The sequence below is a fragment of the Aplidium turbinatum genome, chromosome 8 (genome assembly GCF_918807975.1).
Source record: "Aplidium turbinatum chromosome 8, kaAplTurb1.1, whole genome shotgun sequence".
In the NCBI taxonomy this organism is placed as follows: domain Eukaryota; kingdom Metazoa; phylum Chordata; class Ascidiacea; order Aplousobranchia; family Polyclinidae; genus Aplidium; species Aplidium turbinatum.
Genome location: NC_137479.1, coordinates 3,622,442 through 3,694,530, shown reverse-complemented (window position 1 = coordinate 3,694,530; position 72,089 = coordinate 3,622,442). Strand labels below are relative to the sequence as shown.

Sequence of the window (72,089 nt, the reverse complement as noted above, 5' to 3'; positions counted from 1 at the left end):
ATTTTACAGTTCTAAAATGGAAAATCTTTTCATCAAAGTTCAACAGCAAACTGAAGAAGTGTAAAAAGTGTGTAGTTCTTGTGATTGTTTTAATGAAACAACATGGATGAGCAACAAAGAAGTTTAAGCCAATTAAGCAAAGGAAAGACAATGCCGCCCCATGTCATGGACAGTTGTAACTTGTCACCCAGCGATATGGTCATAATGACACAAACTTCAGAAATTTGTTCTTAAAATTAATTTGTAATCAATGAGTAATGAAGACCCGTATAATCAACATATAATTACAGAGAATTAAGAAAAGATCTTCAAAGCTATGTCTTATAGTCTACACCTGTGCAGCATTACTGTAGATACTCAGCTCTTGGAATACTTTTTGTTCTAGGAAAAAAGTAAAAATACATAGCCTAAATTAGTTTTGTCATTCTATAGCAGCCTATGCCGCTAACGCTTATTAAGGTTGCAACAGAGCGTTAACCGCAATATATTAAGAAAATTTATGCTTTGGCTTTAAAATAATTTTTGATCAGTTTTAGATAAAATTGTCTTGTGACTGCAAGCCGAGATTTACGTAAGTGGCGTGATAATGACATCACAGATGGATCGGGATGAACGCAGCGAGATTATAGAAGGTGAGTATAATCACACGGCCGAATATGTCGCTTGGTAGGAATATTTCTAAGAGTTTCAATCGTTACAGTTACAATCATAGCCATGACAAATCTGTCATTTTCCCATTTCCATAAGTATGTAAAAACAACAACCAAAGCAACATTTGCACCTGGACCTGATATAATGATAATGCAATACGTAAGACTTTCCAAAATTCATCCTGGAGGTAGTCTCATCATTCAATCGTTAGGTTTTTTGCATTGCCTGACCTGACGCCAATGACAGTATTTTACTTGCAAATTTAAGCTTGGCAAAAAACAAAACGAACTAAAATTTAAATTTGCACATCAGATAAACAGCTTATAACGTGGAATCCACAAAAATCGTTGATATTTTAAACTGAACATGCAATTGCACAAAAACTTATATACTAAATTGAGATGAGACTACTTTCAGAATGCAGTTGGAAAATTTAACATATCACGAACCTTACCCTTTTTTGACTTCTTCAAAACGGAAAATCCAATCTCCCATTGGATGCTGGTGTAATGTGGAATAAAATTACCAATGCCCATTCTCAACGCAAAAATATCCATTTTGGATTTTTTATCCCAAACTAATCGAGCGGCACCTTCCTGTGCAAACAGCTTAATATTTCTGTCATTTCGATTGTCCATTAGTTCTTTTTCTTCTTAAAGGTTCAAAATTGGATCTCTTAGCCATAACCAAAAAATTCCACATGTTGGAGAATCAGTGAGATTATTTCTTTTTTTTTCGTTTCGAAAAAGTTGAAGACAGATGAAAAATAAATAGGCCATGAGGAATAATTTGCGACATCCCATATTCCTAGAGTATTGTAAATGGCCCTCAGCACCCCGGTTGGGAACCACTGCTCTATTATAGAACGAACAAATCCGATACTTATTGCCATATTTCATAATGACATGATGGCCAATTGCTGTATTTGCACTAAACTAGATATGATATAACAGTTCTTATAATAGTTATTGTTGCTGACAGCTACCCAAGGAGATGAAGGCAAAGTGGAATTAAAAAGAAATGTTGGCTTCATTGGTGCTGTTGGTTTGATTGTTGGAGCAATCATTGGGTCAGGAATATTCATATCGCCGAAGGGGGTCTTTGAAAACTCCGGTTCTGTTGGTTGGGGTCTCGTGGTCAGTATTCCAAGTTCATACAAATTGCCGATTAGTATTAAACAACATTTTTAAAATTTTATGTGCGAAACACCAAATTGTCTGCAGTGGTTTGGGTTCAGTTTTGTTCGACACCCCAGTTTTAGTATATGCTTTACCACAGGACTTTAGCCTATTTGTCATTATCCTATAAAACAGGGGTCGGCAACTCCTGGCACGCATGCCACTTGTGGCACGCGAGATGATTTTTTATGGCTTTTCATTCAATGGCTTCAATGATTTGAACTGCGCACGTCATATCAGGAGGTGCAGGCATTGCATTTGCATTGCATCTAACATTATTATTACATCACTAACGGTAGCGCTAACTAAATGGTTGCACACATTTCCAGTTCGATCTGCAGTGCAACAAGTTTATAACAGGCAGAGAAAAATCTTCAGTGAGTCAATTCAGTGTTCGTTTGCTTCAGCAGGGTTAGGATATATTTACAGAATTTAACTTATGAAATTAGGTTTAATCTGAATTGGACATGGCATCGAAGACTTCCAGATGCAGCTGATCGATTTCAAAGCATCCTTATTATGGACATCAAAATTCGCCAAATTCCGGAGATCGCTGGAAACGATTGAAAACAAACAAACAAGCATTTTGACAAGCTGGGAATCTTTGCCGGAAAAATTTACCTGTCTCAAGAAGATGTCAATAGCTTTGCTATCTGCATTTAGATCCACTTATTTGTGTAAACAAATATGAATTTTATTCCCAGTCCACATTGCAGCCGACTTACGGAAGATCATTCGGAATTGCATATGTTCTACTCTACTTAAAATGATCAAATATAATCCTAACACTACAGTGCATAGCAAGAAAAAGCAAGGACCCCTGGAGTTCGACGAAGCTGTTTCAGGGGTTCTGCGCGAACACACGACCTACTGAATGGTATATCAGCGAATATTTTTGGAAATATTTTTGAACCACACTGAAGTAGGCTACGATGACTATCGAGGGAGAATGTGATGAACCGCGTTTTTACTTTGCGCACAGATTTATTGGAATTTTTGACTAGTCTCAACCACCGGCATTCAAAACACTTTGAGGACGTTTTATCCTTACTTTGGCTTATTTGCCTGAAATCTTTGGTGCTCTCAATCAGCTGAATTACCAAATGCAAGGAGGTGGTAAAACTTAATAAAAGCTGAACAGTAAATGAGTGCTTTTCAGAAGAAATTGCAGTTGTAGTGGCAGGCTGGCAGCGTGTGGAAAATAACAACTTCGCTAACTTTCCACGTTTGGGCGAGGTAGTAAGTATTTCCGACACAGCAATTAGGCTACAGTACTGGCGCGGTCCAGAGGCTTTAAGCCAGTAGGCTATTTCATAGACTAAAGCAGTATATGGCTATGTACTGAGCATTTACAGAAGTTGCAAAATTTATTTCAAAACTACTTTTCTGAACAAACGCAATATCCAGCATGCATACGTCAAACATTTACTTATGATGTTACTTCAACAGCAGATATAAACACCCCAAACTAAGATGACATTATCAAACTTCAAGAAAGCAAGATACAAAAAAGAAACTTAACACAACAAATCTTCAATCGTTTTGAACCAACAAATGGAAAGTTATCCTCTTATTACAAAAGTTGCCTTGAAGTTCTCATGCTATTTGTAACCACTCATTTATGCGAGCATGCGTTTTCTATTCTGGTGCATGTTAAAGCAAAAAAACGAAACCGGCTTGCATGCGAAAATGACATGAAAATTGCTGTTTCCGAGACAAAGCCTCGAATCTCACTACTGGTCTCAGAAAAAGACAACAGAAGTCTCATTTATTCACTAATGTGTTATTATTAAATGTGGTAGATTATTGTTTTTGTCACTCAGCAAAAATTTAGGGTTCAACGAAAGGTTGCAGACTAGCGTATAAAGGGTTCGGCAGGTTAATAAAGGTTAAAGGGATACTAAAGGAAAACCTGACTTGGCGATTTTCCACGTTCTTTGTGTTTAACATGCTACCATAAAACGATTTTCAATAAAATTTTGCCCCATTGCGGTCTGATCAGCACTCCGCGCGTGCTTTTGTCAGAGCTTTCAAAACCAAAATGGGCGTGAGCAGCAAAGCGTGCGACTGTACAGTCTACGTCACAAAAGACGAGCAATCAGCTGATCGCGCAATAGTTGTTACTGCCGGCGATTTAACTGTAGGCTATGTATGTATGTACATCAAAACATCAGATTTCAACATCAAAACATCAGCAGTTTGCTCAAAACCTCAGATCTGATGTTAAAACATCAGATGTGGTAAGGTGGCTTTTGTTATTGTTGTCTTTTGTGACGTATTCTCGAGCAGTGTTTGCACTTTTTGGTCATTTTGAAAAAAAATGAAAAAAAATGAAACATTGGACTTTGGGCCTTGTCAGCGCCATTGAAAACAAATTTTTTTCGGTAATTTTTTTTTGAAATGTATTCTTGAATGTTCAGTTTACGCATTTTAATGCTTAATTCCAGTTTGAAAATTTCATTTAGTATGCCTTTAAGAACCACTGCAATAAAGTAATAAAACAAATTTGTCTCTTGTCTGTTAACTCAGTCAACTTTACTGTTTAATTTTAACATCAGATAGTTGCTAATACAAAACAGGGATGCAAAACCAAACATACAAAAATATTTGGCAAGCGAGTTGTTGATATTTTGACATTATTCATAAACTGGCACACTGCATACGAAAGGTTGTCGACCCCTGCTTTAAAGCCATATCACAAGACTGACGATAATTTAGTTTTTTAAAATAGACATAAATCGTCAAACGAAGCATAACCGTTCCCTTTGGCGTCATAAATGAATGCTTAAAATCCCGGGATTTCAATAAACGAACCTTAAGATCAGGATTAAAGCAAAGCTGTTGAAATCCCAGGATTTCAGCACTATAGTTTTTCTACTAAGATCACGTTAGTTGCTCTTAGTTAGATTTTTTCGTTGGACCAAAGTTTTTGCTAGGCCTGGGACTGCGGCCTCGTAAGACCCCACATTGTTTGGCTCTCTCTGGCTAATATGAAACGAAGCAAAGATATGGCATTGTCGTTTTAAAGTTCAAGTGTTTCATTTCCACGCAATATGCAGCAGAATGAATCTACCAGTTTTGCTCGCTAACCATGATTCAGGTCGCTTGTTATTAGGCAGCATATGAATAAATAGTAGATGGAAGATCCGCTGTTTGTCACAGCTTTGCCGTTAAATGCTAATAGCTACTGAAATAAGAATATTTTCCAAAAACCTGTCCGTCTCTTTGGACAATAATTTCCGAATCGCCCTGATACCTCAGTCGGTATACCGCTCGACTTTGTGCACAAAGAAACTTCAAGATCAAGCAACGTTTGTTCGGTTCTCTGGGTGTGCTCTCGAGCAACGCATTTCAAGAACGGTTCTTCCTGCACCAGCACCAGGTAGATTGACAGGTTGACGGGCAACAACATTTCAGAAAGCGGAAACTTTAATTTGTCAACCTCGGTGACCGGCAGTGCGCCGTTTGTTCAAAGCCTCTACAAGTATGCAGAACTACCAGAATAACCTATCAAAGGCTTTGTCAATCCGAAGATAAATGTTTAAAACAACTGTTTGGTTGGTTTTGATTCTTTATCCCCGGACTGACAAAGCCTTGATACGTTATTCCTGGTATTCTCGCATACTTGTAGAGGCTTTTGACGCAGTGCCGGTAACTGAGATTGACAAAGTGAAGTTTTCCGGTTGTTGAAGTTTTGTTGCCGGAGAGTTATTCTATCCACTTGATGCAGCTGAATGGGGAGCAGTTTTGAAATGCGTTGCTCAAGCGCACACCCCGAGAGTCGAACTTGCGCAGCGTGATCTTGAGCCGGGCGGGTAACCACTGAGCGAACGGGACGGACTGTAACAATAAGTAACAATCAATCAATTGTTACTTATTTTTCTATCAGTTGAAAACACTAACTTATTGATACTTCATTTGGCCGCTTCATCGCGACCCTACTCAACCATATGGCGAAATAATTTTATTGTAAACACAATGCTACAACAACAGCATGGCCGCCAAACGTGCAAAAAAATGCGATAAGTTTGTTGATATTACTGTATAAAGCAAGTTCAGCAAGAGATTATCTAAACATCTGATAGTTCTGAATAAGTTAGACCTACAAGCTGTTGAAATAAAATTGCAGCATGGGCCATATTAATGTTATTTCTTGAAGTTAATGTGGGCTTAACAGAATAATGACAAATAACTTTGTAGAAAAATAAATTTCAATCAATATAATTGCTAGGTTTGGGCTGTCTGTGGGACAGTGAGCATGTTCGGAGCTCTATGCTACGCGGAATTGGGAACAATGATTCCGAAATCTGGCGGAGAATATCCGATTCTTTTAGAGGCTTTCGGGCCAATCCCAGCCTACTTGTTTGCATGGACAGCCACAGTGATCCTGAAGCCAGCAATAGTCAGTCTGCTGTCCCTGACATTCGCAAGATATGCACTAGCTCCTGCCTACGGTAAATGCTTCAACAATATCAATAAGTATACCGTATATCTATTCTAGGCTACTGTACCAGTGTAAATAAAGTAACACTACTTCTTTATTTGTACACTTTGCTATCTGGACACTTTGCGTGTTCATTATAATCCTGCCAGAACTCTGCGTTCTCAACATCAATTGCTCTTGTGCAACCCTTCATGTAAGACACAATATGGAAATCGCACCTTCCCAGTTGCTGGAATTGTTTGCTTATTTGTGCAAAAGAAGCTGAAAATTTAAATGAATTCAAAGCTCGCTTGAAAACGCTTTATTTCAATGAACACTATGACTTAAAGTGCCGTATTAATTATCACCATTGTCATATATAGCGCCCAGGAGCATATTTTGCACTGTGGATGTGGCGCAATATAAAGGTTGTTATTATTATTATTTGTCATCACTACCCTCGTATAAATTATTTTGCTTAACAATCATAACTTATGTTTTATCACCATTTGAAACAATTAGTTTTGTTGAGAACACGCTACACCACATTCAGGGCCGTTTGAGCACCATCTTGACCCCCCCCCCAAATCCACGTGGACCTTATGCTTAGGACCAATAGGACAAGAAATCGTTAAGTTTGGGCCACAAACCCTTTTAATCTAGACAAAAAAATTCGCATGCATGTTTCAGCAAAACAACTCTCAGATTTTCTAGAACAAAACTAATTAATATGCCGACGATGTAGCAGTGGGTATACAAAAAGTTGGGATAGAATCAGAGTTTTAACATAGTAACATTTATAAAATAAAAAGTCAATGTAAAAATTAATAATCGAAAAAGTAAAGTTTTTAAGGGGGGTAGGCAGATTGCCCCCCGGAAATTTAAAAAAAAACTTAATATTGTTTTGGTCACTTTTTGGACATTTTTAGTGAAATAATGTTTTGTTATTTTATCAATATGCACAATTTGTATGTAATCGCAGCTGTATCCATAGGTTGCTATGCATGTAACCATCGGTTGCTATGCATGTAACCAGCATCATTGTTTACTTTTTAGGAAATTGCGACAGTGTCCCTCCTTTAGCCTCAAAGTTAGTTGCAGCTGTTGTGATCCTTACCGCTGTGTTCATCAATTCCTACAGCGTGAAGATGGCAACCAACATTGTGACGTTCTTTGGCATCGGGAAGATTCTCTGTCTGATTGTCATCATCATTGGTGGAGCGGTCAGACTAGCTGGCGGTAACATGTTGTTATCTGTTGCTTCAAACTAGCCAAGTTTTCTGTCTGGTTTTCAATTGAAATTTGGCTTCAAACTTGGATTGCAATCAAGATTTGGCAAAAACATATGCAGATAAAAACACTTCACCACCATTCTACCAACTAAGTAACTAATGCATCTCAAGTAACAAGTGTAACAGCAAAATGCTTCAAAATATTTTGACAATAACAATACAACAACTTATTAGATATCACAAAATGTATAGAATGTTAACCAAAGAGAACAATCGTTCAATTCAGAGTTACAAACTCATATAGTATTCAATGGTGAAGTTTAAACATAGATTATTGGTCTCAGCCCTTCAAAGTTAAGGTTCTCGCTTTTGGAGCAACTGGTCCCAGGCTAAAATACACCCGTAACATAGACGTGCAAGTAATAGACCTGCAGTTGTTTTGGTGAAAGCATGATATAGTTTAAGACACTGCGATGTTAGGTAGCAACGCTAATATGATGTAGTGTAAATATATAAACTCTCGCGTGGTGTCGGTAGTGGGTCAATCTTGGTGTGGCAGCTCATCTGTAGTCAATACAAGTATGAAAGTCCTATGACCTTGCTTGGCTGACAGATTCCTCGGTGCTCACAAGCCTCTACATGACAAAAACGTACTGTCGACCCAAGTCGTAGACGATGTACAGTAAAGAAGTACAGGCATTGTTTCAAAATAATGCAATAGATAAAATTCATGCCAGGTGTGTTTGTTTTAGGATATACAGAAAGTTTTGAGGATTCTTTTCACGGCGTCTCTACCCCTGGCATACGAGATATCACGTTGGCGTTTTACCAAGGATTGTGGGCGTTTGGAGGATGGAACCAACTAAACTTTGTCGCTGAAGAAATAAAGGTGTTTTGTTGGAGCCTTGATGACTAAATACAATAACCGGCCGAACGTCCAAATGTAACTTGATATTTTCAGAACCCTTATAAAATCCTCCCACGAGCACTCGTCACCGGGTTGGGAATAGTAACCGTCCTGTTCCTAGCCACTAACGTCGCTTATCTAACCACAATGTCCTTCAACGAGTTGCTGACTTCCCCAGCTGTGGCCGCGGTATGATATGTTTTCTAAAAGAAAAAATTTAAATAAAGAGTTCATATTTGCTCTAAGGTTAAGGAGCCTAAGCTTTTTTTTTGCATGGAAATTAATCTGAAAAGTTTGAGGACTTCTTTCACTATTCGTCTGTAGTCTTGGTCCTTGTGGATTTTTTTAAGCAAAACTGTGTTTTCCGTGTAGTGGCCAGCTGTGGCAAACGGTGACCATTTTTTTGGGTGTTCCCTCTTTTTCAGCAGGCTTTGCTTAATGGCTGTTAAGATTATATCCAAATAAACTTAATGTGATATAAAGAGTCACTGTGAAAATCAAACACGTGTTTCAAACATTCTAAAAAGTGTGAGAAGCTAAAAAATGGTCACGGTACGCCACTAGTGGTCAGAGTTGGGTTTTGACTCAAAATTTCTGAGTAGGCCTATAAACATTTTATAAAAAGGGATTTAGTTGATCAAGAATTGTTTGTGAAAAGCTTTTTTACACCTTTTATGTTTAGAGTTTTGGAAAGGTTGTCTTGGGATCCTTTGTTTGGGTCATTCCGATAATGGTGGCATGCTCAGTGCTTGGGACAAGCATAGGAGCTTGTTTTGCTGCTGGACGCGTTTCGTATGCCGCTGCCAGAGAAGGTCAATTCCCTTCCATCCTTGCCATGGTCCATGTCACCAGGCTAACACCAGCCTCAGCAGTTATTCTAAACGTAATTTTTAAGTTGTAGTCCACCTGATTTATTTGATAAGGCAACAAAGTAATCAAGTTGCAAGAAGAAAGTTCTACACAGGGCCATAGAGGTTGTATCCCAGACAGCAAATTCCATCATTTTAATATTGATGCAACGTCTGCAGACGTTTGCAGACGGATTTTGCTGTCTTGGATAGGTCATAGGTCGTCGGACCGCTCAGCATGCGACAACTTAGCAAGTGCTTTAACTCAGCAAGTACATTTCAGCTATTGCCCAAGTCAGTAAAGGAGATTTAAGTGTTCACCTCGGCAGGGTCGTGTGAGCACCATGTTGGGCCCCCTCCTAAAACCACTAGAGGGCCTCTATGTTTAGTAATAGCGTTTAAAAATAAGACAAGAAAACGATAGGGAAGAGCCTGAAATTTTTGACAAATTGAAGCTTGTTTTTGGTCACTTTTTGGGTATTTTTAGGAGCAATAACATTTTTTACCAAATTGTACATTTTGTATGACCATAGGTAGGCCTAGGTATGTATGAAATCAAATTCATCAAATTAAAATTGAATTTGGGTAGAAGGTTTGGCTTGAAATTTCAGTTAATCTACAATTAAAAAAAAAATCATTCACGATCACAGAAAGATCTCAATAATTAATTTCTTGAAAATTAATATAGCCTGGTGTGGTAGCCTATAGCCTTCCAACAGGTTAGAATTTCGAAAGCCTATCTAAAGTATCCTCACTTTCACCTACACTATTTTTGCGACACACTTCACTTTATAACCCACCTCCATTATCAATGAAACTTTTTAATTGTTCATTAACTATAAGCTATTTGAATGAACATTGTTCATTTTGGAATATTGCATTATTTTGTTGAGTTTTTTGAGATACAAACAAACTGTCCCCCCTTAGTCCACTTCCGACACTATCAATGCCCAATATTGCTGGTTATAAGTGAATGAAATGTGATTGAGCGAGCAAAGCGAGGGAGAAAGTTTTTGCGAAATTAAAAAAAAACATATTTAATGTAAAATTACAAGCCGAAAAACGCTGTACGAACTAAATATGCGTGAGCCTCAAGATATAGATGGGCTCCCAACGGGGGGTTTGAAAAGCAGTAAATACCGCCTTGCATGAGCTATTGAGCTTTTGCAGCAATTTTTTTCATGTTCAAATTGCCAAAAAACATGAAAAGACTATAATGAGCGGGCCCTTAAACAGCCGTGTCCCCCCCCCCCCCGATTAAGTGGTAGCCTACGGAGAGTGGTTAGCACGGCCCTGCACGTCGGACTTGCTCGTTCATTGCTTGACATGTCAAGTTTCGGCTTGTTCAGTCATCACTGTTCCGGACAATATCTGTACAAATCAAACGTCACATAAAACCGTTCAGGTCTACTGAATCTTGGCGTCTGACGTAATGGACTATTGCTAGAAATAAGCAAAGATTGCGTCACCTTTGTCACACCTGCGAAACATTACATAATCGTTAAATCTTGAATTACGAGATATGGTGTAAACCAAAGCCAACATGTGCTGGAATAGCTTCATAATGCTTATTATTATTACGTCACACAAGATGTTTACGTGCGTTTGGAAGATTGCAATCTATTCTCGTCATTCTTAAAATTGTTGCTTGAAAAGTTGGTTGCATATTTAACAGTTTTGCTTAGTGCTTGCCAGCTGGACGAAATTTCCGTCTTTATCTCAGTAATTTGTATTGTAGTGACAAGTTTTAGTAGGTACGGTGTTGTCTCCATCCTTCGACAGCCTCGAGGCTATTTTTACAGAAATACAATTCTTGAATAGACGTTTTCAGAAAAGTGTTTCTTTCGGTCATTACATACAGACGAACGGATCCGGGAACTTTATATTACAATTTTCTCACGAAGAGATTATGGTTTACCGCTGTGACCAATCACTTTCTCAGTTTCATATACCAACTTCAGCTTTGGTCAAATGTTGCTAGCTCAGTTGTCTCTTGCTCAGTTGTTGCTAGCTCAGTTGTCGCTTGCTCAGTTGTCGCTTGCTCAGTTTACAACTGCTAACTTGTAGTAGGCTCTCTGTGATATGCTTCAAAGTGAACTATCCATAAGACAATATTGTTTAAAACATTTTTTCTAACTAGTGTTTCACGATCTCGACTAGAAGCAGCAGTAAATATAGCCTGATACCCAGGGAATTTACGTATTGATATGCAAAAGTTTTTTGAAATGCATGTTGTACAATGTAGCCTACAATGTACATGTTAAATCATATTTGAAGATGACGAGAAATTTGGCTACGGTAGCCTACCTTAAAACTCTCGTCGTTTATGAGATGACAATCATAAGACATTTCAATCAAAAAGTAAACTTTTAATAACAAAATGTAAGTTACAGGAGGCTAAGAATAACTAATAATGTTGTTAGTCTTGGTTTTACTTTACAGGGCATCATTGCTTTGCTTATGGTCATACCAAACGATTTCGATTCTCTCATTCAATATTACAGCTTCGCTACTTGGGGATTCCATTGGCTTGCCTGCTTAGCTTTGCTGTACTTTCGTTACAAACGACCAAACATGCGCCGACCTGTCAAGGTAAACCACGCTCTACCACAGTTATTCTGTGTTGTGTTGATGCTGTAGCTACGAGTCTGACCTTGGGGTTGGAATTATCTAGAGTTAGAGTTGTCTCGCGCAGCAGCTCTTGTGTTGGCTGCAGAGGTGGGCATCCTCTATGCAGGGGTCACCAAACCACGGCCAGCGGGCCGGAACCGGCCCGCAAACTGATTTCATCTGGCCCGCCACGTGCTGTGAAAATAACAACTGTTAAGGAAAAAGTTACCAAACTTTTTGTAAAGGACTGACGTTGCTGTTGAGCTACACGCAACCTGCTAATGAATTTTCCATATTGTTTCTTCTTATGACATCACAAATTTTGTTGTTCAAAACACCAATGTTTCATCAGTGCGACATCTGTCTAGGCAAATCATACCAGCCAGACTAGACAACTTTGCTATTCCACCGCTGACTTTGTTATTTATTGTGCTCAATTCAAGTCAATGGAGATTCTAAATAGTTGTATATCTTTTCGCAATTTGCTTCCGGCCCGCAGCTGTTAATCTCGCAGCAATCCGGCCCTCAGAGAGAAAAGTTTGGTGACCCCTATACTTTAAAAGTAGCGCGCTACCGGATAGGCTACTAGGGCTAAAGTAGCGCGTGCTACCGTTATCCTCTACCAGTCAATAAATGTATCGCGCTACCCGCTACAGTTACATACTCAGGCTAAAGTAGCCCGCGTTACTGCTACCTTTCTCTAAAACTGACACAAGAAGCACTTTGTGACGTCAAAATGAGCTTGAAAACGAATGATGTTTACTCTGCCTTTTCCACGTCGTCGTAGAAAGCACGTTCTAGGAGGAACTTATTTCTGCACATCTTTCAAAAGCACAAGGATTTCAAGATAGGAGTTGCTGAGTCTTGCCCACTTTGGCTTCAGCACGTTTTTTCCAGCGGGGAAAAACCTCTCCACTGAAGCACTAAAAGGAGTGGGGAGTTATGTTTAATAGAGGTGTTACAAATCGGCACTAGAAAAGCTAAAGGACTTGCCTCTGTCTGAATAAAAAGGCCTCCACAATTGACTTTTCTTTCTTTTTTTTCTATATTGACATTTCATGCGATGGCATTAACACACCAAAAATGTCATTCCCGAGGTCGTGACTGGTGTTGGTGTCACTATTGTCGGTATATGGCTTGATGTTTTCTGCAATAGTCGAATGGTTTCTGCTTTGATTTTTTCACGTATTGTTTCCATAAAAAATCTTCAAACACGAGTCATTTTTTCACTTTAAATTGGAAAGTACAGTGGCTGAAAGAAATGTAGTGCCTCTCCACTACCGCTACATTGAAAAAAGTAGCGCCGCTATCTGTAGCGGCACTACCTCTACCAAAAAAGTAGCGGCGATACAACGGTAGCGCGCTACTGGCAATTTTGATGGGCTTCTGCTCCTTTTGATGGACGGATGATGGTGCAGTTGTTGATGACGCCATCTAATGGTGATTTACACGCTGTCTGCTTCTTGACGTCATCGTTCCAATTGATCAAACTGAACTAAACTATAATTATGCACAAAATGAGTTAAACTGTAAGGTTTTTTTTTTTGTATAAGTAAATGAGTCAGCCCCCTCTCCCCCCCAGTTTGAGGACCAGACTCAAACCTACAACTTGACGTTAGTCTAATTATCTTACAGTTTCGGTGGCTTGATAAGAATTCAATCAGGTACATCTTGCGATGGTTGTCTGATGAGACTTGTTCGTTTATACTGAAGCTCAATCGTTATTAGGCTACTGTAGCTACTACATGATGATGATCACATTGTGTAGCAATTTGTGACGAAGAAAAAAGAGAAAAAATGAAAAAAAAACTTAAAAAATAAAAGTTGGTGAAATAATTGCCTGAGCACGTAACACTTCTCTTCTATTTAATTCCGACTTCAAACGTATTCCCGATGAATGGATGATGGCTTTCAGTGGATAAGCTTCCAGATTGCTGTATAGGGATCCTTTATACATAATTATCCTAGGCATTATTCTAAAGTGCTATTCAATTTAAATTCATATTTGTTTTACAGTTCTAGCTGAGGGTAAAAACTTTTTTTTTAACTGTATGATTACTTGAAAAAGTTGGAGTTGTCGCCATGGAAATGGTCAACAAATCATGGCCATAATGTTGAAGCAATGTTAGAAGTAACGTTAATTGTGAAATAATGTTGACAATATTTGCTGACGAGCGTGTTTTATTACTAGGTCCCTCTTTTTATTCCTATTATCTTCAACTTATCCGCATTGTGCTTGGTTGTGTTTCCAATAATTGACAAGCCTGACGCGCAGTATCTTCTGGCGGTGTTCACAATTTTGTTTGGATTGGTTTTTTATTTTCCCTTTGTTCATTTTAACATACAAAGCAAAAGAATCAGTAAGTTTTAGACTATTTATGATATGGTGTTGGTAACATACCGGAGTTGACTGTTGTATAATCAATGAAAGATAAATATGTTACCTTTAGCCTATACCTGTACTGATGAGCGATGAGGTACTGATGAGCGTACTGAGCGATGAGGGAAACGACTCTTACTCAATCCACTCCTATAGCTCAGTCAGTTAAGCGCCCGACTCTGTACATGGAGAAACAGCAAGATAAAATGACGCTGGTTCGACTGTCTGGGTGTGCGTTTGAGCAATGCACTTCAGGACTTCTCTCTATTCAGTGGCGGGTATTTAGTGCATACAATAATTCACAGGCAACAAAACTTCAATAAGCGAAAACTTCATTCTGTCTTGTTGACCATGCCTGCATCGATGGTTCATATCCCCTGCAAATAAGCGAAATTTTGAAAAAAGGTTTTCTCAGTGTTATGATAAAGACTCTCACAGTTACTTAATAGTTCCTAATCATTGCAAGAATGAAGTCTTAAATCATGATTCAGTTGATCCATAACGGTTTCACTTACTTTATCACTACTAACACTCAAAATCACGAGGATTAGGGCTAACTTTTCTTTTCCTTTGTCCGAAAATGTTTTCTTGATCAACCAGCTAATATTTTAATCATAAGTTATTAGCAAAAAACTTTATTATGCATGACTGTGTTCTTTCAGGAAATTTCAATAAGTTTCTTCAAAAGGTACTAATGGTGACATTTCCTGAAAATTGGGAAACCAACACAAAGACGAAAGGCCCAAGTGATTGAAGTTATTTGGAAGATGTTTCTTGCATTTGCATCAAGGGTCAAGTTTGTTTTTTGATGAAACATTCTTTCAGCTCATGCACCTGCAACACAAATTGGTTTCGTGCATCACAAACAGACAAGGGCATAATAACACAACAAGATTGGGAATTATAAGAAAAGAATATCCTATTACACATATTTAAACCTATAAATAGTTTGAATAGTTAAACGTTTTCGGCTTAACCTAAACTCTCATCAGGAATCTGAAAATATTTGTAACAAATGAATTAAGCTTAAAATTTAACTTCTTAAGGAAGCCAGCTAACTCACTAAACTATGAGATATGTGCAGGGATAGAATACTAGTACAAAATGGCAAACAACAATTTGGAAGACCGGGAGATGGGCAAAAAACAGAAAATAAAGTTGAAAAATATTTTATGTGTTATAAATTTTCAGATTCTTAATGAGGCCTTAGAATAAGCCGAAAACGTTCAATCGTTTAATTTGATTGAAAATATGTGAAACACTGCTTCGGGCATGGGCTGTTGATATAAAGCACTGTTGTGAGTTCGACTCCTATCAGAAGATGCTTCTTCCGTTTTTATTTTAAGCTTTGACGTAAGTTTTATAGTCCACGTTTCATAGACATGTTTCATATTTCTTCAATTTTTAAGGTAACCCTTTATATTATTACATCATATTGTAGTAGGGAAAGCCAGTGCAGACCGTACGTATAGATCCTACCAAGTTGGAATCAAATATCTCTGTCTATATGGTATTTCTGTTATAGCAAACAAAGTTTACTATTATGTAACTTGGCACATATTGAAATTATCATCATTTATTCGGCGTATCCGGACGCCACCAACATAATTTCTCCAAACATCCTTGTCCTTCATCAAATTTGAAAGTTTGTGTTTCTGTACTCCAATATCTTGTTGTAATTGATGAGGAAAGGTTTTTGCCTGTCGACTCTTTTTCCTAACGCCATAGTTTGGTTCCCAAAGAAGAATATCACTAATTTCCTGCTGACTTCTAACGCAGTGACCTTCATATTTAAATAACAATATTTCAATTTAAGTAAACAAAATTTATTTTTATTAAAATGCAACCAATTGTTTCTTATCTAACTTCTCTATTTATTTACGAGTCGAATTATTTTCAATGAAAGGTCTGTGCCAAGGCACCTTTGTGTCAAAGGACCTTTGTACCAAGGCACCTTAGAATTTTAATTAACTCTAAATGTTTCAGCGTCCACAGCAGAGGTTGACAAAAACCGGATCCAGATCGGATCAGTATCTTAAATTTTCTTGATTTTTTTTTAATTCTGCGTACAAAGATACAAAATTTTTATTGCACTTCTGGCAACATTTCCAAACCCAGGAAAGTTTTGAACCACTGCGTTTGTGGCAACACTGAAATTTTGGTTAGGTCAAAATTGTAGTTGAAATCTTGAGTAGTTTTTCTCACATTCTAATCATTAGTTTTGCTTGTTCCATGTTTACAGTATGTGTTGAAAATGTTTGATGTTAGATAGATAAACAAGCATGGGTTACTATGTAGGCTACTATAGGCCTACATTAAGTTGACAAATGACCATAGACTTTACTTCGTTATTAAGCTTACAGCCTATACATGTTTTAGTTATTGCTTTGTTATGCATTAAATGAATATTTCAGCAACCATGTGGTTGTGTCATGTAGTATGCATTTAAATGAAGATAGCACTTTACAAGTCAAGACGCTTGTTATGTAGGGACCAAAAGTACTATCAGAGGTGATCAGCCAGTAATGCATGGTGTACGGTAGTAGGCTATGCATCATACATCTAATGCAAGGGTTCTTAAACTGGGGTCCGCAGACTAGTTTTAGGGAGTCCATGAAGGCCCAATGGATATCTTAGTGCATAATTTCAAAAAAGAAATAAATTTTTCAAAAGAAAAAAGATTAAGTTCAAACAACGCTGATGATTTTTCTCAGATCATCGTTACTCATTGCTTTTTACATCGCCATGCATTAGCATCGAAAACTCTCCCAACAAATTTGAAAGAAATTTTGTCTGGTAGTGTGAAAATTGTTAGTTTTATCAGAGCTTGTGCTTTCAACCATCGAATATTCAAAAGGTTATGTCAAGAAATGGGAGCGGAACATGAAGTTCTCCTCTATCATACAGATGTTCGCTGGCTGTCAAAGAGACAAGTAGTTTGAACTTCGACAAGCATTTTGCGCTTATTTGAACTTCGAATGGAAATTTCTTTTTTTCTAAGAGATAAAAATATTCAACTCTCAAAGCAGTTTAACAGTGAAGAGTTTATTCAAGGGTTACTTAGCTTACTTGGCGGATGTTTTTACTCATATGAATGAGGTAAATAGTTCTATTCAAGGCCCTGCCGTTACAACTATGGACGCTTCTGAAGAACTTAAGCTTTTCAGGACAAGTTATCTCTGTGGAAAAGGAGATTGGAGATTAACAATTTCTCAACGTTGGAAGAATTGATGCTTCAAAATGGAACTGCAGTTTGTAATGCTCTACTATCTTCTCTGCACACAGACATGTGCACTGTGCAGACATTTGGAAGCATTGAAAAAACTCTTTCTGAGGTTACTGCTTAGCCGCAGAAGATATTAAAAATACAGATGGATACGTTACTCTTTCCTCGTTGAACTGGAATCTATCAGTGATGAGGATCTTGCAAAAGATGAGTTTGATTGAACTAAGGACAATGGAGTCATTAAGAATGTCCTTCGAAAAGTATTGGCGATTTTTGGAGTTCGTTGACGCAAGCATAGGCTATCCTCTTTCGGTAAAGAGAGCCATGGCTGCTTTAATCCCTTTCGCGACTACATATTTATGTGAGTCAGGATTTTCATCCTTGGTAACAATCAAAACAAAGAGTGGAAACCGGTTGGATGCAAAGGATGACATGCGTGTTGTTGTTGAAAACAAGCAGCAGCATCCTTCACATTGATGAAATTAAATCCAAGATATTGAAAAACAATCTGCATTCGCTATTTCAAAACAAAACATAAATTTTGTTACTAATTCATTTTAATTTTATTGCGTTATGTGCATTTCATGCCGATCAAAAAGTTTTCTCGGACTTGGCCACAAAGGGGGTCCACGCAAACTAAAATTTGTTTTAAGGGGTCCGCGTTAAAAAAAGTTTAAGAACCCCTGGCTCGTCGTCGTCGTGTGAGCGTCTGGGGCCGAGGGTCTATCCTTTTACCAGCCCAGATTCACGATGTTCCAGGACTACACTGGAAGGCTACTAGAGAGCAGCCAGTCTTTGGTTTCATCATCCATGACACGCAGACCTTCCACTCCGTTAGGTGGCTTGAAGATGGAACAGTCATTGATGATGTGGTCTGCGGTCTGTTCCTCGGCACCACATTCACAGGAGGAGGAAGAGACCATTCCCCATTGGTGCATGGTTGAGCGGAAAAGCCCGACGCCCGTACGGAGACGGTTGAGGCGCACCCATGCCTGTCTTGGTAGTGTCAGGCCGATGGGGCATGTGTCGGCGTCGGGGATGAACGAATGGAGTCTGGTGGCGCTTGACTTCCATTCAGAACTCCATTTATGGTCCGCCCAAGTAGCCGCAGAGATGTCTTGTACATCAGCTTCGTTGATAAGAAGTTAAGCGGCTGGCACGAATGGATGTCTTGATTTCAGTCGACTGGGGTGCTCGTTTGGGAGAGCAGAAATCTTGTGGTGGAGAAGGTGGTTAGGCTCCAGTGCCCGTCGACCGAGGGACAAAGTAGCTTCTTCGCGACGAAGCTCAGCCGGTTGGATGCCAGCGAGAATGGGGAGATTGTCCAATGGTGTGGGACGCAGGCATCAGGTCACTGTGCGCAGGGCGCTATTTATGGCAGTGTCGCTGTTGTGGCAGTGAGCACTGCGGCACCAAACAGGTGCACAGTACTCTGCTGAAGAGTAGACAAGGGCTAAGGCTGCTATACGCAAAGTGTCAGCCCTCGCCCCCCAGCTAGAACCTGCCAGGCGCTTGAGTAGCGCAGCGCGAGATGTCAGTTTCTTGCGCAGTGACACCAAATGGTGGCGGTATGTGAGCGATCTGTCCAGTGTTACCCCAAAATATCTTGGTTCGGGGCAGAAGGACAGAGATTTTCCGTTGTTGTGGACATGTAGCTCACGATCAACTTCCCGATTGTGGAGGTGGAAAGCTGCTGCCACAGTTTTGGTTTCGCTGAGTTTCAGTCGCCAGTTCTGGAGATAGGCTGAGAGAGTTTTCATGTCCTGGCTCAAGGTGTCTTTTAGATTTTCCCACGACTTTGTGGAGTGGAGAATTGCCAGGTCGTCCGCATAAGCGTATTTTGCGGAGACCGTAGCCGGCAGGTCGTGGGTGTAGATGTTGAAAAGAAGTGGAGCCAGGACCGATCCCTGTGGGACGCCGTTTTTTCAGGCGTCTCAGTTTGCTTTGCCGTGAGCTACCGGTGGTGAGGGTGAAGCTTCGGTTCCTGACAAGTTCCATAATCATATGAACCATATGTCGGTCAGGAAGCAGGCGAAGCAGCTTGCAAGTAAGGCCGCGATGCCATACGATGTCGTAGCCAGCTGTGAGATATAGAAAGACAGCTCCGGCCTTCTTTTTTGCCTCAAAACAATCCTCGATGTCTTGGGTTGATAGTGTGACCTGATCTACAGTGGATTTTCCGCGCCGAAACCCAGCTTGCTCTTTTGGAATGAGCGGGTCGATGATTGGGTTGACGCGGGCATAGATCAGTCTTTCGAGGATCTTGAAAGGAACACAGAGGAGGGATATCGGACGATAACTCGATAACGACGATAACTGGTACGACGATAACTGGTGGCTTGTGGCGATAACTCGATAACAACGATAACTGATACGACGATAACTGGTGGCTTGTGAGGCTTAGGGATCGCAACTACTAAAGCTCTTCTCCAGATTTTTGGGATTGTAAGGTGGTGTAGGCAGGAAGAGAGGAATCTACGTAACCAGGACTTTAGGGCATGGCCAGCATGGAGCATAAGCTCAGGGCAGATCTTATCGGGCCCTGGAGACTTGTGTGGTTTCACTAGGCGGAGGGCGGTGGCGAAATCCTCTGGTAGTGAAGTCTCCAGAGATTGTTTCTTCTGGTGGTGTTTCCACTCGCCACAGGGCAGATACTTCTTTAACCACAGACATATACAACCAAGCAACCACACGGCATTTAACATAATCGATTAAAAATTGAACAAACTATAAGCTACAAACGTTTTCGGCCATACACACGTTAGCCCTTATCAAGTAACAAAAAACAACTACTTATCATATCTACAATGAAAATGAATAACTGATCTAAACACTGAATTGAAAAACGAAATGCAAATGAAACGGCAATTGAAACGAAATTGCAAATGAAATTGAAACGAAATTGCAAATGCAAATGAAACGAAATTGCATTTCGTTTTTCAATTCAGTGTTTAGATCAGTTATTCATTTTTATTGTAGATATGATAAGTAGTTGTTTTTTGTTACTTGATAAGGGCTAACGTGTGTATGGCCGAAAACGTTTGTAGCTTATAGTTTGTTCAATTTTTAATCGATTATGTTAAATGCCGTGTGGTTGCTTGGTTGTATATGTCTGTGGTTGAAGAAAGTGACCTCTTTACCAAAATTGTAAAATAGATACTTCTTTGGCAACAAGGCGGGATGCCTTGCGGTCCTTTGTCTTGTACACCCCGTTCTGCACTAGCTGGGAAGCGATGGCATTAGCAGAAACGGGGCAATGACAAGGGGAGTTTGCTGAGCGCCCAGTGAGGTTGTTGATGATGCTCCATGCTTTGCGGCTTGAGTGTGAGAAGTCGATGGTTTGGACAGCTTCGTTCCATCGCTCAAGCTTCTTTGTGTCCAGCCGCTCAAGTAGTCTGGTGGTGGCGGTGTTTGAAGCAGCACCACTTGTGGCGTCTAGGTATGAGCGGTAGAGAGCTTCACACTCAGAGTCCCAGCATTGTTTATAGCTGGTTCGATGGACACGTGGTATTGTGGCCTTTGCCGCAGTTATTATGGCATTGCAGAAGTCCTGGTATGCCTCGATTGCGTTGCATGTTTCAGTCGGTGGTAACTTTGCAGCAGACTCATTGGTCAGGAGGCTGTATTGATTCCAATCGGCTTTTTTGAAGTTCCATCGCTTTACCGGTAAACTCGGGACAGGAGCCACAAGTTTTGGGGCGATGATGAGGGATGGCCGGTGTTGGGACCGCAGGAACTTCTCAAGCACACGTCTGTCTGGAAGAGAGCTGTCGACACTCGCGAAGGCCAAGTCAGGGTTTGTCCCTGTTCCCCAGCGGCCGGAGTGGAAACTGGCTGGTTCCTTTGGATTGAATAGGAGGGCAAGATGGTTTGTAGAGGCCCAGTCAGCCAGCAATTCTCCGTCGCTGCTTGTGTTGTTGTAGCCCCAGTCGATGTGCTGGCAGTTGAAGTCGCCAGCGTAGAGACTGGGGGAGGGGAACGTTGAAAGGGATGGTGGCAACATTCGCGAGTGTGGGGGCTTGTAGATGTTGACGATGTTGTAGTCTGAGATGCAAATGCACACCCACTCAATCTCGGCATCAGTTGGAAATTGGTGGACAAAGGTCCACTTCAGGCTCTCATGCACAAACGTGGCAATGCCGTGCTTCCTGCTTAAGGTAGACCCGGCTAGCGTGTAATTGGGAATAGCTAGCCTATCTGCTGAGGTGCAGTGGGTCTCTTGGAGGAGGATGACGAGTGCCCGGTTGATATGGGCAAGCTGCTCCATAACTTTGATCTTGCTTGTTGTGTAGCCTTCTATGTTGAGCTGCAGAATGGTGGGGCGTCTGAACTTGTCCATTGCCCCTTGCAGCTGTGCCGTCCGGGTGGGGAGGCTCTTGGTTGACTATTTTCGTTTGGCATCTGCTTGGGTGCAGATGTTACTTACAGGATGGGGCACGAGGAGCCACTTGTCGTCCAACCCCTGATTAATGCGTATAGTAAGCTACTGAATTTAATGAATCCATTTTGCAAACTACTTTTACAAAAAGTGTGAATCTATCGTGTGGTGAAATACTTTTATTAAGGTACTCTTCCCAAATAAGGCCGTGCCTAAATAAGGCCCACCCTTTCATATCTGGAAAACCAAAGCGAGCAAGGAACAGCTGTGGTAATCTAATTGGCTGCGATAATCATGTGAATGAACAGAAAAGTAATTTGGTTTCCTAGAAGAAACCACATGCCAGCAGAGTTAATTGTAAATTTCTGAAAGCTATCTTGCAGGAGTAAAATTTTGTTCAGTACTTAATCTATCGGCGTGTTTTCATAAGTGGTGTTTGTTTTCTAGTTTCAGGATATGCTAAAGGGTCTAAAGTTTCAACATGTATTGACGTATTGACCTTTCTTGGATAGTGTATTTAGGTAGTTTACCTTAAACTGATTGTGAAGAGTTACCCTAACAAGGCCCATAAAAATCAGCCATGAGCCTTATTAGGGCAGGTACTCTTGGCATTCAATTGTGGACTGTTAAGAGAAAGACAGTGCAGTTGATACTTCCTTACTGGCAGCTAACAAGCACAGCCTCACATCAAAATACCACCACCATGTGGTTAGGGCACAAAATAACTTACCTGTTTCGCAAAAATTGGGTTTTGCTTTGATTAGGATTTAGAATTCTTCCATTTGATAACAAGGCTACTACTGACCATGTCTTTGCTCCAAATGACGTCACCAACATTGACCATACAGTCGGTGACCAATCTCAGCTGCCATCACCAAGTCATGACATGTTTTCACAGCCACCAACAAGTTGTGGGATGTCTCCACAACCGTCAACAAGTCATGATTGTCTTCACAAATATCAACAAGTTATGGGATGTCTCCACAATCGTTTACAAGTCATGAGATGTCTCCACAAATATCAACAAGTTATAAGATGTCTCAACAACCGTTAACAAGTCATGAGATGTCTCCACAAATATAAACAAGTCATGGGCATAGGCGCCGACTCCGAGGGGGCGGAGGGGCGGTGCCCCCCGTGAATTTAGCTCGGGGTGGCTGCCCCCCCGCAAATTATTTAAAAAAAATCCTAAAGCAAATGTTTGTAAGTTCAGATTTGCGTTAGTTTGACCTTCATTGCGGATCGATCTCAATTAAAAGATCTACTTGTTGCAACAAGAGCGCTGCTCCTAAGATAACAAAAGAAACAGAAGTACGGTAGCTGATAAACGCCAGCATGGTGCCGTTGAAGCATAGTAACAATGATTGAAAAACGTTTTTCTTGATTTCTTCTGCTTTGTTTTTTCTTGGGAGTGTCAAGAACGAGGTGCAGTTTGCTCAGTTTAGTATCTGCGCGTATTAAGAGCTAAAGTTCACCAGCTCAGTGGCCGAGTGGTTTCGCCTTCGGCTCTGGTGCTGGTAGATCTGAGATCGATTCCAGGTCGGGTCAAACCGAAGACTTTAAAAACGGTACCGATTGTGTTCTATCCTGCATAGCGCAGTGAGAATGAGTCGGGTAATAATGTGATAACATCGTAAACCTGATACAAATTAAAAATGAGCCCTGTCGCTAAAAGACCTTAGCTGTTGTAGAGCGACAATAAATAAAACCATAACATTATTATAATTAAGAGCTAAAGTTTAAAGTGACTAGCATATAATTCGAAGTAGCCTACAGGCCTCGAAATTCGTTTTTGTTGACTGCGGGCAAACGTGTCCGGTCTGAGCAGCTATCTCGGCGGACAAATCAAGTCTCACGGCGGACACACCAGTTTTAGCCGTCGATCGTCATGCTTAATCACTTTATCTTGATAATTCTTCGCCATTTCAGAACTATCACTACGGTTTTAGAAGGCTTTTTAAAAAATCAGTAAAGTCACTCTGAAAGGCTTTCATCAGACCAATGACTTGCGCTCGAAGAGTCAAAGCGCCGTGTAGCTGGTCAATACGTCACATAACTGATTAACTTCCCCCGAACAAGGTCGTGTGGCTTATTGCGTCACAATACTCTGGGCAGGAGTCGGAAAATTTCTACACCAACTTTACTATTTTCTGCTGTGCAAAGTTTCACAGGCTTTTTTTTTTAAGTATATTTTTTGCGTGTCATGTGAGCGAATGTAAATTTTTCTTGGGTGTTTTCTTTCTTACTGTAATACCAAAACTTAACAAATTTTGTTGCATCTTGCTGTAATAGCCTACTCTTCAGTGATGTATGCGCATACAAAACATATTGACGCCGTCAGCGTTATCGCAAACGTTCGAAAACCATACGCCGTATGCGTCAACGCAACTTGTAAAAAAAGTTGGCGGCGTCAGCGCATACACTAGCGTAAACTAATTTTGTTTGCTAGGTGCCAAACATTCACACGGTATAAACCACTCGAAACAAACAAGTTTTATTTTGAATTTCCACGAAGAAACACAAGCATCTGAAAGCACTGGCGCCGACTTACGGGGTTACGGGTGGCCACGCCACCTCGTATCCGCTGTGACGGGATGGCAGCCACCCCGTTTAGGTTACATTACTTGCTGCAAATAAATGTAATTTGAACGGACGTTTAAATCTTTTTTTGATCATTGGTTTTCGCTTCAAGTCAACGTAAAGCAAGAGGTGAACCAACACAGTATTGCGAAGAAAATGATTGTTTTTGTCACAAGCATGATACTCGCGTAACATCAAGCAAGCTACGTGAAGATTACCCACACAACACGTGGCTACGAGATTTTTCCTTGTTGTTGTTGCGATCGTTTTATTTGTTACTTGTCATAAGTCATTGTTACATTTGTTAGGTTTATAATGAGATTTATTAATCAATAAAATATGATCTTTCCATTGCCTCCCTCAAAAATCTTTTTTGAACTTTTTTAAACTGCTCATGATATCGCTATAAATTATGCCAGCTATAAAATGTTTGGAAATAAAATTATCTCGATGATTGATAGCTCCACCCCCTAAATAAATAAATGAATATCTATTTTCAAATTTCATTAAAAAAATGCAATTTTCGAAACTTTTTGAGTTTTATTTAAAAAGTGCACTTAGTAAAGTAGCAGTTTTAATGTTCTGCAAATTTACACGTTTACATGATTCTATTCGAGGAAAGCTACACCCCAATTCCCAATAATAAAAGCAACCTTTTGCAATTACTCAAGATTTTGCATTTTGAATTATTTTCCGATTTTAATTGGAGTGTACTGTTATCTACTTCTACTTCATGCTTTAATTTCTACTTTGTTATCTACTTCATGCAGTAATATTGCGTGTCAATGCATGACAAACTGTGAGGCGGGAATTTATTGGTCTAACATAGGAGTTGCTTGTTACATCAGCATAGAAAAAATCACGAAAAGTCGTCCTGTAAAAGTCTGAGGCGGGAATTTATTGGTCTGACATAGGAGTTCCTTGTTACATCATAGAAAAAATTACGAAAAGTCGTCCAGTAAAAGTTTTCGCCGACATTCCAGTTTTATTCAGCTTAAAGATGCCACCGAAAAAGCGTTCAAAATTGCAGGTCATTTTTGTTGCGTTTAGTCAGGATTTCAGCCAGCATGAAAGTGACCAAACGCCTGAACGAAAGTGTGCCACTGCCAAAAAGCGTTAGCACGATCAGGGAGGTGGAAGAACCGAGCACGAGCAGGATAATCGCTGTTGAAGGGAGAAGCTATCAAAAATCGTGGGAGAGCGAATTCCCGTGGCTAGAATACGATAGATGCAAAGATAGAGCATTCTGTCCGATTTGCAACTATGTCGCAACTGCTTGATCTATTTGCAAGCAATGAAACAATTTCATTAATGCTTCCAACGTGGTCTGCAGTGTGAAAATATACTTATCGTTGCCTTCCACCACCTGCGAGGCGGAGCGATCGTTTAGTGCACTCAGCCGCATAAAAACCTACTTGCGATCTACCATGACGCAACAGCGATTGAACCACGTCCTAATTTTAAATGTTTATCAAGCAGAAGCTGCACTGTTACAACTTGACCAGTTGATTAACAGTTGGATTGACAGAGCTGCTGTTCGCAAAAATACTTTTGCCAAATGTTAAGTGTCAGAGCAGCAACGTAACAATAAAATTCACGACGTACCTCCTGTGCTTTGTTTTAAAGTTGCTTTGTAAATTATCAAGCTACAAATCAGGTGTGAAAAGGCAATTGCATCTACGAAACACGCTTAGTAAAAATCAAACAAAAACATGCAGTTTGAAAGTTTTTAGGTTGCCATATTGTGCTATCTGCCACCCCGTGCAAAAATAAAAGTCGGCGCCTATGGTCATGGGATCTCGCCTCAACCATCAACAAGTCATGGGATTTCAACACAGCTCCCCATATCAACACCACGTCATAGCGTTATGGTTACACCGTCAGCAAATACCCTAAGCAAGAAGCGGGGGCAAAGAAAAAGGAGCATTAATTATTATCGAGCAACAACTGTATCGAAGTCTCTGTTTGACACGTATGGAAAAGGGAGAGAAAAGGCAAAACGAAAGGGGAAAACAGTAAATATGCAAAGACGTCCAAGTGAAGGAGATTGGTGTTGCCCAGTATGTTTAGAAAATAAGTCTCCGACATGAGGCAAAGTGAAAGTTGTAAAATATGATAGGCAACCATGAAGGCTGTGTTGGTTTAACAAAAGATGATGATGAATTTATATGCCCTGATTGTGATATGTAAATGTTTTACTGTTGAAAAAGAATTTCTTTGAAAAAATTTATTTAAAAAACTTGTTTGCGCGAACTTACGATTGATTGGAAAAGAACTTAGGCTACATGAACTCACTATACGTAAAGTCTAACATTTCTTTCTGTGATAAACTATGGTAACTAAATTGTTTTTGGGATTTTTCACTGTTTTGATATTGTGTATTGTTTTTTTCCCGCAATTTATGGTTCAAAAAATTGAGTTTAGAAGGCTGGTCTTATTAAGGCAATGGTACCCTTTTAAGGCCCACTCAGAAGTAGTTAGCAAATCAACTATACCTTTAAAACTGAGGTCAATATGTTATTAAAATCATTCTAAAGAAGTGCTTTAATGATGCTAAAACACAATAAAATACACATTGGTATCAGATTTTTTCATTTTATGATCAAATTGCGACAAATTAAAAAGGCGGGCCTTATTAGGGAAGGGTACCTTATAAAACTTCAGACATAAAATTACTTCGGATACGAATCTGATATATTTAGAAATTTACGGATCCGGATTTCAAAAAGTAAAAGCAGGATAAAATTAGGATCCCAAAAATTCCCCCGTTAGCTGAGTGGTTACGCGCCCGGCTCAAGATCACGTGGCGCTGATTCGATTTTCGGGGAATGCGCTTGAGCAACGCATTTCAGGACTGCTCTCAATTCAGCGGCACCTAGTGAATAGAATAATTCCTCGGCAACAACACTTTAACAATCGGAAAACTTCACTCTGCAAATCTCGGAAACCGGCCCTGAGTCAAAAGCCTCTACAAGTATGCGAAACTACCAGGAATCAAGGCTTTGTCAGTCCGAGGATAAAGATTCAAAACCAACCAACCAAAATCTTGGATCCGTACACCTTTGGTCCGCAGCCGCTGCTGTTATTTTGCGCTATCAGCTCTCAGAAAACATCAAATTGATTGTTTAGTTAAAAATGTACTAATTCGTAATAGCCTAATGTTTCCCTGTTCTGCAATTTAACTATTTTGTAATGTTTAATTTCAATTTGTGTTATAGACCTACAATATTATATGAACACCTTCTGATAACTTAAAATTATAATTCGAATAACAATAATTGTGTGGAAATTATTTCATGGAGTCAGATAGCCAAACTAGATAAATTAGATAGATAAATATTTCATCAAGCAGTTAAACAGCCTTATCTTAATTCAACCATGGCCCACTGCAGATAAGGCCAGATTTGTCACATTTTGAAGGATTTTATTAACAGGCTGACTCAAATTGTCTTAAACATTGCAGTTTCTACAACTAAAGTTCTTTCAGAAAATATTGTAAGAGGGTAACAAACATTTCCTTTATTAGTAATAAGTATTTAAAGCTTTGCACGATATCGTGAACTTTCTTTGAGTTGATTGATAGTTATTAATCTTCATAAATGCCAACTGCAATACGAAATGAAACCTAAAGTTATCAGAAGTAGTTTTCTCCAAACCATCAACATTAACGTAAACGGAGAAAATAAACATTTTCTATAATTCAGTAGATTGTTTCTGATCTTTACTCAATGCACATTATAAAAAAATACGTCTTGGCAGGGCCATTGAGTGCATAATTGGGCCCGGTACCAAGCCAAACTTCGGGTCCCCTCAAAGTTTCAATTGGCAATGCACAAATAAATATACGTACGACCTGAATTTCACTTTCACAAGTTTACTTTTTCTGCATAATTAGCGCAAACTATTATTTATCACATAGGTCCTCACAACAAGTACGGTGTGTGGAAGAAATAACATACATAAAATAATAACCGTTTTAAATACGTTTGCCTGCAGAAATGACAAACTTTAGAAAAGATTCTGAATACTTGGTGCAAAATAACCTACGTCTTTCTTTAGCATACAACTACAAAAACAATTGCCAATGCAGCAGCCAAAAGAAAGACCATGAAATTGTAATGATAAATGTTTATCAGGGGTGTAGTCAGGGGGGCGAGCAAAGAGAGCAATTGCCTCCCCTCGAAATATTTTAAAGTAACATTTCACACTCTATTACAGGATCATTTGACAAAGTTTTACTATCGATTTTGGCTGAAACAATGGCAATTTTAAGATATATTTTAAAAAATTTTCTGGGGGAGGACCCCAGTGAGTGCTCCACCTTCGATGAAACTCGTTGCCACTCCAGGCTCACTCACATATGAAAAAATACTTATTTGCCACCCCTGAAATTTTGTGCTGGCTGCACCCCTGATATTATATTTCATAGCCTACGTAAAATTTCAAGATTAATACTCGATCTTGCTTCACACCATCACATACACCAAAGGGATGAGAATTATGGTATCCCTACTTTACAATCATACATTATTTTGCATAAAAATACAAGAATTGTACAAATACCATAGGATCATTGAACAAGCTTCAAAAACTTTACTTGGTCAAATTCATTTGGACAGTCTAAACATATAGTACAGTAAATAAGTGTAGGCAATGGGTTTAGCAAAATGCAAGATAGTTAACCTATTGATTTTAAAAAATACACTTACAGAAGTTGAAGCCAAACTGATTGTCAGTCATACATAAAAAGACTCTAGTTATGAAAAACAAAATCCTTGAAAATTGTTGAATGTCATGTTGGCAAATGTGTATGGGCTACCACAATAACTACTGTTGTCTTTGTTGCTTTTCACAGCATGTACAATTTCAGAATACATGCAATAATTAGATGCATGTCCAAGATACATTGAAGAAATGACTAGAAAAAGGTAACATACAAAAATCATAAGAAGGCTTAATACTCTCAGTTGTGGTACCCAGCTGATTAATTAATACCAATTTTTTAACACATTGTTTTGAACATATCTACAACGCAAAGGTACAAAAACCAACAAAAGTATATATCACGCTCCTATCTTGTAGAAGGGTTTGGATACAATGCATCATTGTTCATCACGAAGAGCACTTCTTAGTCTTACAGCATTTTTATAACAAAAGTAGAACACTCCTAATGCAGTAAGCTACATACTCACCATGGCACTGAGGTTTAACACCAAGGTCTACTGAAATCTGTACATGCCAACAATACCAGCTCCACCAGTCACTCTAACTCCATCAACAGATAACGAGAGAGGTGAACAGGTGGCAGACAAAAACTTTCTAATTACTTTTATGTTCATACTTGTCACTTAAATACTTTTGTAGTAAGTATTAATTCTTTCAACTTTGTCTTGTTTTGAAGCTGTTCTTGAACTCCTTGTGTTTTTGCTTCTTGTTTTTATATGAGGCAAAGCTTCTTTATTAATGAAGTAAAACCCGGTCAAATGCTGAGTCATTTTCAAACCACTGATATTTTATTAAGAAATTGGAATGCCTTTCTACCACCAGAAAGTGGTCCATCACCATGAATATGCTTAAAAGCAACTTCATTCCTTTGTTCAACATTACACAACTGAACTTTCCCTTCTATTTTTCTGTTCTTTTTTTGATGAATGAACTTTCCACGAAAGGACACAATCATTTAAATACAAAATTATAACTTTCAAAAATGTTTGTAATGGCCCTGATTAACTGTAACAGCAAAAATTCTGCATCTAAATGGTGATTGCTATGAACTACGAAAAAAACTAGATAAAAGTTTTCGCTAAGCACCTTGGTATAACGAGGATTTCTAAAAGTACCCCACTTTTGAGACGATGTTTCAGCCTAACACTTACCAGCAAAAAATCAACTTGTTGCTTCAGGATGTTTACAAACGAGTTTAATTAAAAAAGCAATGGCATTTAAAAAAGTTTTTTCTAATAGACTCACTTTTTAACATATCCATCATGTATTTTTGTTTTTAAAAACACAGCTCCTAAATGTCAAAAAGCTGTTTATGGTAAATATAACACAGTGGTATTTTGTTGGCTATTGTTGCCGCAAAAGTGTTTTAGCTTGTAAAAACATTAATGATTTTGTTAGATTTGTTTCAATGTTAATATTATGTTAAGATTAACTTGATTGAGCAGTCTTTGACCCATTGTAGATTTAAAAGCATTTCTAACTCCTTCAATCCTATTTATTTCCAGTAGATTTAGTCTAAGTCTAAATTACCATAGTCCAAGTCTAAATTACCATGTTGTACGGTACCGGTATATCGCGATTTCGGGTATTGAACCATTTTCAGTGTCACACAACTCCATAACCAGCACATTAAAATTTACAGCAGTTCAGTTTATAAAAAGGCTAAATGAAAATGACTGTGGCTATCATTCCCATACAAGGGTTGCCAGACATGGAATTCTGCCCAATTTTGAGAAAATACTTTAGCCTACGTTAAATTGCCCACTCCATTTTTTTTTATAAAGTGTAGCACACTGCAAAAACTTAATCCACATACAGTCAAGTTACTACAATTTTTCATGCATATTACAAAGTATTTGACTTGCGATAACTTGAAAAGATCCAGTGTCTAAATATACCGTACTTGGAGCAAAACTAAAGTTCTTGATTTTTTATCATTACAGTGCAGTGTTAAACACTTGTCATGCAGCCACTTAAAAAATGTGGGCATAAAAAGATCTGGGAGCTTGATTTAATTCTTTCAATTCTGATCACTTTCACAAAAGCATGGCTAATAAAACCTACTGAGACACTGTCATTTTGAATAAACCATGCCATAATAGCAACCACAAAAATGACTGCAATGATGAATGATGAGTTTTTTTATGATGAAATCAGCACCTGTCAGTTAGGCATACTTTAAAGCTTGGAAAAACTTAAAAGGTATAGTTTTTGCATAGTGAAAATAAAACAGTCATACTTGTTTGACATATCATTGGGCTATGTTAGCTAAAGCAGTAGACACTAGACAAGGCACTCTAACAGCTGCAAGGTATAATTATACGGTATCTGTTAAACATACCCAAAGATTAAATTGGTGAATGCCTAACCTATTCTGGTATACCTATGCCTGTTGAACTGCCCAGGTACTTTTCAGTTTTAACTATCAACTAAGCAGCTTCAAAAAAAAACAGACCCATCACCAGTGGTTTGAACTGCTGGACTTGGCTGGGTTGCATTGATCAAAAGTCTCACCAAATAGCCAGTTGAGTAATGTGGGAGTGGCAAACAAATCATGTTTAGTTAACTCTAGTTAAAATAACAATAACACATGAACTTTTTATCAATGAACTGCTTTTAACTTTTCTTTAGCAATCGCTATCTTTTCGAGTATCCTGCCACATTTTGCCAGCAACTCAGACTGTTAATGTTTCAAAGAAAAATGTGACAAATCAGGCCAGACACTAGAGGGGGCCATGATTCAACTTATAAACAAACTATAGACCATAGGCCTATATAAAAATTACAACATTGGTTCAGCGGCAATTGCCGAAAGCGCGTTTCACTGTGTGGCGTCTTCGGTATTTTTGTGAATAGTTTTAATCGGCTCCAGCGCTTTACCTGTTGGATCTAGTGAAAAACAATGCATACCAAAATGTCCAGTGTTGAATGTAGTGTAAGATTTTGCATTATTTAATGATTATGGAAGCAGTTATCATTGGAAATTGCATCATCAACGACATCACAATTCCTCTTAGAAAACGTAATTGCGACATTTGGTTATCAGTTCATTTAATTAATAAAGCTTTGGTTATCAATTCGTTTAATTAATAAAGCGACTACTGAAATATTCAAAATACAGTAATGTAGAATGAAGCACTTAATTATAACTAGAACATGCGCATCAAGAATTTTTGCAACAGATATATATTTTTTTCCGTTCTTGCTGGAAATAGAGTAGAGATAAGCAGCAGTATTGACAACAGTTGTAGTTGTATAGACATTGAAATAGTTCTTTATGGGATTATAAACGTTTATAACCAATTCATCAGTCGTGTTAACAAGGTGATCAATCGAAATAACAAGGTGATTTTGAAACATTAGTTCTCTATGGTCCACGAGTTCAATCGGATAAATTTGGACTGGAACGAGATCAAAACAAAATTTAACCCATACGGAACTTAATGACGCTGCCTAGCCCGTGGCTTCTGTGCAATTAAAACCTTGCTGAAACATAGGGCCTATATATTATTCAAAGTCAAGTGGTTCACGGCAATAAATCACTACATTTGGAGTAAAACCAATACTGTGACCTTTGACAAATGTTTTATGCCAAAACAAACTTAGTTTGCGACAATCTATTCAATTATGAAGAAGACATTTGGTAACAGAATAGCCATGAAGCGCCTACAGGGTTTGATTTTTTTAAACATGGCTTCGGATTTAAAGGCTACAAGCAACTACGCAAACAGAAAAAGCTTCCAACAATCCGCTTACTTGGATTGAAACAAAAGTGTGCTGATTGCATCCAGTCAACAGATCATACCGTGATCAAGAAAATATATAAGAAAACTTTGATGTCACCTGAAGTTTAATTAACACTGTAAGTCTCCACCAAAAAGTGAAAAAGTAGTAGACCTATACGCTATTAAAATAGGCTATACTGACTTCCTTTGTATGGTTTTGCATTGCCCCATACTCTTGAATATTTAGAGTAGTTTTGAAAAGTGGCATTGGGCCAGCCAGGGCCGGATTTAGACCATGAAAGGCCCTAGGCTATTCTATTTGTGAGGCCCCTCCCTATTTTTGAGCTCAGAATTTCTCTCAACAACATCACATGTCATTGCTTAATGTTAAAAATATAAGTGCATTAAACTCTTCGTTCTTTTCATTTTCCACATTTATGGGTGCAAATTTTTAATTAAAAGAATAAAAATTTAGTTAAAGGGCGGGGAAACCCAAATGCACTTTTTGCGAGTTTTTTGTTTCAGCGTGATGTCATTGTGTACAACATGCGTTTTAGCAAAAAAACAATTTTGTTGCCCTCGTCTCGCTAAGGCCGCTTTTGTTTGATACCCGTTTGCGAGGTCTCGCGCGCATCAAGCTGTGATTCTGTTCGCTGTGACGTCACCTATGCACATTGTTAGAAAATATAAACAAGCTTTCACACTGCGTCAGTTTTGTTGTTTAGTTAGTCTAAAAGTTGCTGTTCAGATTTCCACAAAATGCGATTTCAAATCAATGACGATTTTGATTGTTGGGTCAGAATCAAATTCCAACCATTCAAATTAGTTAAACAATCCGAACCTGGTTCGGGAAAAGTTTTGGACAGGATATTTCATGTTTGATAGACTTACGGATGATACATCGTAACCTATGCAATTCGTTCTTTTCGGATGAATAATTAACATTTTCTTCCATAAAAGCTAGTGTCAAAAACAATGAATAGTATTAATTTTATGAGTAATTGACATCATGTAATTCTATAGAGTTGTGGTAAAGGAAAATGTTCCAAACGTCCTAGACATCTTCTTCGTCATACAAAGGATTGCTGAAGCTTTTTCCGAAGTCACTGGTAAGAACCTGAGGCAGTCCAGTGACACTGGTGTCTGTTGAAAACTTTGGGTTTTTCTTTTCGTGATCGACACTTTCTGGTGACATCTGCGTTTGTAAAAGATACTTGTCAAATACAATTATGGTAAAGAGGTCACTTTCTTCAACCACAGACATATACAACCAAGCAACCACACGGCATTTAACATAATCCATAATGAATTATGTTAAATGCCGTGTGGTTGCTTGGTTGTATATGTCTATACTTGTCAAAGTTCGCAGATTCAACAGTCAACAGTGAAAAACCATTGAAAGCAAAGTCCTCAGTCCAGACAATTTTAACAAGTGTGTAACCGAAGCTTGATTAACAAGCAGAATCTTTTATCCTTAACCGAAACTTTTTTTAAACAAAAACTACAATGTGAAATTGATATCGTGATAACTGCCAATATATAATCAGGTTATGCGTCAATTTAAAGCCGATAATTTATTTACGATAAAGATAATAACCCTAATACTAACCCTAACCTTAACCCTTCGTCTTTGAATCATCGACTTTGAATTGTCGTGATGCCATATAATCATAATGCGGTGGTATAGAGTTGCATAGCTACCTTGCTGTACAGCCTCTTGAGAGCAGACACCACATCACATTTTTGTCTACTTACCAATCCTAGCATATCTTCCAGCTACTGAAACGTTAGCTGCTCTTGAAAGCAAACTCACTTAGTTGGTTGGTTTTGAATCTTTATTCTCAGACTGACAAACCCTTGTAGAGGCTTTTGATGCAGAGCTGGTTGCCGAGATTAACTGAGTGAAGTTTCCGATTGTTAAAGTGTTGTTGCCGGGGAATTATTCCATCCACTAGGTGCCGCTGAATGGAGAGCTGTCCTTACAATGCGTTGCTCAAGCGCACACCCCGAGGGTCGAACCAGCGCCGCTTGATCTTGAGTTTGGCGCTTGACCACTGAGCTATAATAACAACTATTGTGCTTTCTAATTTAAACGTTATGTTCTAGAAGCTGCAGATTCTAAAATTATTTAGAATAACAAACGCTTTGTGGAGTTATCCTACCGCAGTCATAGGTGAAAGGTCATAAACTGGATTGTTCACTCCACTGTACTCGTCTTCCAGTTTGACAGGAGGTAAGAATGTAGATTGTCTAAATAAATAAATAAATTTGTATACAATTGAGCTAATAAAACTTGTATTGTATTGTCGGCTACATGCCCAATAGGCTACAGAGCGTCAGCACAACGAGTGAAGAGATATTTTATCCACACCGTCCAGTAGCAGAAGCTTGGATCTTACCGATGCATGATGTCATGATAGATGGGGAACAGCCAACTCGTCGTTCGATATAATCTTGCATTCAATTAGTTTGAGTTACATTTGTAACGTGAACGTCGTTATAATAGCACCTGGACTGGAAGCCAAGCGTTAGGCCTCTTCTTGCACAGCAAACAGGATGACCATATTGGCGGTAGCGCCAAATTTCAGAAACTTGACGTTTTTAATACATCTTCCTATTAAAATATGGCACGCTCGCAACACCTTAGAGTTAGACTATGGTAGTAATCACGCTGTTGACAAAATCATCCCAAAATGCAATATTATGAAAAGCGTCAAGATTCGTAAAAAGTTGCCTTTTCAAACCTGATGTTTTGTAAATAGACTATTGCGCATTGATAAAACAGAGTTTTTTAATAATCATAATAATGCTTTGTTTTTATACAGCGCGGTATCCATGGCAGAATGGCGTTAAAACCGCCATATGGCAATCCAGTTTGCCGTGCAAAATGTGGCCTAGCGTTTGGCTTTGAAGATCCAGAAGCTATTATAGCGACGTTCACGTCTATAATCATTGTTGCATTCTATTATAACCTACTAGGTAAAAACACCAAATTAAGATTAGGCTACTACTAACTATCATACAGTATTACCAATTGCCACATATGGATGTGAAATTTGGACATGCAAAAAATGTGACATTATAAAGTTAAAAAGTTTTGAAACATGGTGTCACAGGAGACTATTACGCATCAGCTGGATGGAAAGAGAAACAAATGAATTTGTCACTCAACAAATAGACGATAACTGGGGTCTCATTAACAACATCAATCTCAGAAAATTAAAATATTTCAGACACATAGCAAGAAGCCACTTGTAGGAAAAATTAATGTTGACTGGGATGGTAGAAAGCAAAAGGACGACAAAAAATGAAATATTTTTACAATATTAAGAAAATTATGAGAATGAAAAGCATGCAGGAAGTAGCCTATTTCTAAAAACAATAGACAGAATAAAATAGAAAGATTTCATATGGGAGATCACAGCTGATCAAACTGTTGAAGAAGAAAGATATGTTGTCAGTTGTCACAGTTGTGTTCGAGACATAATGAATGCCATCTGAGGGTTAGGCTTAGGGTTAGAGGGGGCTTTTTCTCTAGGGGGGGCTGAAGCTGCCGTAGTGTTGTCAGATTCTGGGGGGCTTCGCCCCCCAGACCCCTTACTGTGGGACAACATTTAAAACTTATATTAAGCTTTTGGTCCCCTCTTTTGTAAAAAAAATAACGACGCCAAAAAGCACACAATGCAAATTGTAACAAATCAAGAACGGCAACAACAAAAGCAGCTGTTTGGGAAATTAAAATCAAAACATGCAAATTAGAAAGTGATATAAAAACGACAGTTTGTGGAAATGAGTTTTCACACGCTTCCCATGATTGCTTCTCGCTCAGGTGTATTCTCATTGAACTGTGTCATGAGTTCTTTGACATCGACAGTGTCCAAAATGTCTTGGTGGATATATGCATCAACGCAAGATGTTCTGTTTTGTGTCATTGAGCTTCTCAACCACTTTTCAGGCGTCTTAGAGCAGGAAAAGAACTTTCTGATGATGCAGCTGAACCCGGGAGGCAAAGGCAGAGCTCCACGAACTTTCGCGTTTCTTTGAAAAGATCTATTGTTTGAGGGTTTAGTTGCGATAGTAGCCTATCTCAGCAACCTTTTGAACGGAGTTTGCAGTTTTTCCACTTACAACATCGCTGAGCAAGGTAAGTTCCGTTTTTAGGCGATCTTTTTTGATGGCATCGGGTAAGCTGATCTCAGTATCAGATCTTCCCTCACCGTTTGCACAGCTAAGAAGGGCCTTCTCTCTGTTGGCTGCTGTGAGTAGATCCGTCTGGTCGAATCTTCAATCAAGCTCAACTTGAACCAAACCAAGGGCTTCGATGTATTGCCGTTTCCACGCTCCTTCTCCTGCAGTCGACAAAGCATCCGATTCCTCTGTGTTTCGAAATCTTGCTGAAGTTTTGCTCACTCGGGGATCCTTTGGCGTCATTAGGTTATTGGCAGACGCAAAGACGTTCGCTGCTTCCATAAGCTTTTCTGAGATTTTTGATTTGTTTGCGGAGAATGGTGATGGATTCCAAAGCTGAAGAAGCAGAGTTCTTCTGGCTTGGAGCTGTCTGGCGACGACTTCTGCAGGCTAAAAAACTTCTCCGCTGCAGGTAGGCTAATCGCAAAACAAAAGCCGCATCGTGCATGCTTGCTTTACCAGGCCGAATATCTTTGCACGTGCATCTTCTCTCATTGCACTATCTTCTGTCATGTCGGTCAGACATTGCAACAGGGTAAGGTAGCACTTAACAACACGAGCGAGGCAGAAGCACGAACGGATTGAACGCACCAACGAGTAGGACACAAACCCAGCTAATTGTAGGCAACTTTATCGGAACCAAAAAGCGACATGAATGAAGATTTACGTTTAGACGATCAATTTTCTGACATATGTTATGTACCTCACATTGTCAGATTTTTCTAGGGGGAGCTGAAGCAATTATCGAAAAATCCAGAGGGGCTGAACTAGCTCTAGGGGGGGGGGGCTGAAGCCCCTTGAGCACCCCTACTTCCCGCGCCCCTGGGTAAAAGTAACACTTTTAGGCATGATACAAGGAAAAAGAAGCACAGATCGATTAAGATTTACTTATTTAAATAGCTTGAATCAATTGGCCACAAACACAACAGTCAAAACAAATGATGTTAATCTATAGGCGTGTCGAATGGCAAAGAATTTCGAACACCACCATCTGTATCTGCATGGGCACATAATTATCATCATCATCATTTGTACATTTGTATGTGAAGATCAAGCAACAATTCGTTTTCATTGATTGATGTCGAAATCTTCATCTTTGGAGTGAGAAAGCTTCTTTGAGAGTTCATTCCTGGCAGTTTTGCATACTTGTAGAGGTTTGGAACCACTGACGCAGGTCCAGTCACCGGGATTGATAAGGTAAAATTTCCACATGTTATCTGTAAGTTATACCCAGGGATATCTAGAGAAGGGGATACGAAGGCTTTTGTTACCTGTGACAATAGAAGGGCTTCTATTTATCTTAAATAATCTCTGTTTATGGCAAAATGACAATTGGCACATATAATAATTTAATGAACTTTGTTATGACAAAGTCGGCCGCTTAACGAACTGAGCTATTGGGGCGGACTTTACTATGGACTTCGTGTCAAAACTAAATGTAAGCTACTTGGCCTACAATGTTTTAATTTTGAAATATCTAGTATATTCTAACATAAATCTGTAACAATAACAATATTGAAACCCACCTTTTTTTGTTTACGAAGACGACTGCGACCAATAGAAGTCCCACAAGACACAGAACCGCGATGACAATTCCAGCCACCACCCCTCCACTCATACCGGTTTGTTGACTGATCCCTGATCCTGATGACGTCATGGTGGCGCTAGAGATGCCTAAGCTGTTTTGCGCTAAATACGGAAGCAATTAAAAGTCGTAAAAATCAAAATAGTGCAACTGTAGTTTGTGCGATGTAACTAACTGTAACCACGGTTGACAGGTGATCTTTTAGACAGAACTTTTAGACAAATTTAGACAGAAAACAACAAATTGGCCTATATTTCTAAAAAGAGGCTTTTAAGAAAAAGAAAGCTATATTCACTGTAGGCTAGGTCTATGTGGTAAACATAGCCAGTGCCTCTAGGTCGAAGTACAAGTATTATGACGTTTCAACCAATCAGAAGTTAAAGATGAAACAGAAAAAACGCAAACAGTTCTGATAGACATTAAGTAAAGGTTTCGCCATAGTCAGTGTGGCCTAGAGGTTTAGTGCTAGGCCTAGGGAATACATTTCGATGACGTAGGTTCAAATCCCACCCCTGTCATTACTCTGTTTTCTTCTGTAATTACCAAACAAAGTTCAAAGCACAGATCAACTCTCTGGCTGAGTACCAGAAGGGTCACAATTGGACGGTAACCACTTAAACAGGTTCTGATTGGTTGACGATGTCATTGGATCGACTGAGAATTGGCATGTTAAAGTGGCTATTGCTGTAAGTCAGTTTGTTTTGTTTCAATAGCGCCACATATAAACAAACAATCAGAGCAAATGAAATTGTCAAAACCGTGCATTGTAAGTTACAGCTGTTGGTATGATTATGGCGCAATCAGGATGGTAACGGAAGACAATAAGCGGTCATCTGGTCAGCCACCATTCCAATAACAATAACTCCAACTAACATACTCATACACGCAGATGTACAAAGGTTGTTACATATAAAGTTCTTACACCAGTACACTATTGCTGGGTGACAACCATTGATAAGACTCATAGAGTTCACCATTATCTGACAGGTGGGAAGTAAAATGTTCAGGAACTTATTAAATGTTTTTACTGCAATGGTTGATGGAGATACTTACGCGAGGAAACCGTTTCGTACAAGCTACGGGCAAACTCTTTTGCCGTATCTCCATAGCTTGTTCCTGTGTTTTCATCAGTCATAACTAATTGTATGTAGACGGAACCCGCGTCTTGGATCTTTGAAAGTATTGCGTGGACGCTTGAGAACTGAACATGAGGTGCACGAAATGATTTTCACTCAAAAATGTCACTGACTCGTGTTTTGTGGCGTTTAAGTTAATTGCAAAAAGTAGAATAAAAGCTTGCAAGAACAATATGATCAACGGCGCAATGTAAACTAGGCAGCGAGTCAAGCATTGGGCCTTCGCTATTTAAATGTATCAACCAATTGGAGCTGCGGTACAAATTAAAAACTCAGCTATTGTCACTATATCTTTGAAATGTCACTATACCAATGCACGCGATGTGTTATGATGTCTGGTTTCGTACTGACGAAAATCTGTCACTTGATTGACTATTCACGTTCAAAGTAAACTCATCAGTGGATGGAAACCATCTTGAAATGTCATTGTTTGCATAAATGCGATATTGTGATCTCTTAAGTTTGTTGTGGGTAGGTTATTGTTCGATTTTGCGTTCCTTTTGGATATAAAATTCTTTGTCCTTGCTTAATTATTTCTAACATTTTATGACTATTGATTGTTTGTATTTGGCTGGTTTGAATCTTTATCTTCGGACTGAGAAAGCCTTTGATATTCCTGGCACTTTCGTATAGAATACTTCTAGAGTCTTTGAACTACTGACACAGGTGGATTACCAAAGTTGACAGAATAGAGTTTCCGATTATTATCAAAGTGTTGTTGCTGAAGAATTGTTCCTTCCATTAATTTAGTGTCGCTGAATGGAGAACAGTCGTGAAATGCGTTGCTCAAGCGCACACTTCGAGAGTCGAACCAGCGCCACTTCGGACGCTTAAACAACTGAGCCATCGTGGCGGAGGAATCTTTGTACGTAAGCTTTAAGTCTGTATTCAGTCAGGTAGGAGATAAAATATTCTGTGTAAACATATAAACCTCGCCGAATCTTACCTTTGAAGTAGACTTCAAGGTTTCAATTTGATTTAACATGTTGATTTCGCTGTAGCTATTTGAATACGTCATAGTGATCAGAGCGCCGCAAGTGGGGCAGCACATCCCATTCGGTTCCAATGGTTCTTTGCACAATGTTGGAAGACATGAGGTTTCAGAACATATCTTCTTCTCAACATCCTAAGTAGGAGGTGAGTTACTGTAGAATATTTACTTACCGTAATGCATAACATTTTATGAACATAACTATCTATATATGGATTACAGACATTTTTTGAATGACAAACACATTTTTGAATGAATAGAATGAGAAAGTGACAAGGCAGGAGCTGTTTTCAAATTATAGACACTAGTCAAATTTGGAATCTTATCGCCTGAAACGTGTCATTGTTGCAAGCTTTCATAAACTATCGTATCAATGCCATTGTGTAATCCTAAGTGCACACTGCAGGGAGATAAAGCTCCGAACAAAAATTAAATGTTGATTTGGTGATATACGGCACATTGTGGGTATGTTTAGCTACGTTCATGCAAGCATAATCACTCATTCTTCGTACTTGCGCGTTTTGTGTCGTCCGACAAATGCATCCTGTCGGGTCCGAACAACTCTCTACTTGTGACGTCACACGACCGGGTCCTTGGAATTGGTAAAGTCCGCTACCGGAAGTTCGATACTGGGTGAACTCGCTCGATGTGTAAGCCTGCAAGGTGGAGCGCACATAACAACGCACACTGTTTACATAACGTATGTATAATGTATATAGGCCAGCATTACCATACAACAACATGCTTGCGAATGGGCCTCATAGATAAACAGCCACAAACAACAAGTTATAATACATGTAATGTATTGTTTGTAAATTGTCAACAAATTTTTAAAAACGAAAATGAAATTTTGATGAAACCTTTTAAATATAACCAATGCTGACGAACCTTCTCCCAAATCGTTAATGAATTTACTGCAACATCGAGAGGAATATGAACCGTCCAAGAGTTCTGAGAGGGAAACACTGCTTGATCGTAATTGCAAGGCACCTGAACGGATGTTGAAAAGTGATTGAAGGACATTGTAAACGAGTTAGTATTAAAGTTTCAGGAGCAAAGGTGAATGACATCCACCTATATATTCCATCTGTTCAAAGCACAGCTACACCGCAGTCATTAAAAACTTTAAAAAAACGACATACCCTACAAGTACTTTAAAACAGAGTGAAACTGTTTACCAGGCATTTGATAATTAAAGTAACTTGCGTTCTTCTGGCTACTATAGGTTACCTAACTTACCTCTATCTTTAACATCAGGAGGTAACCTAGTAGCCTATAAGAAGAACGCAAGTTACTTTAATTACACAATACTTTTTCTAATTTTGTTCAGCTGAAGTTGTTGTCAATGGTTTATAATTTTAATTAAAAGGCTGGTTACATTTTAGCGATCAGCACTTGGAAATTATTTAGAGACACTTAAAATTGAGCAAAATAAAAACTGTTTCAACATTTGTTATGAAGACATTATCGCTATTGATTGAAATATTATAGTGTAACGTGTATTCAACCATAATGAGCTAATACTTGCAACGAATATACCAAAAATCAACTACAACAATGTTAAAAATACACCATACTAATTAACTTTTTAACGAAACGTGTCAGTTAAAGTCACCTTTTCAACATCTAACAAATCTAAAGAATTGACAGGACTTTCGTCTGTGACATCATAAGCCATCCAATTGTCTGCATCCATCCAGCTGTCTGGGTCAGACTTATACATGACTGGTGCAAGATTAAAAATACAAATAAAGTTGAATTGCTAAAGATATAATATTTTAAACTAACTAAAAAAAAATCAAAAACTTTTCACGTTTTCATGATACATTAACATAACTAAAAATAGTATAAGAGTGCCATGTAGGCTATGACTCTATTGAAACCGCGGTTACGTTTAGGTTAGGCCTGTTGTTTCCTGTTGAGTTAAATTTTTCGCTCTGGCTTTATTTTGACCAAAAAGCAGCAGACTTATAACTAGTCAAGTTTATTCGTATCCCATAGAATAGACAACTGTAGATACTAGACAATTAGGCTAGTGACTACACAGTAACGAATACAACAGCCGAATGGTATCGTGGTTAGGACCAATGGACATCCCAACTTCATAATAACAATATGTTGGTTACTTTACCAAGGTTAGCCCAAAGATTATTATCTGGCTTCAAATTCAGAAGAAATCGAAGTAGAAAGGACAATTTTCAAAACCACATCAGTTGAAACATAATGTAACTTTATCAATAAAACCAGGCATCTTCAAAAATGATGTTCTAATATCTTGCTGCAATTTTACTTTTCTGTCAATAACCCTTTGAGATAATTACTTGATGGTTTTGTGTAAATTTCCTTTTCATAATTTCGGAAAATTGTAAGACTAAATTTAGTCCCAAAAAAACATATTAGAGGTAGGCCTAAGTTAAAAAGAAAAGAAAAGGATTTTCGAGCTATAAACAATCGGTATTGGACATAGTTCACCTTGTTTGCCTTGACTGCCACCCTGCGGACAAGGTGATAAATCAGAACTTGTCCCCCACACAATTTCCCTATCAAGAATGAACTCCCCGTCCATTGGTAGAACCTGAATTAAAAGTGATTCTATTTGCTTTGTGATTGTTAAAATAATGATAAGATATTTTCATCATTCTTAATGCACGTGAAAGTTAGGCAATCAATTCAGCTTCTTTTACTCAAACCATCTAAATGGAGTTTGCCACTAGAAGAAAGACCGTGCATACAACAATTTGTGGTAATCAAAAATAAAGGTGATGTAGACTGTGTCTCCATTCGACCACCCCTGCCACATAACTTACTATTCGACCACCCCTGCCACATAACTTACTATCTCAGTCACGGTGAAGTTGGATTGGACAAACACAGAAACTCTCTGTTGAAAACAAAAACATATGGTCAAAAGTGGAACTTATAGACTACACATATGAAACTAGTTTGAATACTGAAAAAGTAAAAGATCCAACAAGAGAGCATTAATATTAGGCTAAGTTGAAATAAAAAGTGTACGTTGTTAGGGAAGTAAGTACATCACAAGTGCTGATAGCTAACTATGTTAATGCAATTAAACCTCTTCACCTTGTTCGGATCAAAGGTAATGGAGTCCCCCGCACAAGGAATGCGACCCCCCTCCCACTTGGAGTCATCGTTAAAGTTCGTGGTAGGTTGGAATGCGTGCTTGTGTGATTTCCCAGAAACCAAAACCAACACTGCGCATCAAAACACATTCAATTGTCGAGAAGTGAAATAATTTAGTTTTTTTTGTTTTTTTGTCAAATGGTTAAGAAGATGGATAAAGCAAAGCTGGTAAGTGATTCTTGAATGGCAGTCGTCAGAACAACTATCAAATCTATGCCAGTAGCAGTGCCCAATACAAACCACTTAGCTGCACGTTTAGCCAACTGGTTTTGTTATACAACCTCTGTAATTGGTCCTATTGAATTATATTCATTTAATGAAAAGTCAAAGCATTTTGTAGAGTTTTGTTTCTACAATTGTTTCTTTCTTATTGAATAGTGAAAGTTATGTTTCAAAAATGAAAACACCGAAACATTATAATTTCCGATTTCGAAGCATCGAATACGAAATCTCACCTAAGACTCCGATCACAATGCAAACCTCCCTGTGTCTCTGCATCGTCAGCATGAGGAGGAATAACTAAAGAACTAAATGATAACCTTAAACACCTTTTGTCTTAAATATACAAAAAAAAGAGTTCAATCCTAACCATAGTCATACAACTCAGTTCTTCAAAGACACTTCTCGATTTAGAAGGCCTCAATGGATGAAATATTTCGGGAAAAAATTAAAAATTGAGTTGTTTAATGACTTCAACCAGCAAAATAAAAATGAGTAAGAGATCTACCATGTGTAAGAAAATTTGGAAACCTTGATATTGTTATCTGCACTAACGTTCGGAGGTCTGCGGCCAGATAACCGCTCCAAACAAGAACACAAAAGCTATACAAAAAGAGACAGCATATGTTTTCACATTTAATATATTTTTTAACACTCAGATCCTGAACAATTATTATTAATCTGGTAGATTTGCTGCAATAAACCACTTTGCATGACTGAAGTCGACCATAAAGTCTAGATTTTTGCACTGCCATTCTAAACTTTTTACACTCCTAGGATTGGGTCAAAGAAAGCAAACATTTTTTTAGAATTCACAAAACAAAATTGTGAACACAGTTAAGTAATTTTTTATCATACGTCAACATAAAATATGTAAGGAAGTTGACATTTATTATGATAAACACAGAAAACTTTTAAATTTTGAAATGGCAACGCTGACCAAGTTAGATTGAAATTTTAAATATACTTTTCTTGAACATATATCATATTAACAGTGGCTTACTGTTAGTCATTGCCATCAATTACCTTGTACAGTACATGTTTAAAAAAAAGCTAGTATCTAGTCAGTAGTGAGTAACTTTCAATTTTAAAGTGATCTTGATCTTATTGCTCTTCAAGATCAAGATCACACAAAAAGTGCTTAGATCAAGCTTAAGATCACAAAAATAAAAGTGATCTTTAATATCAAAATTATTCCCATCTTTGCATAGAGCAACAGTCGGTTAGGCCAATTTCTAGTCTACTTCTATGAACAAACGTTTACTGAGCACTGCAATGAGCCTAGTTTGCTGTCCAGAAAAGTAATAGCAAATCCATAAAACTATCAACTCAAATGGACAAATGATTGAACAGTAATGAACACCAGTTGACGTGGAATAGACGGAAAATCCTTATTTTTTTATTCACCTTGTTAAATTTGCACCACGTTGATCTATCTCCAACTGTTTGCCGAGTTGTAAAATATCGAACGAGACATTTAAATACTTTATTATATTGACATAAAACCGTAATAACCTACTTGCAAAGGAAACATTTCAACTTTCAGTAAACAATTTAAAGTGAAATAACTTTTACAAAGCAACTTTAATTATTTGAACACTTACATCGCTGTACACACTCGTGCGAGGACTAGGTCTACTGTTATTATCACAGTGTAAGCGCTCACTGCAATCAATTCAATTGACAAAACAGTCGTTCCTGACGAAGATGTATGACTTTATTTTAGGTTAATTAAAAATCTTGACGGGTGTCAAAGAAACCTTCAAGCTCATTTCCAATCAAGAAAATATATCAAACGCAATAGCGCCGTATGCCGGACAAGTGAGACAACACAATCAGCATGTCTCCCTCAATTGATCCATCGAAAGTTGACTAAACCAGTGGTTCTCAACTGGGGGTTCGCGGACCCCTTGGGGTCCGTGAAAGCTTCCGAGTTTGCAGCATGATTGATAAATTACGAAATTTAAAGATTGGTGGGTTGTGCTTTATTTGTGTATTGCCGTGATTTTCAAACTGTACTTCCCAACGAACCGGTGCGATGTCCTTTGAAAGTTCAAAGGTTTGGTTTCTAACTAAAAAAATATCATATAAATGAATTAATTTTTTAATAAGGCTATGTTCAACTTAATTTTTTTGAGACAGTAGTCTATTGGTCAATGCTTAACTTAGAAATACAAACGTTGGTCAGCAGTCTATCACCACTCACAGTTTTGCGATGACAAAGATTATAACGAATTAATATTGATTAGAAACGAAAAAAGGAAGAAAGTGTTTGTAACGGTCGCAAAATTCTATTGGTTTTTGATAAAATTTATAGAAAAACATCAAATCAACATAATTATAGATTATATAGCCTACTGATTTTTGATGTGCCAACATAAAGCTCATAACATAATTTCTCTAATGTCATCAATAGTCATAAGTGTGTCGCGAGTTCACCAAATTCTTTTAAGTGTGTCGTTTCGAAACTCATAAAACATTTGATTCCATTATAATTATAGGAAAAGCGATACACCAAAATTTCAGATAAAATTTTTTTGGGGGTCTGCGACCGCTTCGAAGGTACCAAAAGGAGTCCGCCAAAACAAAAAGGTTGAGAACCACTGGACTAAACAATGAAAAATTTCAGTTGCTACGCACGATTAAATAGTCACGCTTCACTCATATCTGTAGTGGGGTGTTATCAGGTGTAGCAACTACAGGAAAAAAATTGGTATTAAAACCCGTCCGTATAATCTATGGAGCCTTTGAGATGATGGGCACGGAAACTTCTACTCACCCCTGAGCACGTCGCTGGATCTACTCACCCCTGAGCACGCCGCTGGTTCTACTTACCCCTGAGCACGCCGCTGGTAGTTTGGCACTGGAGTCTGTTGCTTGTCGAGGTTGCTCGCTGGCGCCATAGTGCGACTGGTGTATTGTTATCACATCATCATTATGTGCCGTCTCCGAGCCGAAAGTTGGCTGTCAATTGCTTCCACGCGTCATGTTCTTCCGCTACTCTTTTCGCTTCTCCGATGCTTGACAAGTCAGACCATTGTTTTACATCATCTTCCCAAGTTCGTATTCTTCCCCTGCACCTCTTTTCTTCCACCATACTTTCAATAACCAATTGATGTAACTGTCCTGCCGATCCTTTCAAAATGTGTCCCGCGAATTTCCTCCTTTGTTTTGCTAAATCGTTTACCCATCTGTCTTGCACTCCAATTTTTTTTCTAATTGCTTCGTTTTTAATGTGTTTTTATATGATAATTTTAATATTCTTCTGTAGCACCAGAGTTGAAAAGCGTTCATTTTCTTGTGTATTTCTGTGCTGTTGGTTCAAAATTTCACTTCCATATGACATAACTGGTTTGATATAATAAGATAATAGTCTCAGTCATTCCAAGTGCTTGGAATCGGTGCCAGATTTTTTTCAACAGGCAACAAAGCGACAAGGCCGTGTACTTTTATAGCCTAATAGATTTGCATGGCAAAGCAAAGTAAATGATATAAGACAGTAGGCTACGTTTAATTTCGAGAGATGACAAACTGCATTCTATTTCTAACACAAACTTCAATTCTTTGCGAAAGATTTTTGTCGCAATGTTGTGACAATAAGCCTTGTGACGTACTTTCACAATAAAACGGCTTCATAAGTGGCCACTTTAAGATATGAAGTAAGTGGTGATAAAAGGAGTTTGTTTACTCTTTTGCTCAGTTTATTTTATCTTTGCTCGATGACGCAATTTATATCTTTGCGTCATTCTAAGAAACTCTCGAACGATAACGAGCATTGTTTTTGAAAAAGTCTTATTTTTCCAAAGTATATTGCAATTCAAATTTACAGTGAGTGCAATCAAAATAACGTGTAACATTTGTCTCATCATTAAAACACTTACTTGGGTTTTCAGTTATTTTAATCTATTGTTGTGATGCTGAAGTGACAAAAAGATACGACATTTTTATAGATGGTTCACAAGCAAAATATTGCTGGCAACAAAAGCATTTGGCTTTATTTTTACTTTAAACGACAGCGATTGCAAAGATTTGGGAGAGGCAGTCGAATACCGTTTGCCACCCAGTCGCCATGACAACTAGGAATTGACGCTGCAGATACATTTGGTGTAGAAATGTTTTGCTTGTAAAAATTAACATTACACTCTACAAAAATTTCTTATATCACAAAATTATTTTCGAACCTTAACGGTTTAATATTAATTAATGCAGTAGACAGTTTTTGATAATTTTATCGTTTGGAGTATAAATTAGTAATTTGGTAATCAACATAAACAAATATGCTTCTATAGCTCAGCATGGCAGACCCATGTCTTTCAACCTACTAGCTATTCTCAATATCAAGATGACGCTTTTGGTGTCAGTTCCAATCGTGAAACAAACAAAAACACATTCAAACCAGCCTGTTCTTTTTGTGGGGAAATAAAAAAATATTTAATATAGAATTGTTTACGTTTGGTCAAGTAGAATACCGAAACACATTTAAAACTTTGTACATTACAAACTGTTACTTTACGTTTATTTTACGTTGTAAGAACTTTTTTCGGTATTTGAAACCGGACGAGAGTGGTATCCCTAAAACAATCGGTGTAGCGATTCATCGTCGATCAAACTCAGATTACAGGGAGAACCGCCCGAGGTGTTTACAATTGAGTTCACCTGGGAACAAATAACAAAACTTTTCTAACTGGCGCCCTGCAAGTAACTTATTTTAATCACTGAACTTGTTCGCCTTCTGTGTTTCCACAAAGTTTATGCGCGACGGAAAGAAATAAGAACATGACGAAAATGATCCGACAACGATTGTTTGCTCGCTTGCTCAGTTGAACAAGCGCGAGAAGAAGAACGGCACAATCGAGCAACGCTGGTTCGACTCTAGGTGTAAGCTTGCGCAAAGTAATTCACAGATAGCTCTCCACTAGTCTTGATTCACCCGTTCCCAGTGGATGGAATAATTCACAGACAACAACACTACAACAATCAACAAGCGGAAACTTTACTTCGTCAGTCGCGGTGGCCGATCCTGTGTCAGTGGTTCAAAGTATTTACTTGTATACGAAACTGTCAAGATAAAGTTCTTAAATAAACGCTCTCATGTCGAGTATAAAGATTCCCTCAATTAATGAAGATTTTTGTATTTTGAAGTTTTCTTTTCAACATCACTTTTTCTCGAGTGAAGACGACCACAAGCACTGATGCAAAAGCGTCAGGCAGCAAATAGATCCAATATGCAAAAGACAATAACTTGAAGAAACGTTTTTCAACTAACAAGACCACTCATGGTATGAAAGGTGCTCCATTGCAGCAAACCTTCCACAATTACTGAAGGAAAAAGGATATGTGCAGTTTCGTCTTTTGTAGTTCTAACAATGTTTGAGCAATGCAAAATATTTACCAAAGCATTACAACTCGTGCTTCAAACAACTCACAGAGCTACAAGAAATATTGCTGCACTTATGAGGATATTCGCATTACTTTGTTGAATTGTTCGCCTGTGCTAGCCCATTGTTTCTTTCGTACGGTAGTTCTTTCATAGTTTTATCAGAAATCACTTCTAGGACTTTGTGAAAATGGTCGACACGCCCAATTCCTCGTTTTCCACTTATGTAAATATTCACGCAGTCTTAAGTGACTGTCAATTTGATAAGAACGAATTAGTAACTCTTGGTTTGTGTGCTGTATGACGTGATTATATTTGGTGAAGACTTGCTGCTTTGTGCCGTCCAAGCAGAATAGAGAGTTTTGAACTAGAAATCTAAACTAACTTTTCCTGCCATGAGACCAAATTTAACCTTAAATCAACAAACAAACAGTTGAAGGAGTTTGAAGTTGTCTTCAAGCGTCGAGCTCCAGTGAGGAGTGGATTGCCCGCACGAGACCAATGCTAAAGCTTTTGTAGATTATTGTTATTTATCCTACTTGCTTTTTTCTTATCGTCGTGCGTGTTTGTTTGGTGACCACCGACCAACAACCACTGTTGTCAGTTGACAGAAAGCGTTGCTGTGAGAAAGACAAAAAAGAGCATACTTGTTTGTCTGCAGATAGGCCGAAAGCTTGCAGTATAGCAGCGGTGCTGTCAGGTAAGTTAACTATTCGTAGTAATAAAGTATCTAATTTTCAACGAAATGCATCAATCAGCTAACCAAGAACACTTTGGGACACTGCACGACAAAGGAAACATTGGAAGAATTTACGAACTGAGCATCTAGTTCATCAAAGGCCGCATCGGCTATGATATTGTAGTAGTAGTAGTAGTTATAAATAAACAAACCACATAATTCAGGTAGTGTGTTCAAGTAAAGCGTTGCATCGATCTCAAAAGAAAATAGATTGATTGGTTTCTATCAGAAGACAAATGTCTATCAAAACACGACTGTGTTTACTTAATAGTAGAGTGAGTACGATGAATCAATGTTATTGTCTGTCACTATAACATTGGGTCCTTGTATAATCCACATGTATTACTTTTTATTTGAAATTTAGAAAAATAAGAATAAAATGATTTGTGTCATGTACGTTTGAAGCGTTTTTTAATAGAATGTTTAGATAAATGTTACGACATCCGACACTCCCTCAGAAGATTGGCATGTGCAAGCCCGCAAGAAATCAGCAATCTTACTATCTGTTTCTCGGCAGCCGATTTGTAGCAAGAATTGACAGCGATAGACACGTGTTTCGCCCATGAGGCTGGGCTCATCAGTATCGCACCGTATTCTGCCACAAATTTATTCGACCACCGCTTTACCAGTCAGTTTAACTCTTATCTTTGTGGAAACAAAGAAAGAGCCAACAAAACCAGCAGGCGCCAGGGCAGAGGACATGTGAAGAGAGGGGCGTTCTTATCTATCATAATTACTTCGACAGCCGTTGTGCCTGCTACGTCCAGTTCTCATAAGGCAGAAGCAACTGTAATCTATGATATCATCTCAAAACCTACATATCAAACAACCTTTCTCGTGAAGCCTTTCTCTGTGTGTTCCAGTACAACAATAAAGCAAAGATTGGCAGCATTTTAAAGAGGATTGTGACCATTTAGACATCACTGATAAAGTAGTTGGAACAATTGGAACAAACTTCCAACTTCATTGTGAACTTCCTCCAGCTGATTGAAATAAATTGGCTGTTGGGCTTCGTATGTATGTAGCCTATTGGCTTCGTATATCGGATACGAGCCTTGAGGGGACCAAGGTGTAGGAAGTTTCCTTTGTATTTTGTTTTCGGCAACATGCTGAGGGAGGACAGTGCGAAGACATGTTTGTCACTTTATATACAGGCTGCAAGCGTTGGACGCAGTGAGACAGCTGTGCATTGTTTCTATTTCTACCGGGGATGTCTACCACCAATGAAGCCTAACTTAGTTAGTTGCAACTTATAGCAACGTTCTACCTCAGGTTTGTGACTTGACAATGAAATAAGCCTCTGGTCGCTTGACACTGAGTAATGAAAAGCGATGGAAAGCTTTACAAAGTCGGCGTACTCCGATCCCTGGAGACTCCCAGAGTTCAGCAAGAGTACAAGCAATTTGTCGAGCTGACTTCAGTGTCAAGATAATTGGTGATCAACTTGCAATTATAAATCGTTTCGTGTTAAAACTTAATTTAATTATTATTGACATTGACCTACGATGTCATGCTATCAGCAGCCTACACAGTTGGATTTTTTTTTTGAAAGACGGCGTTGGGTTTTTACTGCTGCTTCGTTGCAAAGTTACGTTATGGCGTGGTAGTTAGTAGAAAGCTCGTTTCCTTAATCACTGTAAGTTTAAAGAGTCGCTTGATCATGATCTGCAAAGGAGCATACCAAAGGACAAGAATGTCTCACACGTTTGTTCTCCTCACAACTTTTTCTTGGTTTGAGATTATTTTTTCGCTTTGTTTATAATCCTAGGTTTACCATTCAGCCCTCCTCAGACTGCGGGCCTGCAGTGGCGATGAGTCAACCCAAGTTGGGGCAATGGTAAGGAAAAAAGAAGCATAGTTACAACAAGGTATTCTTTTATGAAATTTGTGGTGGTGTTGCATAATGAGCATGCACTAAAATGTGTCAGTATTGGTGTATTGTGAGGGTAGTATTGTATTGTGACGTTAGTATATACGAAAGACGTTGCTTGGTATAATTACATTGAGTCGTTGTTGGTAAATTAATTCATGTTCAAAAAGGTGTCTTTGCCTTTTTCCAACAATCCTAAAAACATTGTAACAAAATTTCACGACACATTGCCATAATATCCATAAAAAAATTTCAATTACTTGAAGTTACATTTACAAATGCAATCAGCCATTAAAACAAATTGTAGTAAATGGCAAACTCGTAGAAATATAGCAAAATCAAACACTTTCAAGGGAAGGTAGGTTAAATAGGCTTTAATTCAGAAAGTATAATAGCCCAATGAATTAGGTAAACTTAATCTTTTGACGTTGGTAAAAAGTTTACACATTGAAATATTTCAAAAGCGCGTTTATAATTGATCAAGCTGTTTGGTTAGGCTCACGTATAGAGCTTTTGAAGTTGAATTGAATACAGTAAATTGGAATATGGTGCCTAAACGTCTTAATACATTTCATTTGCGTCAAGTTCAGAATATTGCTGTTTCTGCTTTTGCGTTTCAAAACGTTTGTTTGAATCAGGGTTTGTTTGATCTGTGAAAAGATAACCATCTTGGAATGGCGAGAAATGTGGATTGCTTGCACTACCTTGGTGGGATAATGCAAACAGTCAATGACAAACATTGTCAGTTATGTTATTTTTATTGGTTACATTTTCGCGATTTGTCTATAGCATACATCAAACGGATCAAGTCAGAAGCATCCAATGCACGATGTATCCTTTCTTATCGTAACATTCGTTGATAGGTGGCAAGATCTGAACTAGTCAAGTGTTAGCCAGAGACTTTACAGAGCTTTGCAGAGTTGCATAAGATTAGGTAAACGCCCTACGCTCCCTACAACTGGCCAATTGTGTCACAGGTCTTGTGTGAATTGTTTTGACTGGCAGTTTTCAATTATCATTTTTAGTTACGGTTCAACTACCGGTACGCTCCTGGCTCTCTATCATCAGTCACATGCTCGGTACAGACCGATTGAACCCCACTGGCTTTAGTTAGACACCGCAACAAAATATGCAACTATTTGTGCTCTAAAAATTGAATGATGCTGTTCACCAGGCAACTATTTTGTGCTTTAGTAATATTTCCTCTTTAGAAAATATCAAGCTTGTTTCCAATATTAGTCTATGAATGATGCGTCAAATGTTACTCTTTGATGCCATGAAACTACGTGTGTGTCTGTTATGCCTGAACCCTTATTTTTCTGTTCATCGTGTGGGTGACATATCCCTATATGGGGTGACTAGCTGTCAGCAATAGGTTTAATTTCTTCCTTATATAGCGCATTCCTTTCCCTTTGCCTTATCAACGTTGAGCAGTCACCTGGAAATCGCGTTTTGGCACGCTCAGTCTATGTCGCTTATTGTTCAACCAACGTGCATTATGCGGATCCCTAAAGAATTGTTATCTAACAATCGCTGTCGCTTCCTAAAGTGCCTGACTGGCAGTGACTGCTCGACCATTATGCCACAAAACAATATTTTAGCGAAAGTCAATGGCAAGCTTGTGACGTACTTTCAGTTGAATTCTAGGCATTATTAACTAGTTTTTGCACTCAGTTCCAATTCCCAGCTGGCAACGTAGATCCTCATAACATTGATTCAACGTCTACAGAGACGTTGAATATCAATGTAAAAAAAAACGGATTACTCTAGCCTAGCTAGCTGTCAGTAAATAGGTTACAGAAGTTGAATAAATGTAAAAAAAATGATTTGCTCTTACAACAGAGAAAAAACCTGTTGATGTTTAAATGCTAGCTGTTCGTGTTCAATTATTTCAAATTCTACTTGGATGGTCTTATATTGATTGTGGTATCGGGTGAAACATACGTTTTGTCGGCCACTCTTATATGTTTGATGGTGTGCAAATGAAAGATTATTCATTTTGTGAGTGCAGCAAGAAATAACTTTGTTATAATTTAAGTCATAAGAGTAAGACCCTCAAGCCATCTTATAGAAATGCGCTGTTCGTGTCTTCGAGACCCTATTTGTTGTTTATTTGTCGGGCGGATGAACCAATTTAGTTCATAGGCACAGACAACGCGACAGTGAAAATTATTTCAATAAAAAACTTAGCACAAGCCTTTTCTCCCAATGAAGAGACTGTGTGATTGTGGATTGCCTAAACTGAGATATATCAGTATGTTGAAGATGAAGTTATAATACTTTTCAATTAGAGTTAATGCAGTTTTGTTTTCACAGATTTAAGATATTTTTAATCGATAATGATTTTAAGGATTTTATTATGCTTGAGTCTCATATGCTCTACAAAGGTGAGTAAATGTAAGCAGATCTGTTACTTTTTCAATAAAAATTGATTAAAATCAGCATTTGTTGAAACAAGCCAAATTTCAAAACATTGTTTCAGCTAAATTTAATGTACTGCCTTTCCGGTGGAGTTAATCCGTGCGTTCATTTGTAGATGATGCTTTCAATAAAGTTTTACTTTATCCAGACACAGAGGCGTCATTACACGAGCAATGCTGAATATGAGTTTTATATTCACCCGAATACAAAGCATCTCGAGATGCCCGCCTCTTTGCGTGTGGACCAACGTGGTCCCGTGTTCGAAACCAGGCCAAGCCATGGCAACAATTATGATCCAGGTAACACTTCAAACTTACTTGCAGTTTATTATTATATCATTAGTTTATGCAAAATAAAGGACACAATTTCTTAAATATTTTTTGGTTACTTTTTAACTGGGCTTCTATAACTGGATAGGTATAACTCATGACACTAGAAGGGCGGTAGTTGGTACCACGTTAAACATGCGGTTGTTTTCAAAATTGCAGAAAGTTTTGTAGTGCAGCTGGTACACTCAGCTACACAAGACAGTTAGAAAGTGTTATGTAGAACATATTTAAAGAATACTTGTTTGAAAAGACAGTTGAAAGATTATCAGTTAGCTGTTTTTTTGACAAAACCTTTGCAGCTGGCTAGGTGTAAAGCAAGTATACGGGTAGTTGAATCAACAAGTGATTATGAGCATTCGTTGAATATCCATACCTGGTTGTAATAGTGCAATGCCGGTTGTCACGTGGCCATGGTTGTCATAACAAAGTTTATTAAATTACTATATGTGCCAATTGTCATTTTACCATAAACAGAGATTATTTAAGATAAATAGAAGCCCTTCTATGGTCAGACGTAATAAAAGCCTTCGTATCCCCTTGTAGGGAATATATTGTCTCGACAAATATTTGCTGATCAACGTCTTGGTTTAAAGTTTTTCCGTTGCCTCACTTCTTTCAACTACCTAAACAGATTACGAGCCGCTACCTCCTCCTGCGGAGAGCGACTGGAGTCAATGGACCGAGTGGTCTTTCTGCTCCAGATCCTGTGGAGGCGGAGTTTCCATGAGAACTCGAAGATGCGGCTTACGGTAAGCTAACTTGCAACAACTAGGTGTTTTATGCAACACCAGAGTTTGAAGCGTTTAATGACAGGTTTTGACATGGATTATTGTATTTTTATGTTATTCATCATCAACAATGAATCACTCTGGTTGTATGAAAACTCTTCATATTGTTTATTATACTTCGTCATAATCACTGTTTGTGATGCACAGTCAAGCATGTAACGCTTTAACTTGCAATCTAAACATAGACATCACTTATCGTGTTCCTCTTTGAAATTGTCTTTCAGTAAATAAAAACAATCAATTTTGTTTTAGGCGAGTCGTGATCACTTTGTTTATGTTGCTTGAATTTATATCAATGTTTTGTTTTCTAAACGAAACTTTTACTGTTGTGTACTCTGAGGATCACCCGAACGCGTCATCCTGTAGCTTCGTCACGCTCGACTGGTTTATTGAATTCCTACTCAGCTACGTCATGTCACTGAACATGAAGCGTGGTGTCCATGGGTTTGTGCATAATTTCGCATATTTTTTATGTTATAGAACTCTCAATGACATCACAAGAGATTGCGCTGGAAGCGACATTCAGCACAAGATCTGTAACACTGAGGTAATAACGTCAAGCGCTCCCATCGCGATATGTAAGGAGTGGCGAGCTCCATGCGGCCGAGGCCTTGACCACCCCTGCTATATAAGACTTTCATGTAGGTTCTTGATAGCTCCACTGTTTAATGAATTTGAACGGAGACTTTCTGCTTTAAACTGAGAAGTTGTTCCGACACGATGCAGAGTCAAGCATTCAAACATGAGGCTTGACAGAGTTGCTGCAGTTAGTTCCGGCACTAACTTTGACAACTGCATGCGAAATTCCAGTAGCTGGGATGTTCAATGACCCGCACCAGTCGCGATCATAGTGTCAACGACCTTTGCAAACCTCTGTGCTCAGCCGTGGGAAATATGTCATTATTATACTTTGTAAGCTTTAAAGATATAGTTATTGCAAGTTTACTTTATTTAAGACATTTCCAACCCCGGAACTCAGGTGTGACACTTTCACATTACAGCCTTGCTCAGACACGGGAACGTCTGACTTCAGGATCTTGCAATGTGCTCGGCATGACGACAGACAAGTGTTCAGTTCCACTAAGTTCAAATGGACGCCTTATTATGGTAAAATTTACGTTCTTTCATTGTTACTTTACCTTGTTTTAAGTTGTAAAGTTAAAACCCAGCTAGAGACAGTTTTACAAGTTTTGAAAAGTAAAAACCAAATTCATCTAAACTGATATTTGATAAAAAGTAAAAACCAAATTCATCTAAACTGATATTTAGCTTCAGGCTTCTTCATTCTTCAATGACACCGCTAACATTGCAATGACACAAAACGCAACAAGCCATGAAAGTGACAGGAGTCAGGGATAATGAAACAAATATGCAGTTTGCATAACAAAATTTAATGCAAACTTAATTAAAGATATAAATAATAAAATAAACAAATATTTTGCATTAAAGTGTTGCTCATGTTACTTTTTGAGTTGCACTCGGCCCTCTCGTCCGGTCAAATCCGGTGTTTCACATCACAGTTTGATTTGAGGCAAACAAACGGCCGCCATCTTTTAGTTTCAGTGTAAACATCGTTTCGCTTGCCTTGCGAGTTCAAGCTAAAAAATTCTTCATGTTTTTATACAAATGGATTGCCACTCCTGCCGGTTTGATTATGTTGTTGGATATCAATCACATTTTCATTGTGGTTAAACTGACTCGAGTAAATAATAAACTGATTTGTACAACAAGACATGTATCGAGTATCGAACATTTTTGTAGGTCTGACAAGACACCTTTAACTTCCTTTTGTGATGTTAACATCAATTTGACAACTCGAGGCAGCTATTTTACATAAAGGCAAAATAGAATGAAAGCAGATGCGATGTAAACTAGTTTTATTGCGTCGATTGTCGCTTGTAAAATTTGCTTGAGTGCAGCCAGTGCTGGTGCAACGAGTTTTGAAGCTTCGCCGACCAAGCAATGATTTACAGTAGAATGACAACATTCAGAATTTTCAAGCGTAGCCTAAATAATATTTTCATCAAGCTACCCTCAAAAGTCAAATCTATTTGTTGATTTGCTGCTAAGAAAATTATGGTACATCGTTACCGTCAGTAGCTTATGATGTCTGTTGTTGATGCTTCAAGTTCTAGTTACCATTAACCGCACATCCAACAACAAGGACTGTATCAACCTTAATTTTTGGGAAAACCTCTGAAAATTGAGATGATTTAGGAAGTTTGTTGTAGAGTGGTTGGCTGGGCTTGACGGTAGTCAAGGATATTATGGCTTGAATATAGGGTTTGTAGTGTGGGTGTTACAGCTTGCGCCCCAGCTAGCACCCTGCAATCCCTCGGTGGGCCGATGCACGATGTTTGATTTTTGTGTCGTGGCTAAGTAGATAACAATGAGTCATCATCACTTTAAATGTGCGCCGTGTCTAGAAGAAACACGTCGGGTCTAAGGTTTACTTTAAGACTTAAATATATGATGAACGTTCTTATTGTAATGGTTACGACAACTTTTTTTCCAGGCACCGATGTCGAACCTTGCCAGCTGAGCTGCATGGCTGTCGGATTCAATTTCTACAAAAGCTTCGGTCCGGTCCAGGACGGAACGAGATGTTGGAGAGACAAGCATGATATGTGCATAGAAGGAAGATGCTTGGTGAGTACAATTAGGGGTTCAGGGGGTAACTTGCAGAGGGGTAAATAAGTTCTGTGGCCAAGGAAATATGTGAGTTTTAATTTGTTTTAAAGTCTGTGATGGGTCAGGTCTTTCAATTCTTAGCCGATTTCAATTCTTAAAGAATGTTTTTTTTGTGCTTTGAAGATGTTGCATAACGTTTATTAGTTCGTTCTTTAATTTCAGCAATTTGCAAAAGTATGAACTTACTTTATGTTAGTTAATCGTATGTCTTGCAACGTTAGTTTAGCATTTCAATCGTTTGTGTTGCTGCAATGGCCTTTTCAAATGCATGAGTGAGTTTTTGACGGATCTGGATCAATTTAAAAAACATGAGTCCTTATCCCAAAAGCCATATTCAAACAATATTGAATCGATCAGTTTTAGATTTTGATGGTTATTGCTTACCTTTGATCATGTAATGCAACTGTTGCAAGTCCTGTGAACATGTCCGAACGTTACTCATGCCACAAGGCCAGTTTGCATGTATCCATCCCTACAGCACTACCGGTCCATTGCCAATGAAGAGCATTTTTATTAGTGTTTCGAAACAACAGTTCGTTTTATAAAAACTTTCTTTATTCACTCATTTGGAAGTGCCCAACTCCCGTTAGTCTGTTTATAAAGCAGCCTCCTTGGCCGTCATTAGAAGCCATCTATCAAAATTATCGACGTGAATCTGTTTTGGCAATTTCAAAGCGGTCGGAAATAGCAGTTTGATCGATCGTTGAATGGATTGATCGCATCAACTCTTTACCACCTTTTCCCAAAGTCGACTTATTCATCTTCAGTTGTACATTAGTTGCGACGTTACAAATTTAACCCAACCATCTTAGCTATGCCGACTGTGCTCTTGTTGGGGCGTTGTGGAAGGTTCCCCTCTTGAAAGGAATAATCAATGAATATCAAATATCAAGGCAATCCCAATTCCAGCTTCATGCAGCAAGAGACTGGCCTGTCAATCAAGACACCTTGGAATGACGCCAACACATGAAAATATGAATGCACATGCTAATCTGGCATTAATGGAAATGCTTGGGATAACTGCATTCCCAGTCATGTTCTGAAACAATAACTTTTGATAAAATGATGTCATTTTCACTCCCATAACTCTCGAATTTGGTCATGAAATTATAAAATGAGGTAAATTAAAAAGTAAGAAGAAGACACCTGATTCGTTTTCTTCCTTATGTCATGCGCAGTCCGTCATGTGTTTTAATAAATTATCTTTGTGAAGTGGTGTTCGTTGATGGTTGAAGGTGCCGCTCTTGTCAAATCTTTCGCTCGCTTCCTTGTTGGCATTGCAACGTCATATTGAGGTGATCAGCTCATTGGCAGCTGATGTGGTTTTTTGTAGAGTCAGTGGTTCAGACTTGTTTAGTAGATTGATTGACGGATGTCAAAAATGTAAAGTGAGGAAGAAAAAAGTGTCAAACACTTCTCAAACAAAACAAGTGTATTGTGTTACATCACTGCAACGGCACCGGACGTTGAAATGATGTAAAAATGGTCAACTTCGTAGCTTAGGCCGCTTCTGCATGACACAAGAACATCGCTTGTTGTTGCGAAAGTTGCTCACCCGCTGACGTAGCTTGTGAGTGACCGAATCTTCGAAGTTGTCGCGGTTTCCTTTTCGAAGAGTTTATTTATTTGCAAGTTGTGGTAAAGTTGCGGTGCACACACAACAAGGGGCTTTGCGTAGACGTTTAAAACATGTTATTTTTTGGCAAATCAACCACGAAATGACTCAAGGCTTTTATTTGCTTGTGATACGCGGTGAATAGTTGTTATGGCAACAAAATGGTTTTACAAGATTTGTTACATTATCGCAGAACGTAGACGTGTCAAGCAGCTTTCACACCGACACGTCTGCACTTGTGCGACATACGCAGGTATCTTCAAAGCATGTTTCGTTGATCGCTGTTGGGAGTATATGCCGTCATGGTATGAGTATTTGGTATTTCGGCTGCTAGGATTGACAAGCACGCTTTCTTTCATCACGCTATTTTTTTATCACACAGACCGTTCGTTGCACAACCCGCCTATGATTCAGCGGTGAAATGTTTGTTTTGCTAATGAAGTTGATCAGTTAGTTTATTTTTCTCCAACAATTTGTGGAGCCAAGTTGTTATAAATTAGCATATTTCTGCGCTAGTGCAAGAAAGTGAATGATTACCATTTTAACACCCGAGGTATTATTTTAGAAAAAGTATAACAACTGAACCAAGAAAGATTTTGCAAACGTACGCATTAAACTAATGTTGCCTTCAACCAATCTTCAATTGCGTATTATGAAATAATTTGTATGAACGTGATGAAGTCAACAAATGAACGGTTTTGTAAACGGTTTGAAGAATTGTGCCACAGTTAAAAAAAACCTTTCCAGCGACTTTGAACTATTAGATGATGCTTAAGTTGTTGCCACCAGATGACATTAGCTATGTTCCAAGCCAGTTTAAATTTCACCTTTCTTGAATTTCCAACAAGTCTTTTATTGTTCTAAGCGGCGATCCATAGCGATTCATCGAAGCAACGTATGCAATGCTGTCTTGCCTAAATATATTTGCCAAATATTGTGGCATAGCCTACCAATGTTCAGCACAAAAGTATTCTTTTCATTTTACAATAACATTATCTATTTTTGGTTTACCTTTATGAAGAGTAGTAGAAAAACAAACGTCGTCCCGAACTTTTGTGTTGCTGTTTAACAAAAGTCTCACTGGCTCAAACGTCCCTCCCTTTGTGCAACCTTTGATCAATCTGGTTGCAATCTCTGAGTGTTACAGCAGCATCTCGAGTAATGTTAAACTCTCACTAAAACGTAACTTCTTAGCTTCCGCCAATGTAGGTAAACTTCGGTCATCTGAACACACTTTTACTTGTTTCTCTAGAAAGTTGGATGTGATCAGATCGTGGGTTCGAATCTCACTGATGACGCCTGTGGAGTATGTGGTGGAGACAACAGCACTTGCTTCCATTACTCAAACACTTTTTCTCAACTGGCGAACGATGCGGGTACGCCGCGACATAATAATAAAGCAACAATTGAAGCATTTCTCTTCAAATGGTTAAATTGTTGAAAAGCGGGCACCTCGCAAACAAAGACAAACTTATCTCAAGCAATTTAATGACAAGGCAGAAGTAATTCCATGGGTCACATAAAAGGAATATTTGCGTAAAGTAGTAGTGTAGTAAGTAAATAAAATAAAAGGATATCTTGGACGAAATATTCATCTGAAACCGCCTATGCTTAGTTTAGGAAGGCAATTGAGGAAGTCAACATGTGATATTGATTAGTTTACACACAAAAGTAAAACATGTCCTCTCAGAGCTTGGTTAGGTACATTACAACAGTTTGATCACCGGTGTGATGACGGGATGTTGATTTGTATACACAAAGTTGATGGTACCTGCGAAAAATAGGTCGGACGGATGAATCGATGTTTTTTGCTGATTTTCTTAAATCAGGGTTGCCACAGTAGATTTTCATTCTACATTTGTTATTCCTCAATATTCATATGTTCATTGCACGTTAGTCAACTACTTGCGTGCGTGCTTGTTAAATAAATTTTATTGTTTGCAGTGAATTTTGACTACAGCGAGGTTGCTAGAATCCCAGCCGGGGCCACACACATCAGAGTTAGTGACGACACCGATAACTACTTGGGTAAGCTTCCTTGTCTTCTGTTTAACTATCCTCATTAGATTTCCACTTTATACAATCTCTCTCGTTTCATTTTCAACATTATTATGTTTCCATTAGTCTCGGAAGGGAGCCAAGTCAAAGGCTATAACTCCAGTAGTTTCTAAAGTTGTTGTGGTGATTGTTGTTCAGGTCTTCACCTGCGTCCCGTGGATGTAGTAATTACTAATAACCTGCTAATCATCAGCTTGTTCCTACTTCTTCTTCTGCGTATGAACCTTCTCGTCTCATCAAGGGTCGAGGAGCATTCCGTTTTACCACCCTTGAGCTGTGGTGGCGACTCGGATCAGATCAAGGCTATCAACTAATGTTATCATAGGTCCAGTTTGACATGTTGAAGCCTCCAATGGCGAAGCCTCCCAGCTCATTGGTTAACACCAGAAAAAAATGCTTTTCCCTAGAAGTCTGTTTAAAGAGACTCTAAATTGTGGCAATGCGGTTATTTTTCCAGAAGCCCGAGGTACTCCTTCAACAAACAGAAGATCTGGATTCAGACCGCGGTCCGCTAGTAGAGTAGCCCTGGTCTAAATGTTTGGGCAGATGTCAAGCAGCTACTCAATTGATTCGTCATCCAGTTCACGTAGACCATGCATACCATTTGGCGCATGGTAGATGGCGCAGTTGAAGATGGTGTGGTTTACGATTTGTTCCTCCTTGCTACACTCACTGATCGCAGATGGAGCCATCCCCCATTTGTGCATGTTGGAGAGGAATAGTCCGACGCCAGTACGCAGGCGGTTGAACCGCACCCAGGCCTTCCTTAGCAAATGCACTCCGGTTGGATGGGGCCGGTGTCGGAGATGAAACTTTGGAGTTTTGAGGAGTTATTATTCCACTCCCTCCGAGCTCCATTGGTGGTCCGCCCAGGTAGAGGCCCTGATGAATTGGTCTTCAGCAGTTTTCATCAATTATGCGGCCAGTACAAATGGGTGTCTCGATTTCAATCGCTGAGGTTGCTCGCTCACAGACTCGTAGAAACTTGGGTGGAGCAAGTGGTTGAGGTTCATGGCGCGGCGAGAAAGAGACATGATGGCCGAAGCTCGGCTAATTGGATGCCTGCAAGGACAGGGAGATTGTTCGATTGCGTAGGTCGCAGACATCCAGTTACAATACCCAATGCGCTATTTATGGCAGTGTCAATTCGATGGCAGTTGGCTCTGCGACTCCAAACAGGTGCACATTTATTCTGCTGGAGCATGAATCGCATATTCCTCTCTCAACATACTTCTCCAATGAGAACTGATTACAAGAAAATAAGCTGCTCATGCGTTGTAAAATAAATCTTTTATAAAATGGTGGTTAGATGCATCGAACCAAAAGCTACCATTCATAGCAGTGTGACAAAATCAATTTGTTTATGAAATAAATTGCTTTACCAGGATGTTCACTATAGATTAAACCACGCAGTTGTATTTCAAACTCATAAACATGAATAGTAACTTTTCATCATTTTAGTTTGAACTTACAAATAACAAAGAAATTCATAGAAAAATAAAACATAATTCGGGTTAACTAATTCAATTCCTTTCAAGGACTGCGAAATAAAGTATAATCTAGTTAGCAGGCTTCCAGATAAAAGGTTTTTGGAAATACATTTCATTTATCAACAGCCTTGTAAGGTTGGTCTTGTAATATGTCCCACTTCAACTGCAACCACACACAAACTAGGAAAGAACGATCAGATAGACGAGCCTTGTTCTAAGTAAATTGCCTCTAATCTGCACGTCACAGATAAGACCCGTCAGCCTGTTTGCTAAACAATGCTAATTGACTTGGAAAGGCAGTCTCTGGAAACGGGGTGTTGTCGGAGACATCGAGCAATTCTCCAACCTTGAAACAAGTTGCATTTCATAATGTACTTTCAATGTAAAAATACCCTTTTTTAAGCTAACGTTTTACGACTGTGCTTCGAACTTCATACGAAAGCCAAGAAATCTCAATAAGTGCTCTGCGTTGTGTCTTTACGTCATTGACCCAATCAACAATGCTTCACCAATCTGCTTACAAACCTGTCAACATCAAGTAATTCCGTAGGGTGAGAGTTGATGACGTTCTACTTCCGATAAAAGTGAACTCTATAGGCACGGATTAAAATTCAAACTTTTCATCGTCAGCATTGATGGAGGCTGATGACCAACAAGTCAAATATGTCGTCAATGGGAACTGGGTGATTAGTTGGCCTGGCGATTTTGCGGTGGCCGGAACCGTGGTCAAGTACGACAGGAGTGGCACAAAGGAAAGTCTAGTGGCCGCAGGGCCCACCACCAGTGATCTACATATAATGGTGAACTACTAATTGCTTTAGAAATTTTCTATTTTAGCACTCGGTGTGAGATAAACACTAATCAAGTAGATTTGTTGATGGAACTTAGAAAAGAGATCACATTGTTACATATTAAATGTATCACCGTAAGCTACAGCCTTTTTATATGTTTATATTAACCCTAGATCTACTGGAGAATCGTTAAAGACGTAGTTGAAAATTAGTAATCTACATGCCACTACTAGATGCTGTACCTCGGTGAACCAGCCAATGTTGAGTACGATTACTGGATTCCTTATGGACTGCGGCCGGGGCAAGTTGGAGAATTCAAGTTGGGAGTTAAAGTGGAACAAGTAAAAGACGAAGGTGAAATTTAAGCTACCTGCTTGTGGAAAACAAACGCGACTATTAATTGCTTTAACTACTTGATAGTTGAAATTAGGCTGTTTAGTTCTAAATCCACCCCTTTCCAATCATGTTCTTGAGTCAAACTTATTTTCCAAAATGAAAGAATTATTTGAGCTAGTATAAGAACAAAATTATTTTTCCTTAAGATTATTACGACAGTCTCTATCAAGACTGGGAAGTAATGGAAACGACGACAAAGCGGAAAACCACCACTACTGTGCCCACCACCCCCATCACGACCACCACAACAACTACCACAACAACAACAACAACAACACAGAAACCGTCCAGAAAAATGGTGAGAAATTGTTGACAGTATTTTTAAACAACAATGTTTAGGTAACTCGAAATTGAAAGCAATGAATCCATTAAAAGCTGAAGCCAATTAAAGATTACGTCACTATAACCATTTCAGGGTTTCCAAACTTAATTAGGTTTTAGGTTTCCTAGTTATTCTTTGTGTTAGTTTGGTGCAGTTAAAATTATCAAAACTTTTAAACCTAAAAGTTGGTTTTAAATCTATGTAAGCTCAAAATTCTTCGCATAAGAGTGACGAAAACTACAGCAGTAACTTATGTCTGTAGGCTACAAATCACTGTGTGGTTGACATTTATTAAAAAAAGCTATTGTCCTAATAGAATACTGTCATAAGGATCATTTAGAAGAGCAGTATTCATTTCTTACTATATTTGGTTTAACCTTAGAGTACCATCGAACAAATTACTTTTTGTGAAAAACAGAAATAATAAATAAAAACTGGTGATTGGCTTGTGGTAGATTTAATTCCAGGCTTTGTTCTAATATGTTGAACTAACGTTTGAAGTGATTTCTTTGAAATTGAGGCTTTGTGACTTGCGTTCCACGCAGACCAACCAACGGCAGAAGCCAGCCTATTGTACGCCATGCAAGAGACCAAGGAATCGCAAGAAGCATTACTGTCAGAGCGATTTCGGTGAGTTTGCCTTCGAAAGGTTATGAAGTGATGCATGCCACTTTAGCTCATCCGCGTCATCTAACCTGACAATATGACGCGATGTTGACTTAATTATGTCATAACGAATGCGTGACGCGAAAAGGATATCTTACACCGCACCGTACTTTGAGTAGAAGCTTTCTGCGCCTTTTATGGATCTTACTGTAGATTGTGTTTCTCGGCAGTCGAGTGTGGCAACTAGCAAGAACTCAGTGATAGACACGTGTTTTGCCCATGAGGCTGGGCTTGCTACACTCGACTGCCCAGAAACACATGTTTTTGCAAAAGTTTTGATTGCTAGTGTGGAGGCTACACCGGTATGGTTAGCGAAACACAATGCTCGCTGTTCTATAGTGAGTAGTCAGGTAGTGCTGACGCCAGGAAGATTGCTCCCTCTCAACGGGTCCTAGATTGCAGGAATCTGACTATATGACTAATATCTCAAATGACATTAAATCTCAGAAGCCTATATCATAAAAATCATTATATGATTTCCAATGCACAGTATTGTGGACTGAATTTATAATCAACCTTTCATAAAATAAATAGATTAATTTCTAAATTGAGTGAACGAAAAACCAAGAAAGCCAATTTTCGAATCCAAATGTCGATCGCTATAGGATTGCACTCTACCACTCTGGTACAGTGGATCAAGAATCAAAATCGAGGGGCGGGGGGCACCGAACATTCAACGGAACAAACATCCTAAGAAGAATTAGACGATGTAACAGTTGAGGTCCGAAAGATCAAGGAGCTTAGTAGGAGGCCTGGAGGCGTTCCCCAAAAGTTTTGTTTAACTTCATCTTGCTTTGGTCGCTTGTTGTTATGTATAGGCTACTTTGCTGTCCAAGAGTGATTTATTTAAAAAGCATATTCTGTGTTTGATCAAATTCATCAAATTAAAACTATTTTTTTATAACGCTTCCAAATATTGCATTATTCGTTTAGCGTTTGAAGGAAAACACAAAATTTTTACCCTCTCAACTGCTAAAAGTGTGCGTTCCCAGTGTAGCTGGTTGAGTTAATATAATGTGCTTGAGCGAGCAAAACAAGCGAGAAATTTTTGTTGTCCTCGATTTTTTATGGGACATGAGATCACCTAACTGATCTCTACTCGTTGAATCGACGAAGCACAAGTAAAAATAGAATTTGCATCGATTACGACTGCATCGCCATTTATAGACTTGATTTGTCAATCTAAACAATGATCTACTTTTCAAAATTACTTTTGATCAAATCATTTCTGCGATAAAATCTTGTAGCGATGAATTATTACAGCGACATTACTGACGGGATGCAAAAGTAACATAGAGATGCCATCAAAACTTGTAATTTGACTTAAAAACATTGAACTTTAACAGCACTACGTTGCGGAAATTGGAAACTAGATCTAAGAAAGCATATTATGTCGTCGAACTTGGGCTATTCCGTAATTTCTATTGATAAACACAAAACTTCATCATCAAAGCATCATCTTTGTTATGTAGCGTGTTACTAAAGTCAGTGAAACAAAAATTTGCATGAGACCAACCGACAGAAGAAGATCATACTGTGTTACAATATCTTGCGAGAGTTGATTTGTTTTAAAATTTGCGATATAAGCTTAATATATGAAACCACCTTCTAGCGTGAAAATAGTCTGAAGCATTTTTCTTTACCAATTTCGAAAAACCAGGGAGAACCATAGCAGAACATTTGGCTCTACTCTACCAACTGATGATCAAATGATGCAGTGGTTGGTCATACACGTCTTCAGTAGCCTACCGTGTAGGCTAAACACCAACAAAAAGCAATAAAATAATCTAAACTCAACAGCGTTACCTCAAATTGTGTCTTTTGATCTTGAAAAATAAAACCAGCATTGCTAGGGCACAGCCTGCCAGCTATCTTTAAAACACGAATTGGCGGTTTGAAGTTGTTTCTCCCAATAAAAAACTGAATTATTCAAACTCAAGACACGAATCCAGACGTTGCATCATTTTCACGGTGGTGTTTCCAAGTCTGTTAAAAGTCGTTGGCATTGTATTTAAGTTACTATTATCACGGCAGTTATTACTGGGTTATTCACTTTTTGTAGTCGTTTCTACAAAACGTCTCAATTCACAATTGCTGCTGAAATGCTGCGCTGTTAATGACAAAAACGATTTCATTCTAAGAAAGCTGAAATGACTTTAATTCTTAAATATTTTTAGTGATCCACGCCCGGGTTTCATCGAAGAACAAAGTCGAGGGAAAAAGATACCGACATGATATCAAGATTAACAGTGTCTACAAATCCAGCTTTCAATTGATGGAACGAGAGTACTTGTGGGTCTATAGCAGCTGCTGCCCAAAACTAAGGCCTTTCAGAGAATACTTAATAATGGGGCGAAAGAGAAAAGTAGAAATTGGACCGGATGGGAGAGGGGTTTGGCAGACCCATGGAAACGGGACTGCTATCCAGAACGGAAAGAAAAAGCGGTTCGAAACCAGACTTGTAGTTGATCACATGGACTACTGGCACGTCTGGAAACGAAAGTACGAACGCGGAATGAACAAGTTTTCCAAGAAAGCGACATGTAGGAACATCGTCTCCTCTCCACCGTCTTCGTTGCTTCGAGATCCCGAGAGACGATCAGCGCCGCGCCGAAGACAACGACGTCGGCGACGACACTAATGATCCTTGTTCGACACTGAACAATGATAAGAAGACAGCAGGTCACGTTCGCCAATAGGAGGCGTTGACTGTCGGTGGGAATGCGCCCACTCCCCCAAAGCCCGGAACCACAGAAGTAATTTATGATGGGATTAATTATTTTCAAAGTTTCATAAACATGTAAATATCGTGTTGATTTTGATCTGTTCCACTTACAGTAGAAAACATTAACCTTAGTCAGAAGTAGGGTTTGTTATGCCTGGGCATCAAGTTCAAACGAATCATCTGTAAAAGCAACACTATTGCACTAACGGTGGTGACACTCTGTGTATTGATTGAGACACAATGCTTCCAGTTGAGTGTTTTATTATCATAACCTAGGCTACAAAAGTACAAATAGTAAGATGTCGGTTGATAGGCTAGATCTTGTTCAATTTTTCCCAAAAAAAAATCTTGAAAATGCCAACAACTTATTAGAACACTTTGCCATAATTGAGCTCAGGTGCTTATAAATGTAGTCTACGTATGATTTTACCGTGCTCGTTTTTGCACCGACATGAACAGAAATCCTAAATACCGAAATTTCATTTGAACTCTTTCTGTTTTGTATTTTGATCACTAACCTCTGGCAAAGTGTAGGTATCACCAAATAAAAAAAAAGATTTTATATAAAATAGACAATTTTAGCTTTAAAATAAAATTATGCGTTAAACAGTAGGCTACGTGCCTCTCTGAAAATAAATGTAGCCAGTTGCAGCGTTAAGAAAATCGTGTTGTGTCAGACCATCACAACAAATATGTTTATGTTTATATTGCTGTAAAGTTGTTTGACTTGTTCCGTTTACATCTGATGGTTTATAATAAAAGTATATGAGTTCATAGCACTAGCAAATATAGAGCAAGAAAATTTGAGATTTCTTGGCAAGTTCAAGCAGAACTAGTTAAACGCTTGGGACACGCGCTGGAGCATCGTATTTGCGGGACAACCAGTGGCATATCCTGGTGGGTTGAGCAAGGGAAGCAATAAAACTCTTGGAGGATTAGAGCGTGCCGATAGCACGTGTTTTTCTAGGGGGTCCGGGCAGTGCCGGTCTTTGGGGTGTGCAAACCGTGCGATCGCACAGGGCCCGCAAATTAGGGGGCCCGCAATTTACTCAGAAAATGCAGTAATTTTGTAATTTCCGATGGAAAAATTCAACAAAAGAATTAGCAACAAGAAAACATAGAGACTCAACGGGTGCAACCTATTTTGTCCCCTGAACATTTCGTACCCTGAAAAAATCGAGAGAGAAAAAACAACAGAGCCGAAGTCGCTGATCGGAGTTGCCGCAAACATTTCAAAATTTCTTTCGATCTTTTCAGGGGACGAAATAGGTCGAAATTTTTATTTTGTTACTCCGATTTCAGGGTACAAATTTTTCATGGGACGATATAGGTTGCATCCAGACTCAACATAGAGACATAGCTTTATTTGCGAAAAATGCCAAAGAAAGAATGATCTTATCCTTTTGCTATGCCACTGGACAGCACCATTTTACAGTAATATTCATACCCAAATTTTTGTTAAACATGCTCTCAGAATGCCCCAAATTCAAAGTAATTTTTCAAAATTTTCTTGGGGAGGCTCCCCAGACCCCCGCCGCTGAGTGTCGTCTTTGGCGATCACGCCGTCAAGCTTCCCTGACGACCGTCAAACCATCCCCCCTCCCCGTTCAAAATACCTAGCTACGCTACTGAATTGGATCATTGTCATTGGGCCCCGCAACGCATATTCCGCACAGGGCCCGAAATACCCTAAGACCGGCACTGGTCCGGGAGCATGCCTCCCCCGGAAATTTTTTGCAAAGTTACACTCAAATAATGTTTACCGGTATAGTGCTTCTGGAAACACTTTTAGGGTAATATTTGTATGAAATTTGTGAGCAGGTAAACAGCTATTAACTTATTAAAGGTAGCTTTTACACACTAACGGGCAAAAATGCGGCTAAAATTAGAGAACACCAGAAACAGCTACTTACTGCTGTAGGCCTAGTAGCTTAGCCTAAGCCAGTATTCAATTCAATTCAACTTATTTTTCTTTGTCAGAATGCAAAAGAAATGATATTGTGAAAAAGAAATACAGTAACAAAACTAACAAAAGGAAAAGGTGGTAAAACCTTAATGGTTTAAGACGTGCATGGAAGGATCTAATATTGCGGTATATGCATCAAGAAATATAGTTAAGCACGGCCACCAAACCTGATACTTTAAAATAAGTTGATGAATTAGTTAAGAATCAGTCGCCTCCTCGTTCCTGGAACAACTGGAGCGCCAATTCTTAAAGCAATGAGAACACGACTGAACCCAACATCACAAAAACAAACTAATATACACAGTTACACACACATATTGAAATTACGTAACGGACTATCAAAACAAGGACTATTTACAGATTTCATACAGAAATAAAGTGTTCGCAGCAACGATATTAAGTAGCCTATATATTGCAGAACAAATACATAATATGGCAGCTCATTATCAAGATAAAATAGTTAAAAAAGCTTTGTTTTTTAAATTAATTTCCTGCGCATGTAAGAGCATAAGAAGCATGATGATATAACAGCGTGTTTTTGGTATTTCTAATAAGAGTTGAATCATCTTTTATAGCGTCAATGAGGGATGGAGTGTTTTTGGTATCGCTAATGAGAGGTGGAGATTCTTTGGTAGTGCCGATGAAGGATGTAGGCTAGTGTCTGAGTTGTTTCAAGCATCTTTTCCAAACCAACCTAAATAATAATCTTACGAAAAGTCAAGCGATCCTCTGAACGAACATAATAGCTTATAATAATCAGGGAGTAGTTAGATGCAAGCTGGTAGTAACATAGTGATATATTCTTATCTGGCAAATATTAAATTATACAAAATGGTATAGTAGCTTATTCATGGAAGAGTAAAGACAGTAGGCTAATCATCAGCCTTATCCGGTCGGGTGTAATATATAAGATATACGTATAGTAGCCTAAGATATGTTAATGTATAATATAGTAATATATGATATGTAGGATAAATTTACAAAAGTGGCATTAGGAAAGGCATGCTATACCAGGATATGGTGCAACAATCAATAATACAGTCAGATAATTAAAGAGTTACAGCATATGTTATTAGAGGTTAATTTTCAAAACGCAAGTGCTTTTTCAAGTTACTGCAAAATATTGAAAAGGTTTCAATTTCAGTGATGGTTTTCGGGAGATGGTTCCACACTTTAACTCCACTAAACTGAATGGATTGTTGAGTCAAGCTTTTGGAGAAGTAGGGGAGGTAAAAGTGATTGTTGCTTCTGGTTGATATTGAGTGCAAATTGTTATTAAGTTGAAATAAAGAATTAAAGCATTGGGGTAAGTGATTGTGTTTGAGTTTGAACATAAATTTTGCAGTTTCTATTGTGTATAGTTCGTCAATTGTGAAGAAATTATGGGATTCAGAGTGATTCAGTGAATTATGGGATTCAGTCAAATATAGCCTAGATCTCACATATCCTGTTTTATGCCAAAGTCTATCTAGCCAGGATAACAGTGTAAAGCCAACATTTGGCTCAAACTTTTGCTTACTAGGCCGATTTATAACCATAACAGCGCCTTAGATTTTTTCATTACGTAGCCCACGGTAACGCTTAGAACATTACACAACTAAGGCGGAAGAGCCATGACCATTGAGTCCTGTTTGTTTGTTTGTTTATCTTTATCCTGCATTGCGGGAAAGCGGACTTGAGCGCTATGCATCGGTGTACGCCTTCCGACGTACACCTGAC

The 72,089-nt window shown here is 38.6% G+C and overlaps 3 protein-coding genes across 4 annotated transcripts; 2 read left to right on the top strand and 1 right to left on the bottom strand.

Annotated features, from left to right (window-relative positions):
- The first annotated feature begins 528 nt into the window (after positions 1-528).
- On the top strand, positions 529-15,097 carry LOC145775884 (b(0,+)-type amino acid transporter 1-like). The gene is made up of 10 exons (XM_082587276.1): positions 529-632; positions 1,633-1,787; positions 6,061-6,283; positions 7,309-7,491; positions 8,237-8,373; positions 8,446-8,580; positions 9,074-9,274; positions 11,682-11,831; positions 14,041-14,209; positions 14,892-15,097. Exons 1-10 carry the CDS (start codon positions 587-589, stop codon positions 14,981-14,983), a joined length of 1,491 nt encoding a protein of 496 aa, XP_082443402.1. The 5' UTR covers positions 529-586; the 3' UTR covers positions 14,984-15,097.
- A 17,008-nt stretch (positions 15,098-32,105) lies between these two features.
- Positions 32,106-44,465, bottom strand: LOC145775682 (protein amnionless-like). The gene is made up of 12 exons (XM_082587021.1): positions 44,363-44,465; positions 43,848-43,978; positions 43,600-43,644; positions 43,236-43,338; positions 42,379-42,488; positions 41,652-41,753; positions 41,276-41,419; positions 40,719-40,898; positions 39,690-39,837; positions 38,578-38,740; positions 35,026-35,113; positions 32,106-34,058 (listed from the first exon to the last, which is right to left on the bottom strand). Exons 1-12 carry the CDS (start codon positions 44,412-44,414, stop codon positions 33,918-33,920), a joined length of 1,407 nt encoding a protein of 468 aa, XP_082443147.1. The 5' UTR covers positions 44,415-44,465; the 3' UTR covers positions 32,106-33,917.
- A 9,961-nt stretch (positions 44,466-54,426) lies between these two features.
- LOC145775374 (ADAMTS-like protein 5) lies at positions 54,427-69,172 on the top strand. Of its 2 annotated transcripts, XM_082586661.1 has the most exons (13): positions 54,427-54,499; positions 54,682-54,832; positions 55,494-55,611; positions 56,131-56,197; positions 56,652-56,757; positions 58,166-58,299; positions 61,209-61,332; positions 61,901-61,984; positions 64,135-64,304; positions 64,529-64,649; positions 64,838-64,989; positions 65,559-65,643; positions 67,857-69,172. In XM_082586661.1, the coding sequence occupies exons 1-13, from the start codon at positions 54,452-54,454 to the stop codon at positions 68,318-68,320; spliced, it is 1,824 nt and encodes a 607-aa protein (XP_082442787.1). In that variant the 5' UTR covers positions 54,427-54,451; the 3' UTR covers positions 68,321-69,172. The 2 variants fall into 2 exon arrangements, with proteins under 2 accessions (XP_082442787.1, XP_082442788.1); XM_082586662.1 differs by lacking the exon at positions 67,857-69,172 and having other exon boundaries at positions 65,515-65,633.
- The last annotated feature ends 2,917 nt before the right edge of the window (positions 69,173-72,089 follow it).

Coding starts and splice junctions, on each gene's coding strand:
- LOC145775682 (XM_082587021.1), bottom strand. CDS start 44,414: ATGCTGACGATGCAGAGACACAGGGAGGTTTGCATTGTGATCGGAGTC. Junction 41,420..41,651: donor CATTAACGATTTGGGAGAAG/GTTCGTCAGCAT, acceptor TCCACCTTGCAG/GCTTACACATCGAGCGAGTT. Junction 39,838..40,718: donor CCTTGAAGTCTACTTCAAAG/GTAAGATTCGGC, acceptor CCTCATGTTCAG/TTCTCAAGCGTCCACGCAAT.
- LOC145775884 (XM_082587276.1), top strand. CDS start 587: ATGACATCACAGATGGATCGGGATGAACGCAGCGAGATTATAGAAG. Junction 9,275..11,681: donor CCTCAGCAGTTATTCTAAAC/GTAATTTTTAAG, acceptor TTTACTTTACAG/GGCATCATTGCTTTGCTTAT. Junction 14,210..14,891: donor CATACAAAGCAAAAGAATCA/GTAAGTTTTAGA, acceptor GTGTTCTTTCAG/GAAATTTCAATAAGTTTCTT.
- LOC145775374 (XM_082586661.1), top strand. CDS start 54,452: ATGATTTTAAGGATTTTATTATGCTTGAGTCTCATATGCTCTACAAAG. Junction 54,833..55,493: donor TGGCAACAATTATGATCCAG/GTAACACTTCAA, acceptor CTACCTAAACAG/ATTACGAGCCGCTACCTCCT. Junction 61,985..64,134: donor CGACACCGATAACTACTTGG/GTAAGCTTCCTT, acceptor TTTCATCGTCAG/CATTGATGGAGGCTGATGAC.